We start from the raw sequence: 61416 nt of genomic DNA, 5'->3' as shown, positions 1-61416 counted from the left end.
TCGTTCTAGACTAGTCGTTAGATCTAAACGGTCTCGGCACAAAGGACAAAGCACAAGTCTGAGGTACGTCTGTGATACATATGCGGTAAAAATCACACTAGACAGTCCAGCACAACCTAGCACAATAGGTGGTTTCAGACCGCCTCGAAGTTCGTCAGTTCCAAGTATTCTCTGATACGAGGTATTTTGGTAATGTGAAAGCAAACAACGGGTAATTTCCCCAAAAGAAAATACCCGCTAAATAGTAGGTACTTGGCGAAATTACGAGAACTTTCGCGGGGATTTTTCCAAGGTCGCAGGTATTTCGGCAATGTGAAAGCAAATTACGGGAACTTTTAGCCCAGCGTGTCATTGGGCGCGGCGGCGTGGGTGGCTGATGGGCTAGTGAATTTGAATCTCGTGCCTTGCCTGCATATCAGACCATACTGCGCATGCTCGTAACTTCGGGAACTTATCCTCGAAACATATCCGAAGGGTATGTTTCGGGGCGATGTGACTGCAGGAATAATTAATGGGTATCATTTAGCCAAAAAAAGTTCTCGTAATTTAACAGGGATTCTTGTGATCGAGGCGGTTTGAAACCACCTAATGTCTAGGGTGATCCTCTTTTTGAGACTAGATCTAAATGGCTCCGGGGTAAAAAAGGGGAAGTAATCTTGGTAAAGCGCGCAATTACTAAAACAGATAATATGCAAATATAATTTTAGAAAAAGAAATATGAGTTATACTATAGAATAATAGAAAAAAAGAGAAAAAGAATATGAGAAAAAATGAAAGATGAATTAAGAGGTATTCATAAACAAAGAAATACATAAGAAAATTGATTGAATAAATGATGAAAGAAGGAATGAAACATAGAATTAGAAATACATGAGAAATTATAGAAAAGAAAACGAAAGGAGAGAACAAAGAAATACATAAGATTTCATAGAAAAAAAGAAAGAAGGATTAAAACAGTATACAAAATAATTGATAGAACAATAAATATGAAAAATCTAAACAGAAATGCATAAGAATTTATTTAATTCAATTCAATTCATTATTTTTCAATTAATAGAACAAAAAATAAAAAAGAAGAGTTAAAACATAGAAATACTGACAGATGAGAGATAAAGAAATACATAAGATTTGAAAGAAAGGGAATGAAAGAAGAAATAAAACACATGGAAATACATGAGAATTGATAGAAGAAAATATGAAGGAAAACTTAAAACAATGAACTACGTAATTGATTGAAAAAATAGAATAATGAAATCATATAGAAATACATAAATCATAAAGAAGAAAACAGAGGGAAAACAAATACACATGAGATTTGATAGAAGATGGAAATATTAAAGCAACGAAATACATAGAAATTTATAGAAAAAATGATGAAAATAGAACCAGAAAAAGATATGAGTTGTTGGAAAATTAAATGTTAAAAGGAAGAAAAAATAGAAATTGTTTCTGAATTGAGTGCGCGTTTTTTCCCCTCACTGGACTTCGTATGATTACAGTGCATCTCGCGATTACCGCAGACGTTTGTTCTAATCTGTGTACCTCGTGTTTTGATAAGGAATTTCATGCCTTGTATGCTCCAGACGATTGTCTAGTGTGACACTAGAAAGAGACAGATCTATTCTGGGTGTTAGGCCATGTTTATGCTTCTATTTTTCAGGCCAGAATCAGCGTTTCCAAACGTGATTAGTCCAAAACACGGTTGCGTCCATGCTTACTTAATGCTGTTTCAAAACGCCGATCGTAAACTCACAAAAAGGTGCGTTTGTAAACGTCATTTGACCAGAATCAGGCTTTCTGGGGAAGTATAAACAGAACCACGATCGTAAAAGTGTTAAATGACGTCATTTGGTACATGCTTCCGTGAGATGAAAATCCGCGGGCAAATACAGTCGTATTGCTCCATGTAATCTCTACGTAATAACAACAATCAGGAAATAAACTTTCGAAAAAAGGTGCGCCCAATTTGACCTCGCTTTACGATGAGAAGCCAGCTGGAGATCATGATTTGCTCTAAAAAGTTAAGCATAAACAGCACTCCCAGAACCACGTTAACGATCGGCGTTTTGAATCAACGTTTGAAATCGCTGATTCTGTCCTTGCAATGGAAGCATAAACACACCCTTAGATGCTCAATCCTCAGGCCTCAGGGATTCACATTAAAATGAAAGAAAAAATATATTTCATGAACAACAATACAAAAGGTAATACTGAGTGGGTGACATCATCACTTTCGTCATTTGCATAGAAATCAGGATGCGAACATAGGCCTATTAATTGTTCTCTGAAAGTAAGCAAAATTTAATAGAATTAATTATCTTTTCTTTCTTACTTCACATATGATTTGGATGATATTTTTAGTATTGAATGCAAGGAATCCTCCCCAGGGAGTGGAAATTGTGAACTTTTTCGTGCGGATTAAAATGAATCCCAGCTACAGCCGGGGTAATAATACGATACCAATTATCAAAGCGCAGTAGAGTATATGCACATAGTAGCTGTGCTATATAAATGGACCTATTATTATTATGATTGGGGCAATAATATGCTGTAAAGCACTTTGAGCTGTTCTGGGAAAAGCACTACCGGTATATAAAAATTGGCTATTATTATTATCATTAACTAAGTTTTCTCTTAATTTTGATAAGGATATATTTTGGATGAGAAAAAGCAGAGTAACTATGGAAAAGTCTGGCTGATGGCTGATAAGTCCATAGTCTGATGGAGATGGACCTCATGTTCCTGTATAGATCTTGAGGTCATCAGAGGTCAAAGGTTTCTATACACTGCTGCATGCCCCTGGTTGTCATATTATTTTCACCTACTCATTGAATCTGCCCAGTCTCTTGGTGTATTCAGACCAACTTGATCACCAGAATACCTTTTGACAGAAAGGAATGGGAAAGCGTGAAATATACTAGTTTCTGGATGTTACATGTATGTCAGAATCTATCCAAAGATCTGATTTTTTTGTTTATTGATTGAAATGGTAAACAAATTTGCTCTCTCAGTTCCCTCATATGCATCTTTATTGAACTTTTGCACCAAAAAAATTGAATCATCATGCTACTACTATGTCATCTATTGTTCCTTGAAAATAAAAGAAGTTAGAATTTTTTAAGTAGTTCCCCTGATATTAAAAAGAGTTCAGAAACATACAAGTATGACATTCATGGTTTCATTAAAGGGGAATGAAACCTTTGGAACAAGTGGGCTTGTGTGGAAACAGAAAAATCAAAGAAAGAAAAAAATCAGACAAATAATGAGAAAGTTAGACATTTTGATGTGATGCTATAGAAATCCTCTCATTGGCAATGCGACAAAGATGTGTGATGTCACATGTGAACAACTTCCTCTTTGTTGGACTATAAAATATCCCCAAAATGTATCTTTTTTGCTCTTTCATATGGTGATACAAACTCTTTAACCATAATGTATTTGAAAATCTATATTTCTGCCTTTCTATAGAAAGAATACATAATCTACTGATAGATGTCTTAAAAGAGGCAGATTAAAGTGGTATACAAAAGTAAAGGGAGAGTTGTTCACATCAGCGACATCACACATTGCCAATGGAGGATCTCCACATCATCAATTAGTGAGAGCAATATTCAAATACTCATAACTTTTTTATTATTTGTCTGATTGATTTTCTCAAACTTTTGATAGTTTCTTTGACTTTTCTGTTTTCACACAAGCTATCCTGTTCCAAAGGTTTTGGTTTGGATTATGTTTTTCTTAATATTTCTTGTTTCAATGATTCTTTCTTCAAAAAGATGAACATTTTTATGTCTCTTTGAATCCTAATATAATAAAGATGAAATCTGAGGAATTGCATTTATTTTATGTTAACTCTGCTGCAAGGTGAATGCCTGTAAATCGTACGCACACCCTATGTGGTACAGTGTAGGCTTTTATATTCTTCATACTGCAAATGGTTTGTATTCAAAGACTAGCCGAGCTGTAGCCCATGTTATGCTTTGTGAGTGCTCCCAAACCAAAGGTCCTGGGATTTTTTTCTCTGTTTGACCTCACTATTATTGTGTAGCACCTGCCTGTTAAAGGCCTAGCAAGGGGCCCTGTAGCGTGCCTTCAAAGTCATGGGAATGGTATTTATAAAAAAAAAAGAGAACAGGGCATCATGTGCCTAAGGCACTTTATACCTATTATTGATGTATTTGAATGTGATGAAGTGAGCTATGACATTTGGTTGGTGAATTTGTGACGTTTGAGTTGTAAGTGGGCTACAAATGGCTTTGGTATTGCAGTGTTAAAGGATTTTTCGTTCAGCTGTAACCTTTCGAAGATTAGATTTAACATCGTCGGACTTGAAGAAAGGAGGAATTCAGTTGAAAGAGAACTTAGTTCAGTCATTATATAAAAGTTCCAGAAAAATCCCTTCTATTGAGGAAAACAGAAATTCACCTTCAAACAGCAAACAATTAGCATCTAGGCCCTATTTGATTTAAATAATTTTTCAAAATATCTTTCCCCCTCTTTATCAACGATTAGGTCTTAGATACATATACATGTAGTTCTATAGAATAAAATGATTATTAGTTTGAGCCTACATGTAAGCATACAGGGACAATCTATATAGTCTTAAAAGGAGACTAATCATATCATAGAGGCAAGCATGCAAATGAGTGTTTCACATACTTGAGTAACTCGGCCCACACCGTATATTGACTGACAAAGTGTATTTTGTCTGGCTTGAAGCCGCTTGAGATGAAAACACATAATCACTTTATGCAATTGAAGTAGAAGGTATTTCCAGAGCTCTGATTACATTCATGTATCTTGATAAAAACAGCCCAGACAATCAATTGATTAGCATCTCTGCATTTTTTTGTGGAAGATAGTGTTTTATTTCTATAGGGTAGGAAAGAATCTTTATTTTTACAATTTTAGGGGCTATTTTTTCTATATTATTATTTTTATTGGGGGGGTCTGTCATTGCAATGTACTTTTTTCTGTGCAACAGTAATTATATCTTAAAGCATTTCTTATGAGATAAATATTGATTTTCTAACCTTTCTTGAATATTGTTTGTGGGCATATCTTTCGGTGACTTTAAAAAATATGGTCACCCTATAAATGCACTAAATTTTGGGAAATTTGGGAGATGTTTCATACTGTCATGAGGTATAAATTGCCATCATTATATATTTTTGTGTATCTTAATTTGTGCATGGGAAACATCTCAACATTTCTATTAAATATTTGTATAAGAGTGGTAAGAAAGTGATTGTCCATAAACCTGAATGAAAAAAATGAAAGATTATTAGTGAAAATGTTTTATGTTAAGTACGAGCCCTATTCATATTACAAAACAACCCTCAAATATATGTAGGTATGATCACCAGTCCCTACAGGGAATAATTTTTGCTTTACAAATTTGAGTAGTATTTTTGGTCATAAGAGAAAAGCTCTCAACTATTAAAAGTAATGTACAGTCCTCCAGTATGTAAAAAATATGCTATACAATGACTTTATGCATAGCAGTCTTGTGGAGCAAATTGCGATGCGATACCTGGAAAATTATTCCCTGCATTAATCTTTGCCTTTTGATATTATACCCGTAAGCATAACATACATACTGCACCCTAGCTCAAAGTCTGTTGGGAAATTTAATCCAATATAAATACAGAAAATTAAATTAAGACAAGATTAAATTTTCAAAACAGGGTGAGAGATACCTGTACATTGTACTATCCCAAAACATAATAGGTCCATATGCCCAAAGTAAGGTAGGATAAGAGCATACAAGTATTTCCGATATGTATTTATCGTCATTTGAAAATGTTTCAAAACACCTTTTTACAGAAAAATTATGTCATTTCATTACAAAAGGAGAGCTAATTACTTCTTACATATTAGCCGAGAAATGAGTATTCATAATTCAAAGAAGAATTGTACAGTGTACATTCAATACATTTGATTTGTTTTGTCTGGGATAAAGGTATGACCTTTTGGACTATTCAATATGAAAGATTGTCGAGTGTATCCTTGCTTGGTTTTGTAGCCCTATTCAGAGGTTGCATCAGAGCATAGCCCGGGCAGACAATTATGTTTGATTTCTACGCTGAACTGGATATAGCTCTCTTTTTATTTAGTCTTTTGTTGTTTGGCATTGAAGCAAAGAGAGCAGATGTGATTGTGTACACAAACTAAGGTGCCATCGATTACCCCTTGAAAGAACTTGGTGTTTCCATTAATTTTGGTTGTCTTCTACGCGGTCTTAGTGTGGAAACCTACTTCCTGTGTTTGTATGGGATTGAGCACACCTTTATACTCTGCACCGGTTGTACTGTCTATCTTCAAGGTACTGTTTCAGGTTGGTTTTTTGACATCTTCTGTTGTTATTCAAGTAGGGCCTATGTACGGGCCAAGTGGTCAACAAGGGTAGTTAGTGTGCCATTGTTTGTACTTTCTTTTTTAGCTCTTAATGTGGATGTACATAATTGTAAGTTACACCAGGATTATGCAAGGTGTGGTATCTTTAACATAATAGGCCTATAATTTCGGCATGTACTACATGTATGTAGGAATATTATAGGCCTATTTATTCGCATGCACATATTTTGAAAATAAATGGATTGCATTTTACATTGTGTTCCTTTACCTGCAAGTTATAGATCAAAACTTTGTTTTCATGTCATTTCAATGTGATATTGATGATTTTTACGTGATTGCTAAGAAAGCATAATCAAATGCTTTTCAGCAAGCAACTAGAGGACCAAAGGCTTATAGTCCTCCTCAAGGGACCAGTTAACGAGGATAGATGCCGACATGAAGGATAAAAAAAATGTTTTTAATTAGGCCTATACAAAAGTATAGTATCGAAAAGTAATAACAGGGGGAGGGGAGAGAACTTATACGAGATGAGAAAAGTTGTGGAGTGGAAGGTTAGGTAGAAAGTTGGAGATTGGAAAGGTTTATTTCCAATTCATCTAAAGCCAATTCGTCCAATCGCCAACTGGTTTACTGTCATTTGGTCTACCATCAGTTCGTCAACTCACCACATGGTCTACTTTCATTCAGTCTACGTGTAATGCCATTTCATCTAATAACCAGTTGGCCTCCAATAGCCATTTAGTTCATATACCATTTGGTCTAATTGCATTAAGTGTTAAATTGTGCAAAGAATGAAAATGAAATGGATATTAGACCATCTGGTTATGAGACAAAATGGTGATTAGACGAAGTAATGATTGGACCAAATGATCGTTAGATGAAATGTTGATGGATGGAATGGAATTAGACTAAATGAAAGTAGACCATGTGGTGAGTGGACGAGTTGGCAGTAGACGAATTGGCAATTTACCAGTGGAAACATTGGCCTAAAAAAAAGGGGAGAGAAAGTTGTGAAGAGGGGAGTATCAAAATAAAAATCAAATGCATCATTCATTTTTGCTATTACCTGCATGTTTCACACTTTAAAAAATCATATTCATTGATTTGCAGTCACTGCAATATCATCCAAATTAAGAGCATACCCAACCCAAATGAAAATCATTGTGTTTAAGAGAGGAAAAAAGAAAATGAGGAAAGTGAAAGGTTTGGACAAAATCATACAGACAATAAAAAAGTTATGAATTTATAACAGGTGTAAAAATTTGTAATCCCTTTTTACTCATGGCCGCATTGGTTATGTCGAAGTGATAATGGACTACTTTTCCATTTACTAAAATATATGAAATGGCTCAAATGTCATTGTTTAAATTTCACTTCAAACTATATATTATTTTCATGAGGACATAAAACATTATCTTCGTTATATTCTGATTATTGCCCCAGGGGAATAGGAACTTATAAGAAGTCCCTGAGAATCAAGTATATCATTACGTGGTCTGTGGGAAAGTTGTTGCTATTTGTATTGCTTGTATGATTTCTTTCACTGTTCTGCTGAGATTTTTCTTCTCTCTCACATAGCATTTTACGACCAAGTTAGGATTCCCCTTTAATTTCTTTGAGGATTGGCAGGAGGGGGCAATTCTAAAATATGTTATAACTGCACAGAAGGTGGTTTCAGACCGCCTCGAAGTTCGCCAGTTCCAGGTATTCTCTGATCGGGAAATTTACCCCGATCAGAAAATACCAGGTATTTTGGTAATGTGAAAGCAAACTACGCGTAATTTCCCCGAAAGAAAATACCCGCTAAATAGTAGGTACTTGGCGAAATTACGAGAACTTTCGTGGGGATTTTTCCAAGGTCGCAGGTATTTTGGCGATGTGAAAGCAAATTACGGGAACTTTTATCCCAGCGTGTCGTTGGGCGCGGCGGCGTGGGTGGCTGCTGGGCTAGTGATTTTGAATCTCCCGCCTTGCCTGCTTATCAGACCACACTGTGCATGCTCGTAACTTCGGGAACTTATCCTGAAGGATGTGTTTCGGGGCGGTGTGAATGCAGGAATAATTAACTGGTATTTTTTAGCCTTAAAAAGTTCTCGTAATTTAACGGGGATTCTTGTGATCGAGGCGGTTTGAAACCACCTACTGAGTAAAAGATTTATCTTTCAATCAAAACAAACAATTTACTTTGTCAATGGCCAGGTCACTAAATCTGTGGTGCATGATCTCCCCAAAGTTTGAAGTGGATGCAGATGAAAATACCCATGCAACTCGCGGAGAGTGAGTGAGACTGGTCTGTAAAGGATTGTGTGTGTGTTGTAGTGGAAGTAATTCTGCAGCGAGCGCATTAATCATCCAGCCATTCTCTCGCTGGGAGGACCCTGTCTGCATTGGTACCTGATGTGTGATTGCTTTCCACCACCCCCCTCTCACCTTTTGCTTGAGCCTATTGTACCTGATCCTCTGTGTACGGCAGTGTCTGGCATCATTTGGAATACTGGCCCCAATGAGCTGTGCCGTGTTTTTTAGGAATGAGAGAATTTGTTGTTGCATAGTCGAGTTCCTATGTTTGGAAATAGCATCTACGAAGTTTAATATGGTGAGATTTCATTGTTGTATCCATAATTGGTGCCTCTCTTGTCTTGGATTGAAGATCTGCATTTAAAAACTTGTGAAAACTTGGTAGTTTCTCACTTTGAAGTGTTTGGTGTACACTGCATGATTGGTAGTGCATACTATAGGCCTCGCCATGGTGTGGATCTTGAATAGGAATTTCCCAGCAATCCTTGATTGGTATGCAGTTTTACATAAATTTTGCTCAATGAAAAAAAAACAGTTGAGAAATATAGATATTCCAAGTCTGAAAAAGACCCGAACTCAAATAAGTTCTGTTGTAAATGTTAATGAAATAGTATGCTATTTTTGTGTGTTGTTACCATATTTGAATCTGCAAAACAAAAAGTGAAGTTGATTATTTACCATTCAAATTTCTTATACATCTTGTTTGAAAATTATTATTTGCAGTTTAATAGCTTCTGTAATTTTTTCCTCCCTTTCTTTTAATACAGTGAATGAAGACATCACCACTGCTTGTGTATCTCCTTGAATCTGAATAATATCCAGTTGGATTCTCATATTAGGAATTATTCCAAGTTTATTGATTTCTTGTTGGACATGTGGCGATGCTGACATTCTAGTCAAAGGTTGTTTGCTGCTCAGTGACTCCGCACAGCATGGTAAGTTTGCTAATGGTACTGAATTTTTTTCTGAGCTATTGAATTTGAAGGGCAATTACTTGGTCATTTTCCCTATTAACTTTTAGCCTATCTTGTACAACCCCCAAATCAACTATAAGGCTGCTTGTGTTTTCCTGGGTTATTCATCAGTATTTGCGTGTAATTTTGAGGATGATTCCCGTGTTGATTTTGAAACTAAAGATTTTCCTTGACATTCAGCATTTCAGCATGTCCTCTTTGATTATTGCTCGACATAGCAACAAATAAAAAGTTCAAGTTTGTATTGTATGTTTGTTGAATTTTGGGTATATATCAAATGCAAAAAACAAACAGATTACCTATATTTTAGTAAAATGTTTCTCGTAACGAGCAAGGTCATTTGCAAACAAACATCAGTATTTTTAAAAAAATACAGAAAGTTTAAAATTTCAGACAAAAGTTATTAAAAACTTGCCAAAATTTTATGCAATGGTACGATGTACTGTATAGACCTACATGTACACAAAGTCTCATAACAAGGCATGGATCCAAGTTTGGGGTTTGCACATGCCCAAAATGATCGTTGATGGACATTGTGCTTGGTCTCACCAATCTGAAATAGCTCACCATTTCTCACCAATTAAAGGGGAAGTTCACCCTGTAAAAAAGATTGTTGCAATAATAGCAGCAAGAATGATAAAAAATATTGGTGAAGATTTGAGGAAAATCCATTGAAGTTTAAGAAAGCATGATGTCATAAACAAGCAGCTGCCCCATAAAATGCATAAATATCAATTTTTAATGGTTCGTGATGACTTGTTCTTCTTTTCTCTTTAGGAATGGGTGTGAAATAATTTGTCTATTGATATACTGAAGGTACAGTAATAATCATTTTCAATTTTCTGAGAAAATTTCATTGATTTTTTTTTACCACGCGAAAAACGATATGTAGGAAAGCTGCCTGCATATGACATCACAAATCTAATAATTGAAATTCTAATAACTTTTTTATTCTTTGATGGCTTTTTCTCTAACCTTTGACAATTTTTTAAATTATTTTTTCTGCAATTTTTACAATTAACTTTTTTGTCAGGGTGAACTTCCCCTTGAAAACTTTTCTTGATTGATCCTCTCATTGAAAAAAAACAATGGCTGCTCAAACCTTTGTTGCATGAAAGCATTTTTTAGGGGAGGGGATGCTTGTCAGATTTATAAAAAGAAAGAGATCCACTTTGTTTCCTCTTCATCTATGAAATCTTTAAAGGACACCAAAACCCAAGAAGAGAAGCAATCTTATTGGAAAGAGTAAAATGAGAGGAACAGTTTCAAACAATTTTCATCAAAATCGGTTATGAAATAAGGAAGTTATGGACGTTTAAAAAGTCTTTTACTTTCAATGGGGAACTTCAAATTGGCAAACTTCAAATTGGCAAACATGAGCTTCAAAACGACTGATTTTTGGGGACAATTCTCCATTTGTTTTGTATACAAATTTTCAGATTTTCCCCTTTATTTTACATATTTCACTTTATCTCCTCCTGATCTTGACATATGTTATTATTTTTTTTACGATATATGTTGTGTCCAGAAGGAAGCAAGATGCAATTTGAAAGATAATGAGGAAAATCTGAAAATTTGTGTACAAAACAAAAAATCAGCCATTTTGAAGCACATTTGCCAATTTGAGGATCCCCATAGAAAGTTCAACAAGAGTTTTCAAACTTCCATAACTCGCTTATTCTATAACTAATTTTGATAAAACAAGTTTTAGATTGCTCCTCGCATTTTACCCTTTCCAATAAGATTGCTTCTCTTCCTGGGGTGTAGTTTCCTTTAATCCGCCCATGTTAAAACAATTACACCAATTGTATTTTGTTGCATTATGCAGGTAGGTTTGCTGTGGCTTCATTTAGAATCAGCATCTATATCAGTAGATCTTCATTTTACTATTTTCATGTACTTTAGGCTTACTGCATGCCCAGTTGCCAATGTCAATGAATTCAAGTGTTATTTTTCAGGAATTTCATCATATCATTAAATTCTGTGGGAAAATTTAGATGAAACATTTGTTTTTCTGACTTCCAGCAGTTGTGTGAGAATGAGAGTGATGATTGAAACAGGTGTGTTGAAAGCAAAACTCATACATTTAAAGGACAGCTCCACCCCAACAAAGAAATGATTTGAATAAAAAAGAGAAAAATCCAACAAGCATAACACTGAAAATTTCACCAGAATCGGATGTAAAATAAGAAATATTAAAGTTTCACTTACTTTCACAAAATGATTGCACATCCTGCTCGGTATGCAAATGAGACTGAAGATGTCATCCACTCACTATTATGTATTTTATTATATGAAATATGAAATGTTCTAGTTTTCTTCTCATTATCATGTGAAACAACTATTCGTTCCTGAATATGTGGAATTAGCATTGTTTATAGTATATGGTTCAGTCAAGTTGGGCCTTATTGTCAAACGAATGTGTAAAAAATGAAATAATGTATAACTAAAAAAAATGAAAATAGTGAGTGAGGGACATCGACTGTCTCATCTGCATGTCACTGTGTTGTACATATCACTGTTTTGTGAAAAATAAGCGAAACGTTAAAATGTGTTCACTTTCTCATTTTACATCCGAGAAATTTTCAGCATTGTGCTAGTTTGATTTTTCTCTATTTTTTCAATCAACATTTTTCTGGGGTGGACTTGACCTTTAATGATGCATTTAACCATGGCCATGTTGATCTGATTAGAATTCAGATTCCCACAATTACATGTTCACATAGAAAATTATATTCAGAAAACTTTTTTCTGTAGGCAATAGGCACTGGTAGGCCTATACTGTAATAGACATACATGTAAACATCGTCAGTGATTTTTACGAACTGGCTCAATACTCGGCTGGTCTCCAAAACATTGGGTTTTGTTTCAGACGCTCATAAATTCGCACTTTAAAAGAAACCAGATCAATTATATAGGTAAACCAAAATAAAGCATAGTTTTCTATTTTATAATATACAAAATTTTGTCTGCAATTCGTATTCATTCTTTCAATATTTGAAATGAAGCACATGTATTGTCATGTATGCATTTAAGAAGCTATTAATTTTTACCAAAAATGGGGGTTTGAGTCACTTTGTAAAATCACGCGCACTGTTTTTTAGCGGCACAATCCACAGTTTGAGCCAGTTCGTAAAATCATTCATGCCATGCACATGTTGCACAAACCACATATGCCGGCATCTAGGTCGGGTCTTTGACCTGTGCATGTCATCCCAGAGGCCGTTCTCATTACGCTTTCTAAAACTAGTTTACTGGAAACCGATTCAGGAAACCACTTTGGAAGATCGCTTTGCTAGCGTTCCCACTTGATCACACGAAAGTGGTTTTTTAAAATCACTTCACGTAAAGCGCTCTTGTTGCTATGGAAACGCTCTCAGTGGGGTGACACGTTTCGCGCGAAATTCGAAACCGCAGCATAGGCATTCTACACCTGTCGTGTGGAGTAGCGTGCTCAAAATGTGCGAAGATCGCTTCCCGAAGAACGGTTGTGTCCTCACGCTAAAACCAGTTAACGAGGCAAAGTGATCTTGAAAACTACATCGCGAGGTGGTTTTCCAAACTGGTTTGGAAGATCGCTTCCAAGACCGCTTTGACCGTTCTCATTACGCGTCAAACTAGTTTCCACTAAACTAGTTTCCAGTAAACTAGTTTAAGGAATGTAGTGAGAACAGCCTCCCAGAGACTTAACAGTACACAAATAATGGTTTAAGCCAGTCCGTAAAATCAAAGGAGGGGGTTGAGCTGGTTTGTAAGAAATTTAAATATGCTCTTATTCTTAACACAATACGAATTTTGGCGAATCAATGGAGTGAATCAAAGGCTTTCAGAATATTTTTTTGAAAATTAGACCAGAAATCAGGTTTGAGCCGGTTCGTAAAATCACTATTTTAGGGGAACAAAAGACAGCTGATGTTGTTGTACAGTGAATTTTTCACAAATAAAAATGTATTAAAATGCATTTTAAATGCATTAGAAGCTAATAAATTGGGGCAAAATGATTGTCCATTTTGGAACAGAGCTACGGTTTGTGATGATTTTAAATGTAGAAGTTTCAGGGGATCATTTCATGAAGGAGTTGTTGACAGTTACCCGATGGTTACCATAGTAACAGTGCTTTTCATCCAATCAAATCAAAGATAGTCGTCAGATCCAATATACTTGTCTGCCAAAAAATGTTGATGAAATGCTCCTCACATGGTGCAATAATGTACATGATGTAGGATGGTTGAAGACATGCCATCCATTTCATAAAACTTGTTATAATCACAACGGTTAAAGCTACTGAAGTCTTTTGAATGATAGTAAAATTGATATAGAAATTGTGATTTTGATATCATAACCTATCTTTGTGAAATGGGACCTCGGGTCTACAAAGTTTATTGTACTACTGAACCCTAAAGCCCCATTTCCTTGAAAAGATTATGTTATAAAGCTGTTAATGTGATGGGTGACTTTCACTTTGAAAGAAATCCTTGGGATAATTGAATTTAATTAGATTACTTGGCTTTAGTTTTCATAATGGTTGATGGCAGATTTTGTCTCAGAATTTCTTCGCATTTATTTTTATATTTTCTCTGTTTACATACATGTAAGCCATACATATCCCTGGTGAAACTAATAGTTCTATTTTTTTTTGGGGGGGAGGGGGATTTACCCTGCACATTCAGGACTTAATAAAATCTTATACAGGATTGTAATTTGGAAATATCTTTTCAGAAGCCTCTGGACATATTCACACTTGCAGGATCACAAAAAATACCAGGTATTTTGAAAGTGAGAATGCAGTAAATGCAGAGTACTTGTGAGATATGAATACCTCAGTATTTTCAAAATTATGAGAAAATTTTAAAGGCTTTTTCAAAAGTTATAGGGATAACTTGGAGTGAAAAACGTATATGTGAACTCTTATTTAATTCTCTAAAGAGAAATCTTCTTTCTTTATATTGTTTGACCATGAACTTAAGTTTATGTTGGTGTGAGCACAGGATATTGTTATTAGGTATGTTACGACATTGACAGGTTATTTTTTACCAAAACCAGGTATTTTACTATTTTACATGATGGACAGGTGTGAAATCCTCTCATTTCCAACCCGGCATCTGATTATCTTGTCAATTGATATCACCTGTGTATCTATCAGCATTGCCATCATCCTGGCTTCATCAATCGATTCAGAATCTCCTTAAAAAGTGCTACTTTCTCCTTTAACTGTGCAAATATTTTCCAAAGTGACTCACAAATCTTCAAGTCCAATGGGTCAACTACATTATAACCCAGGGTGCTGGGAAAAAGTTGTTTTTTGAGTATTGTTGCATAGAGATGGATGGAGGTACATGCAGGCTGCCATCCCACGCAGAGAGCAGCAAGCTGGTTCTTGCGAAGGCCAAATTATCAGCTGACTGAGCAGTCTGACTGCATTTCTTGAAATGTTCTTTGTTAGGCACAATTGTTTTGATCTTTGGCTCATATTACCAGAGAGGTAACCTCTATAATATGAATTGCTGTTAACATGAAGACATTAATGTATAGGTCCTACATGTGATAAACTTGCCCTCAGTACTTCATAAATTTAATAGCATTTCATAACTTATGTGAAAAAAGTGAAGACAAAAAATACACATTAAAGGTAGCTTAATGATCCCTTGAATTAAAAAGGCCTTGCAAAATTTGTGATTGTGAATGCTCCTTTTAACAAAGGAGAATTAAAATCAATACTCAAAATCAACTGTAGCTTTCTTGTGTAGGCCTGTTTGGTTTGCCAGAGGTTTTTGACTTTACTATTAAAGTTGAATGATTGAATTTATTATGTTGTTATAGGGCCTGGGTGTGAAAGTATGATTGAATTTGAAAGTAAGTACATCTATACTTTGGCTAATAAATAAATGTATGCAAACAGATTTTTAGTTATTGTTGCAATGGCACAAACTAATTAAAATTGATATGTTTTATAATAGATAGGCATAGGTACCTTCAATATGTATGTATGAGATTTCTCCTCCATTCCCTTTCACAATTTTGGATAATTTTGCAAATAATTTTTTGATGAACTTAAATGATAATACTACCTTTTCCTCTATGTGAGAACTTTTCTTTTTAAATGTTGCTTTGTCATTATGCAAACATCATTTCACAAATGAATTTAGGTCGTGTGAAAGAAATCATCACTATGTGCTTGAATACGTGTACACGGTGTAAGATAACACATCTCATTATTTTCATAAATGCGAAACCTAAAACTCTGAAAACAATGGCACACGTACTTGGTTACAGGTAGTGGTTACACTTATAAGCATCCTGTTTTCAGCATCAAAATGCAAAGAATGGGCTCAGAAAATAGAAAACACTTGCCGCAAAACCCATCCTGTGAGAATTTTTTTAGTTGCTGGTCGTTGTTTTCCATCAGTATAGCATGTTGCTATGGAGTATGTTGTTTTTTTATGTAAGCCTACAATGTACATGCAGCAAAATACTAGTACCTTGTAGCAAGTAGTAGAGAAATGTAGTCCTGAAAATTAGTTTTTTGCTTCCCTTTTGCAGTTCGGCCATATATGTTATTATTTGTGTCAATCATTACAGAATTACATATATGCACTAAAGAACTGAAATGTTAGAAGTAAATCCGGTTTGAGGAATGGCAACCTTTTCCAAATGTTTATCTAACCTCGTGTTAAAGTTGAATTCAACAATTGAAGCATCAAAGTTTTGGAGAAAAGAAAAGTTGTCACTCCCCAATAACCTTTTGATTGCTCAATTAGTATTTCAGTTTTTAGCATGAAGTCTAAAGTTCCTCTCCAACCCCCTCTCCCTCCTCCTCCTCCCCTTCCTACTCCCCTCCTCCCCCTTCCCTTCCCTCTCAAGTCAATCCTCCTCCCCCATCTCTTCCCCACTCCTCCCCTCCCAACTATCTCCATGTCTACATCATCAGTTGAAACCTGGTCTTCTTGGAATTATGACTCAGACGTTGCCTCTGTAGGGATGCTTTTATATGAAAACAGTATGATATGGATTTCAACATTGAAGAAAGATATGAAATATTGAAAAAGCGTGCCAACATCGCTCCTTTTTTTATGAAGCTACAATATCAAGGTCTTGGTAAAAGTTAGTAGTTGCAGACTTGCAGTGAACAAATATTTCATGAGAAAGTCTTAAATCAAGGCCAATTGTCAAAATATTATCATATGTCTAGATCTGGTACATTGATGTAACCTTATCTCTGTAATATTATGAAATCTTAGCTCAAAATTGATAATTCTGATGATCACTAACACATAAAAGCATATGTGGGACAGAATATAATATTGCCTCGAAAAATACCCAACATTTGATGGAACTCTGTGCTTATTTTGCTCATTTCTCAGCAATTAGGCATTTCTTTCAGAGCTAATAGGCACATATTTTTTCATTTATACCTGTACATTCAAACACTTTGGTGGTAATTTCATTGGATTATGTTTGAATTCATTTTGAGATCGTTACCTCAACTGGTATTTATTTTAATATGTGAGTGATGTTTCAGAAATTGGAATTAATTTATGATTAATTGCTGGAAAGGTTCATCAGAACTCTGGGAAATTCATACAGTGTGTATTCACAAGGCACCCTTGAAAGCTTTATTTTTTTCCTGTGTGTACAATGATCGATCTATGGTGTATAAACCTACTGCTTTGGTAGAGATACTGAGTGTCTATCGACATGAGGGTCTGTGAATTTATATTACCATGGAGCTATCAACACATAGCTCCATGAAATTTGTGATAATTGGATGGGCAATAATTACCAAAAATGGCAGTTTTCATTCTCTTGATTGATTTATTTTGACATGTCTGAAAGAAACCCCATTGGTTTAGTTTTTCTTTTTCTATAGACACACCTGCACATGTTCAGTAGCAGTGAACTATGAAGAGTAATCCCATAATTCTGCTAATCTATTTAGACCCCTAGAGTAATCATATATTGGCCATCGAGGAAGTACAATATTATGAACAGACCCGATGGATGTGAGAGTAGAGTCTACTGTCTCTGCGAAAACCTGCCCAAGCCTCTTACCCCCTCCCCTCCTTCAACTCTCCGCGTAACATTCTCTTCCTTCTGGAGATTACATGTAGCTATTTGATGAAGATTGATGAGGGGATATCTTAAAAATGGCATGGAGAGACTATTACCCAATCTTGTTTTATGTGATGTTCTTTTTTTTCAGGCAGTGGTAGGTTTATTGCCCTCAAGTCTTATCAATTTTCATACTGATGTTTTGTTGGGAGATATTTGATGTTGTATTTCATGTGCCAGCTCTTGCTTCTTCACCAAGAATGATCTTTCTTTTTCCATAAAGATTTTGTTCATCCTAGTCAATTGCCACTGTGCAATATGACCCGGGACACTTCCATCGGTCAGCTTGTTGTATGCTTTTCACACTGCACGTTTTTCCCAGGGTTAAGCTTAGCCCACTTTATTTCACACTACGTTTTAGCAAAGTGGGCTAGCACGGTAAATAGTATGGTACTATCTGGCCCTGCAAAAAAGCAGGGTTAGTCGGCTTATTGTGGTGCTAGCACCAAAATTGCGTTGCTAAGAGATGCAGTGTGAAAGGAAAAGTGGGGCTAATCATTGGCAAATCAAAGAAGTCAAAATTGCACGTTAATCTCGCTCTGTATGGTAAAATCATCAATATTCATGAGCTGTGCGATAGTCAATTGTTCAATCAAATTTTATCCAGTGTTTTAGACCGGTTTTCAAATAAATCAAGCCTCGATCGAAGCATCCAAGGCCGGATTTTTAGGCCAGGATGAATCTTGTTCATTTGGTAAAGATTCAACATCGATTCATAGTCTTGAAGAAATTTTTTCCGAGCAATGAATAGGGCTGATTAAATTTATTTTCATCTGGTTCGCTATGCCTTTGCTGCAAGGTGGTACTTGTACTTCTAGACCAAACCAGTAACCATCGAGAATAAAAGTATAACCGGAAATAGACTTATTAGTTCCTTCAATTGCAGGAAAATCCCACCCAGTAAATTCTTGACCTCTTGTCTCAATAGGCGGTTTCAAACCGCCTCGATCACAAGAATCCCCGTTAAATTACGAGAACTTTTTAAGGCTAAAAAATACCCGTTAATTATTCCTGCATTCACACCGCCCCGAAACACATCCTTCGGGATAAGTTCCCGAAGTTACGAGCATGCGCAGTGTGTTTGATAAGCAGGCAAGGCGGGAGATTCAAAATCTCTAGCCCAGCAGCCACCCACGCCGCCGCGCCCAACGACACGCTGGGATAAAAGTTCCCGTAATTTGCTTTCACATCGCCAAAATACCTGCGACCTTGGAAAAATCCCCACAAAAGTTCTCGTAATTTCGCCAAGTACCTACTATTTAGCGGGTATTTTCTTTCGGGGAGATTACGCGTAGTTTGCTTTCACATTACCAAAATACCTGGTATTTTCTGATCGGGGTAAATTTCCCGATCAGAGAATACCTGGAACTGGCGAACTTCGAGGCGGTCTGAAACCACCTATCGTGTCATCAATAGACTTACCCTTCTTTTATAAATCAGGAGTCTTATTCTTCAAGAAAATGGTAGTACCAGTTTTCACCCTCTGACTATATGTATGGTGAACAGGTTCAAGATCAATATCTTTACAGTGACTCAAATACTCTGTGTCTTCATCTTGAAATGTAGTATTTTCTTTCCTCTCGCATTTCAAAATGGTGATGAAAGGATGATTTCTTTTGACAATATCAGATATTGAGCAGTGGGGTTTCGGTAGGGGGACAGGTCTCAGCTTGAGACTACATTTGTGGATTTGTCTCCAGCGATGATTTCCGGCTATCGTCTGAAATTGGAGGAAATGTGGGATAATTGATATGGAGAGTGGAAACACAAAGACTAAGAGTGGGTCACATGCACGTTGTTAACATTGTCACACCTCTTTTGCTTTGATTGTAATCATTGGCGGAAATCATCAGGAAATTGTTATGAATACATCTTCTTAATTGAGGTAATTTGGAGTTCATTGTGCAGGGTAGCTTTCACTTTTGGGCTCTCAGACAGGGACCCCTCAAACCCCAGTCATCATGATGTGTTGTACTTTCACTTTAATACATTCCCCATTTTCCATATTTCCCATGGTATTTAGGTTTATACTTAATTAAAGAAATCATTTATTCTCTTAATCATTTTTTTTTGGGGGGTGTAGTCATTCTGAGACCTGTACTCCATATTTCTTTAATGCGGCAGGAATTTTCCCATTATTTATTTGATCCATTTGTTCAAATATTCAAATCTCATGATAAGTCAGCCATGCATGGTCTAAGACCTTGAATTATTTGTGTAGTGTTTGACAGTTCATAACTGGAAAATGTATGTAGATTTAAAAAGAAAAGAAAGACAAGGAATTTGTGGGTATTTTCTAGATCTTTTGTTAACCTGAAAATTGAGCAAATTACATTCAATCAAATCAAGAAGCTCTGGTGAAAAGAAGTACAAAAGTGAAAGGATTGTATGGAATTCATCGGAAGTAATTTCTGAGAATAGAAGTGGTCTAAAATATAAACCATGTGGAGGAAGAGATGGGGGAGGGTTGAGATGAAAGAGAAAGGTCAGACAGAGATCACAAAGATTGTTTTTAATGTCAACTATGAAATGTTCAAAAGTCAAAGTCACAATATCATTTCACCTTGCTGGTGCTACTATATTCTTGGAGCGCTGTGGCCCAGTGGATTAGTCTTCGGACTTTGAAACAGAGGGTCACGGGTTGAATCCCAGCTATGGCGTGATTTCCTTCGGCAAGAAATTTATCCACATTGTGCCGCACTCGACCCAGGTGAGGTGATTTATTCCTTGAATGCTTTTATAGCACCTATTAATATGGCGGCTCGGCTACAGCCGGGGTAATAATATGATACCAAGTATCAAAGCGCAGTTGAGTGTATGCACATATTCACAAATGGCTCTTTGAGTTTGACAGTGGAAGAAAAAGTAGATAGATCTTACAAATTCAATAAGCACATGGATTTAAATTTCTATTGAGTAAGTATTTTCAACATATTTTCATAAATCATAATCATATTGGGCTTTATAATATTTATTGTATTTATTATTTTTGTTTCATTTTTAATGTAGCAATGGCATTGTGAAGGGTTTGGAATTTTGGCAACAGTGTACTGCAAAACAAAATACTTTGTAGTCCAAACTTCATGTTTGCATGCTGGCATTGTATCCCGACTGATGGGAAAAAAGTGGGGAATGGCAAACAAATCAAAATACTTGTAAACATGCAGGAGACCTTTCTTTGCCAAATAGGGAAGAAATGGATATTATTCATGGGAAAATACCAAGATCAGTCTAACTTTGGTCTGCTCAGATTTGACAGGATGGATAAAGGTCAAGAGTGCATGTACCTGGACTTGAAAATGAAAATAATGAAGGGGGGAGGGGCTACATAATTATGGAAAGTGCCTACTTGTACATGCTTAAATCCATTGAAAGTGAAAATAAAGCATGCATCTGCTCTTATTGTGGTTTATTAAGGATACTTGGGATATTCTGTACCCCCCCGCCTTTAGCGATGGGGACAGGTCCGATCTGTTGTAAACTACAAAACTACATGACTTCAGAATTTCCACGTGAGTTCTGAATGACTATTTTATGCATAAGTTTTTAGAAGCACTTGCCCAGTCGGCCAAGTAAATTTATAAATAGTTCAAATATAATTGCCCAAAAATCTTTTTCACTTGCCCGAAAAAATCATTGAAAAAAAAAGTTTCACCTCTTCAAAAGAAGTATTGCGGTTTTATAAACTATTGACCTTTTCCTCTCTTTTGACCTGATCTACAAGTACATGTACCTTGTTATTGCCATCGACCCTAATTTTGGTCATTCTACTGTGAGAATTTTGCTTGCCCAATTTGGGCAAGTAGTTTTGGTCTTTACTTCAAAACACTTGCCCGACTCTAACTTTTACTTGCCCCGGGCAATCGGGCAAGTGCTTATGTAGCACCCTGCATATATCATCTCTGCTTCAGGCCAGTGATTGTGGAAGTGTTAACAGGGTATTCGTGTTCAATCAGTGTGCCCAAATCCTTCAAACTTTTCCCTTGGCCTCTTCGCCTCTTGCAACCCCTGAAACGCACAAAAAGAAATGGAATTCGATTTACGTGAATCCTCAAATGTGCCCGCAATTATGTGAGCGAGCGTCTACAAATTGGCTGCCAGACAGTAACATACAGTGACACATTGTATGCCTGTTCTCCTTATCTCGTTTAGTCGTGAAATCTATTTAGTGTTGAAGAAGATATGTACTTAAGATTGATCACTTTGGTTCAAAAGTACATTTACTTCTGAGGTCCTGTGACTCATCTTCCTCTGCGGAGCAGTCTTAAGAATCCATTTTGTTCGCTCCCGCGTTCTAATACCGTTATCTCTCTTTGTCTGCATCTCTTGGAGGTGGGGGGGGGAGCAGGTAGAGGTAGATAATGTGAATATGTCACTTGGAGTGAGATTGAGAGTGAAATAGGTCTGACCATAGGAAAGGGCATTTAATCTCGTAATTATGAAAAGAACCTACTATTTTATAGAAGGTATTTTCTTTCGGGGAGTTCGGATATTTTGTTTTCATATTGGAATATCAAATAACCTGGTATATAATCACAATCAGAGAATACCTGAAGTCGCGACCTTCAAAGCAGTCTGAATAATGGGGGAAAGAACTCAGAATTTGCTTGGCTTAGGGTCGATACAAGAAATTCACTCAAGAAAATTGTTAAATTGAGATCCTTGCTTGGTACTGTTGTTTCCATAGCTCTACTTGGTTCATTATTAAAGGTTTGAAATTTAGTATCATGTGAAATATAAATGATAAGGGGTCTGTCTAGGTGAAGAAATTGTCTGTGTCACCGAATTTCTTACATACATATGTTTTTCTATAATTTAGTGGTCTTACCGGTCTCTGCCAAAAATCATCTGTGGTCACCGGTAAAAAATGGTTACTCAGCCCTATCCCATATTACAGATGCTTGAATTCTTCACTTGATAACTTTGGAAAATGAGATTTCACAAATATTAGTATCATTCCTTCTACATACCTGCTCTCTTTATGTTACCAACTCTTTCTTTTTCCTTTCAGTTCCACCCCCCCCCCCCCATAATTCATGTAATCCTCTAGATTCGTTCACTAGTTTGTTGTTGTTACATGGAACTATAATCGTCCCATTGAATTGCCCTTTTGTCAGGCAGAGTAGTTCGTTAACTTTTAGACCCTTAAATCTCCCAAAACTTTTCAATCTACTTATGTTATGATACCAGCTGTACCACAGCTACGTGTACAGTAAAGCATTCTTAAAGGTCAAGTCCACCCCAGAAAAATGTTGATTTGAATAAATAGAGAAAAATCAAACGAGCATAACACTGAAAATTTCGTCAAAATCGAAATGTAAAATAAGAAAGTTATGGCATTTTAAAGTTTCGCTTATTTTTCACAAAACAGTGATATGCACAACTCAGTGACATGCAAATGAGTCAGTCGATGATGTCCATCACTCACTATTTCTTTTGTTTTTTACAGACTTGACCATAGGGACCGACTTGACTGAACCATGTAATGCTAATTCCATGTGTATAGGGAGGAATTAATCACTGTTTCACATTGACAATGAGGAGAAAATTAGAATATTTCATGTAATAAAATACAAAAGAAATAGTGGATGACGTCATCAGTCTCATCAATTGCATACCGACCAGGATGTGCATATAACTTTTGTGAAATTGAGCAAAACTTTAATATGCCATAACTTTCGTATTTTACATCTGATTTTGATGAAATTTTTGGTCTTATGCTTGTTGAATTTTTCTCTTTTTATTCAAATGAACTCTTTGTTGGGGTGGACTTGGTCCTTTAAGCTTGCAGCCCTTCATGTAGATGATTGTAATAGTACACACTTGTGTGTATATTCTTCGTTGATCATTCAGAACCATTGTCCTTTGCTTTCTATCAGAGCTCAGTACCTGTAGATTTTAGTCTGCAGGGCAGGCCTTTGGTTTTCACAGAGTACATAAGCACAGTCTGAAATAGGAGACTAGATTTGCTCGTGTACTGTGGCTGCTTATACACACACATTCAGTAACTGTTGGAGTCTAGTTTCCACCCTTGGCACATTTGTTAAGTAGGCCTGTGCCTGCAGACTAGGTATATTTAATATTCACGCTGTTTTTATGAAAGGAATTGCACATTCAAGTTACTTAAAGGACAAGACCACCCCAGAAAAATATTGATTTGAATAAATAGAGAAAATTCAAACAAGCATTATGCTGAAAATTTCATCAAAATCAGATGTAAAATAAGGAAGTTGTGACATTTTAAAGGTTTGCTTATTTTTCACAAAACAGTTGAGATGCAAAATTCAGAGACATGCAAATGAGACAGTTGATGATGTCCCTCACTCATTATTTCTTTTGTTTTTATTGTTTGAATTAAACAATATTTCATTTTTACAGATTGATTGAATAAGTTACAACTTGATTGAACCATGTAGAATTAAACAATGCTAATTGCACATGTTCAGGGAGGTATTACCATTTGTTTCACACGTCAACAGAGTGAAAATTGGAGTATTTCATATAATAAAATACAAGAGAAATAGTGAGTGAGTGATGTCATCAGTCTCCCCATTTACATACCAACAAGAATGTGAATATAACTGCTTTGTGAAATTAAGCAAAACTTTAAAATGTCATTATTTTCTTATTTTACATCCGATTTTGATGAAATTTTCAGTGATATGCTTGTATTTTTCTTTTTTTATTCGAATCAACTTTTTGTTGGGATGGACTTGTCCTTTAATGGAAAAAAACCTTCAAAATTCATAAGAAATGAAATTTATGCTACAACAACTTAGAACCAACTTCATATCTGAGCAGATTAAGGTCTGATGGCAGATCACCTTTTTCATGGTGAAAATAAAAGCACATCAGTGACTGGGAGTTAGACTACTACAAGTTCAGTTTTGAAGAAAAGAAGTTGAGAGATGTTATTGTGAGGAGGGTACACATGAATGGGTCTGAAGTGAAGTAATAAGTGGGAACCACGGTTTACACTCAATAAAAATGGAAGCTCATTTCTAGTGCTTTTGCTAGTATTCAGCAGCTGATGGACTGGGCTGATGGATGACACTCGTTACTGAGCACTGCGAAATCTGGGATATTGTCTGTCATCTAAACCAGACATATTGAATTTGTTTATGAAATATACATGTTCTTGTCTGGATGTAGATCTAGTCTAGGGCTACACTGTACAATACGTTCTTGACTGGGGTAAGTATTGCTCACAATTGAATGAGTATTTGACAAAGAGTTAACTTCTCATTATTCTTCTGTTATTTGTTTGTTTCTTTTCCTTTCTTTGTATTTTCATTTTTACATCTTTCTCTTCCCCTCTTTTGTATTTATTGTTGTTCTTCTGGACAAAGCCTCAAATATTTCATTTTCATAATAAAAAATATAGGCCTAGGTCATCCCTTTTGTGTTAAGCGATTCTGGACTGCTGAATATATCCCTTTTTCCTCCTGATTTTTGCAATTTTGATACCTTTTTACTGTTTTTTTTTATTGGACATTTATAGCCGAGTCAAATCCCATTCGAGTGAGAGAACTCAGATTTGATTTGGGCTAGTTGTCGTTCTTGAGCCATTCTCCTAGATATACATCACCAAGCACTTTTCATTACTTCACATTTCATCATCAGATGCAAAATTTTCTCAAAATTCACTAAAATAACTATTCTACCATAAATACACCATAAAGAATTGTGATGCAGGTGTACAATATCTGCATCTTTCCGTTTAATTTAATCGGCTTTGGAACAATGCTGCAAAGTTCTTAGCATATGAATGATTTTCTGATGCATGAATTTTTCTGCATACTTTTAGTTTACAAGATCGGTCGGGAATGCAGTTGATTACTCACTATACATTTACATGTTTGTGTGCCATCATCGGGAACAGTGCAGTCTTGTTCAAGAAACACTTATCATCCGTAAGGTGCTTAGATATTGCAAACCCTTTGGATTAGTGGTATTCTATAACATTGTATAGAATACCCATAAATGGACTCCTATGTTAACAAGTTTCAAGGCTTGTCCATTCGCTCCATTGTTCATCACCATGGATTGAATTGAGTCACCGCACTTTCACTTTCTTGAGCTCCTTTTTCCACTTCTAAGTTCTAGGAAGATATGTTTGGGATGGAGGAATGGGTTTCTTGAAAGTCAGAAGTATGTTTTTTTTTAGATAATCCCCAAAAGTGACATTTTTGCATATGTAGTATGCATTTAAAAGTCATTTTCTGCACCTGTCTGTATATTTTCCAGTAGGCTATCTTGTTTTTGTGCTGAATTTCTTGTTTTCGTATTCGCCATGGTCACAAGAGATTATGAGGTGTACTTTCAATGGCTCAGTTTCTGTTGCTGTTGGTGTTCTCTTGTTTATCATGCTACATCATGTAGGCTGTATGGCTTCAGATCGGTGACTTGTAGTTGGAATACTTATAAATAATGAATTACATAATAAATGAATTAATCCAAGTAATTTATCTGCGACAAGAGCAAAAATAGACAAAATCTGGGGAAGGTTATTTTTCACCTTCAGCTATGTTTCTAGTTTTTTATTTCCTTGTTAATTTTCGGTAATTAATTTATATTAGTCTGAAAATTGAGCGCTTAGAAACATCTGTATTAAGCACCTAATGAATGTTGTAATTATTGATACTAATACACTGGTAAGTGGTTGAAATTAAAAGCTTATATTGCTGCGTTTAGTAGTTTATGAGCTTTTGATTGTAATGGTATGTCAATTTCTCTGTTGGGTTTAGTCTTCAATGTCCAAGCCTTCATGTATGTATATAAATGTGATACTACAGGTGTATGCAATATTAAAAGTTCATATCATTTTGTCACTGTTTTCATGAACTATAATCCTGTTACCAATAGGGATGAGTGGACAAATTTGATTAAAATCATTTTTTTTTTGTTTTTTTTTTAGAAGAGTAGGCCTAAATGGATTAATTTTATTTTTTTATACTTGATAATGTAATGATAGCTAAGAAACAATTGCTAAGAAATTGAGTAAAAGTTGTTAATATTACTGAGATCTGGGGGGGGGGTGCTTGAGTGCTTGGGGTGATTTTGCCTCCGAGATGCTTAACAGAGCCCTGGAAATTGGAAAAGACCTCTAGAAAATCCTGATTCACTGCAGTATAAAAGCTTACTAGATTTTGGCAAAAGTTTCTGAAAAGTATCCCCCCCCACCAAAAGTATAAAAAAAATTGGCAAGACTAAGAAAAAAGTCTACGTGTAATTCAAATAAAGAAAACAAATTGTTTCCAGGGGAGCGTTTCATCAATATTTTCATCCGACAAGTTGTCAGATCTGACATCTTTCCTTGATTTTGATTGGCTGAGAGGCATTGTTACTATGGTAACTGTCGGATAAAATGGGACTTGTCGGATAAAACGTCCAACAAGTCCTTACATGAAACGCCCCCCAGATTTTTCATTGATTTTGGCATCTTGGGACTCTGAGAAAATGGTGATAAATTGAAATATAATGGAATTCATCATTATTCAAAACAAACTGACCATTTGGAATCGAGGACTGTAGAAATCTGTAGACCGACATTTACAGTTTGATTCATGGACAGATCCCAATAAATTCATGCAATTGTTCTATTCAATTGAGTTTATTTAAATTCTGGTAATTATGGCTTTCATAGACAGTTTCAATTTCAGGGCAGCTCTGCTGGTACAATTGCGTGTAGTCTGTGATTGTACAGACTCAACTTTGACACTTATTAAAATATAACAATTTTCTTTTCTAGACTTTTTGATGGGTCATTTTCTGTTATAATGGGCCTACATGTATATACAGTAGGCACAATGATTGAAATATGTGATCATGATAGTTTCAAACCTATAATATTACCACTAATGACTATTTTTCATGTAAATTTTTCGCCATTTGTTTTTGTTTTTTTGTCTAAAATAAGTATTTTGGGCATTCAAGTATTTTCCTTTTTGTTACAATAAGTATAAACCAACCCTAATTATTTCTTTTTAAATAGTACAATCACAAACTTATGTCGTAATGGCTAGTGCAAAGCAAAAAATGCCTCTTATGATGGTTTTTTAAAAATGCTCATAAAGTCAACCTTTTTTTCTCTCCAAAGTCATTTATGTTTCATATTTGAAACATAGTTTTATAAAAACAGCTTATATACCTTGCTCAGTGGAAAGTCACACAGGGCTTGCCTAATTTGCCCATATAATGCCTGAAAGAGCCCTGGAGACTGGAAACTTCGTTTTCCATTTAGTTCAATGTAAAATGTAATACAGATCATTAAATTTTACGGTTGAGCTGAAAAGAAGACCTCTTGAAAGATTTTTACTAATTTTGTGACTGACCTTGTCATTAGTTTGCCATTTACATGTAGGTCCATGGATTGGATGACCGAAAATTTAAAGAAGATCCATGTCATAAGTATAATTTTAATAGGCCTATGGGGGTAGAAGCAATTATGAAATAAGAATTCAACAAAATAATGTACTTTAATAAAAAGATGTGAATTTTACCAATGAAAAAAAGTTGTCTAGTTGTCTATTAAGGAAGATTTTGAAAATCTTTGTTTCTATCATGGAATATATATTTTATTATTTTAATATTTGTACATGTATTTTTTTTCGATTTTTATACGGTAATAAAACAAACCAGCTTGGTGTTGTTTGATAGTACTCAGGATCGATGATTTGAGATGTGGAGTAATGCCTATGGCTCTAAACTTCAGTATATTCTTGTTGATAGGAGTGACATATTTGTCACACAAGCACTGACCCTTGTATGGTCGTCCCATTGAGCTTGATGTTGGTATCTGTAGTCTTGTTGAGGTGTCTAAAATGTATTTTAGACCTTATATTGAAGCTGAATTATATATATTACTCTCACAAAGTCTGTATGAGGTTACTCTTGTCAGTCATGTGACAATGATCATAAATTTAATTCTGTTTATGATATAAAATATATATGTAGGCCTACATGAAGAAGGCAACCAACATCAAATAGAAAATGCCATCAACATGCTCAACATTTTGCTCTTCAAAGAAAATCTTGGTCAATAGTATTTATGATCTAATGAGTGAGTCTGTCATCTGTTTGTGTGGAAAATAAATGAAATATTTCAAAGTGCCATGACTGTCTTGTTTTATATCAGATTTTGAAGAAATATTCAGCATTATGTATGTTCAACTTTTTCAATTTTTCATTCAAATCAATTTTTGGTTGGGATGGATATTTTTTTAGTCAAGTAACAAAGCTGTTCAATGGAAAAGGTCAATAGCAACCAAACTACTCATAGATTATGACCAATCTTGATTGACCAATTTTGACCAATCTTGATGGCTTGATTTTCAGCATTTTTGTCGGTCAGCCACATATTCACAACAGATTTGGTTATATTGAAAACAACTTTGTAAAGGCCTTTGGGCCTATAGAAACATGTTTTGACTGAGGGACAGGGTATAGAAATGTGTTTTTAAAAGATAAAAGTTTATAATAAATGTAGGCTACTATGTACTTGGGTACTATGTAGGCCTACATGTTACAGTACATTTATAAAAATGATTGAGAGATCAAATATCAAATGCTGAAATCACAAGATGATTAAAAAAGCCTTGAAATATCAAGTTAAACTCTGGGTGAGCTTCATGACAGTCCTGTGTTAGGTCCATGATTATAGCAATGATATGATTTACATGGATTTGAAGTATCGACCTGAGAGCCTGAGACTATTCTTTTGTAATCCTAGTCTTTGAGTTGAAAGGACTCGTCATTACTAGGCAACAAGGGGTCAAAGTTCATGGCAAGCCTCACCATGTTGCTTTATGGGCGGTTTATCACTATGAAGATGATATAATAGAATGTCTTTTCATAAATATGGAAGGATGACTCATCTGCCTTCCTGGTGATATTTTTATTGATCTTGAATAAAAAATGTCAAATTGTATTTATTTTCATAAAACCCTCTAGGAGCCTGCTGAAATTGCTGAAAAATATGTAAAAGGAAAACATTTGTAAACCGTAGAGGCCTCAATTCAAGGCACCTGAAGTGAAAACGGTTGAAAGATGAGTGTGATGTGAGGGGTGGGGGCGCTTCATTCTTTGTTTATTATTGCTATGCACAAAGCATGAGCATGATCAGAAAAAAACAAATGGTAGTTTTCTGCTGAGGTTCGATTAAAGGTGTTGAAAAACACCCCAAATCAGAAAAAAATGATATGTTTCCCGAAATTAAAGCAAAATGCTAATTAAGTTAATATCTTGTGATATTTGATTTCCGAGTTTGACTTGTTCAAGTTCGGGATTTTTTTTCCTGAGAGTCAACATGCCTCTGTAATCTAGCAGATTCATAGTAGATGCTGATGACTCAAGATTCCAGCGATACTGTTAAATAAATATTTGCCTTTTGTCTTGGTGCCAGTGCAATGTACATTGTACAATACCTTACCATTTAATTGCATATTATCTGTAGGCTCATTCTCTTTATTCAATTTTCTAGAGAATTTAGGATATAACCGATGGATTGTATCATATTCTTTTGCTGACCTTTGCTTTGCATTTTCACGGTTTTGCTATTTTAGTTATTGGAGCTGAATATTTTTTCGCGGTATGGTAAGTTGTTGTGGATACTCCACACATGATCACCATGAGCCCTGTGTGTGTATTGGAAGGACGTGTTATTATTGGATTAGTTGTAGACCTGTCTACATTGTAAACTTGACGGATACATGTATAGGTCTATATTATAGGACTAATATTAACTGTATACTTTTTGGCTGGGTTAGTTTGCCTGAGGAGTGGTGTAGTGTGATTTAATCCAAAGTTTTGGGCATGAAATGTCCTATTCTTCCAGTACTTATCTCATGTTATGCAGTTCCTATCTGACTACAGTACTACCATAGAGTGTCACAAGAAAGTCAAGTTGAGTTGTGATTGAGCACATACCATCTGCAATATTGCAGTTTGTCTTGATTGATGATTTAAGAAAAGAAGCCATGATCATAATGCAAAATTACAGTAAAAAGCTGACTAATAATTGCAAAAGAAAAAGAAAATCGATTCAACATGTACAACTAGCCAACTTCTTTGTGAAGTGAAAGTGGAGGATACATTGGCAACATATTGTTTGGCCTGATTTGACACAATGGTACAGATCACTTCTATGGGGTTTTTTTATAATGAACTGCGGAAAAGACTTTCAAATTGTCTCTTCTGCTTTGTTTCATGCTTTTGATTTGAATCACATTTAATTTTAAGACCTAAAAACTAATCAAATGCAATAGTGATTCTGCAGAAACATCTTTCAAAACTTTTTTTTCTCCAAATAATTAGACTAGGGTAAAAATTGTTTCATCCATCCTAAATCACTGACACAAAATGCCTCATAACAATACACTCCATGCTAGTTTCATAAAATTAATTGTTCTTCTAATGTTCAATGAGGACAACAACATTCAAAGGAATTTGAAAATGTTATCTTCATGAATGGAGTTGTCTATAAAAACAAGGTTTTTAAAAAATTTGATTTTTTTTTTTCTTTATTTTCTCTTTATAATTGGGTTGTTTTCTTTGTGGGGTTCTGTCTCTTGTCTTTCAGTCAGAGGGTCGTGGGTTCAAATCCCAGCTATGGCTTGTTTTCCGTCACCCCCACGTTCGATAATTGTCTCATGTGAGGTGAATGGTACCCAGCATTGATACCTTGTATGCACTGAGCGAAACAGCTAGCTCGAGCTAGACACTGTTTTCACCATAGTGGAAACTAGTTTACATGTAATGAGAACAGTCGAAGCGATCTTCCAAACCAGTTTGGAGAATCACCTCGCAATGTAGTTTTCAAGATTGCTTTGCCTCGTTAAACTGGTTTTAGCGTGAGGACACAACCGTTCTTTGGGAAGCGATCTTCGCACATTTTGAGCATGCTATTTCACACACTGTGTGTAGAATGTCTACGCTGCGGTTTCAAGTTTCGCACGAAACGTGTCACCCCATTGTGAGCGTTCCCGTAGCAACAAGAGTGCTTTACATGAAGTAATTTTGAAAATCATTTTCGTGTGATCAAATGGAAGGCTAGCAAAGCGATCTTTCCAAACTGGTTTCTAGTAAACTAGTTTTAGAAAGTAAAATGAGAACTAAGAATGGTGTCCTAGACTAGTCAGGGTAATAAGTGCACCTCCGAATAGATTATTTGTAGATAGATGGTTCTAACCAAAACCCTTTGATTATTTATTTGTATTATTATTATATTCCTCTTTTATAGGTAAAGATGATTATATCATGATAGAGATTGAAGGGAGAGGCTGGTAAAGCTGAGGGAAACATGGCTGGCTTACAACTCTCTCTGCTCTGGGGATGCTTAATCATCTGTTCTCTCACCCACGTGTAAGTATAATAATCTGCTTTTATTTAGCGTTTGAGAATGTATGTACACAGGGGCAATGCTTGACAATTAAGTCTGGGTTCCAACAGGTCCTCAAAAATCTGGGAATTTTGCTCTTTTTTTTCATTTCAGGCCTGAAAAGTACTTGAATTCCAAAAGAATCCTGGAAAGTCCCCCATTTTCAAAATGTACTCTCCAAAAAAGTATCTTGAGTTATGATATGTTTTAATTAAAAATGGCATTGAATTTATAATTTTTTTTATTGCACTGATTTTGAATTATGTTGAATCCTTCAACATAATTTTCAATTATAGTTTACAATTTTTAATTGTCCTACATTCCTACGGAGCATTTCATGAAACATGTAATCATTTTCACTGACAACTGTTATAAGCTTCTGAAATCAAAACAAAAACAGTCTGTGAAAATTAGATGCTTGATGAAAGACTCCTCAAGTCATCAGATTTTTGATCAAAGTGGAATGAGTTTCAGACTCCACAGTTTTTACAATCTGTACATGAGATTGATTTGGCACCAAAATTTTAAAATATTCTAGGAGTGAATGTTGTCAACAGATGATTTGGTTGTAGTGTAATTTACAAAGACAGAGCTGAAATTTTGTGTTTTGGGGACATCCGACAGTTGGATGTTTCTTCTAATGCTGTGACACTACCACTGTGTTACTTTGACAGAAAAATTCAGCACTAGAAAATCGCTTGATTGTGTTGACATCTTAAAGGTAATATCATACAAAAATCTGGCATTATTGATTTTGCTGTTGCAATTCAAATAGCCTATGGGCTTTTGTTATTTTTACTTTCTTTGTAAACATAACAGTAATTGTACTGGATTGTTTTAAAAAGGCTCTTTATTTTTGCTCTCTCTCTCTCTTCTCCAGTGTAAGTGGGGCAGCTATGACATGCCATAGTATCGTGGGAGCTGGGCTGAGATGCAGATGGCCAGATGAAGGTACCTCATTATTTTAATTTGTGTGAATGATCTTCAATATGACTCTTATATAAATTCATTTATATATTTTTTAATGTATAGACCTTTTTGTCTGCAATCTCAATTTACATTGATCAGCTTTGTAATTTCCCCTTGATCACGATGGCAATGGAGGAGATCTAAGTGGTTTTTTACATAGTTACTTTGACCAAAAACAAGTCCAATCTCGACCCCTCCTAGGATCTCTGATTATCTATTCGATATTATAAAACGGGTTCAAGGATGTAGCCAATGGTGAGTGCGTATTCAAGTCACGTGTTCATGCTTTAATTATGCGCAACCTTCCAGTCGTGCATTTATCGTGCAGCACTGTCCATTTTTTGTGCAGCACTGTGCAATTTTTGTGCAGCATAAACTGATACGCGTTCAGTAAAAGAGGCTGGCTAGGATTTTGATGCGCTTACTTAGGCGCGCATAGTAGATACGCCTGTGATGTCATAATTGACAGTCTTGTGATGTCTTCGTCTGTGCGATCGTACACAAGTTGGAGGGATTTGAACAAGATTTCAATGAAAAATTCATTTTGCCGACCCGTTTTATAAAACAATGCACATTTTAAGATTCGTGATGTTAGTGACGATGCGAGCAACTCTCGGGCATTCACAATATATGCAAAAGCACTCGGCGCAAGCGCCTCTTGCTTTCGCATAATTGTAAATACCCTCGAGTGTGCTGCATCGTCATAACACACTCATAAATGTGCATTAATTGTATAATATATAAAGTGAAGGTGAAATTTCCTTTTGCTATTGATTAAAAAGAAACACCCTCATGATCTATTTCTCTGTTTTTGAAAATTATCAATTATTACTGCTCCGGTTAATTTGTTCTGCTGCTATCTCTTTGTTTATGTGTAGGTTTGGAATGTGCCTGCATTCCCAATGCCGAATGTCTTACAGGGACCAATGTCTGCCAGTGTTTGCCAGGTTATACTGGTCCTAGCTGTGAGCGATCCTGCCCCTATGATGATAATGGCCAATGCCTGACCCAGTGTGTGGCCAGCCCTTACTGTGATGCACTCAACTCCTGCAGACAGGAAGAAGGGGCATGTTTGTGCAGGGAAGGGTATTCTGGGAAGGATTGCAATCTCTGCGATCACACCATCTTGCCAAACTGTTCCCAGTGTCCTTACCAGAAGTGCGAGAATGGAGGGAAATGTGACTTGGTGATCCGGAGATGCGCATGCAAAGATGGTTATCAAGGAGATTCTTGCTCACTCTGTTACCCATCGCTCCACCCCAATGGATGCGGGGAACACTGCGACCTGACCTGCGTCAACGCTTACTGCAATACCCATACAGGGGATTGTTCGTGTCCTCATGGCTTTGACGTGGAAGAAGACTGTAGTTTCTGTGATCCGTACAGAGTGGCCGACCATTGCCAGCGTTTCTGCCACACCATCTGTCGTGCGGGTGGTTTGTGCAATGTTGCCGAAAAAAGGTGCATGTGTAAAGATGGTTACGTTGGCGATGACTGTCGTTTGTGTGATCCACGCGTGCATCCAGAAAAGTGCGTTGAGCACTGCCCATCCGAATGCCAGAATAACGGATACTGCGATGTTGTGACAGGATACTGCTTGTGCCAACCGGGATACGAAGTGACGTACAACTGCGGGTTGTGCCGGCCGTCGTTGCACAGCGGGGCTTGCGTGAACCATTGTGATCCTCAATGCAGGAACGGTGGTGACTGTCTCTCCAGTCAGGGTCTTTGTATGTGCCCTGTCGGATACATCCATCATGACTGTAGCGTTTGCATGCCAGGTCTTCAAGCAAGAAACTGCACGGATCACTGCCCACTCTGTGATAACAATGCAACGTGCGATACCATAACGGGGCAATGCATCTGTGAAGCAGGATGGCATGGAGTGTCCTGCTCCGATCCGTGCCCGGAGGATACCTACGGCCTCAACTGCCAACTCCGATGTGACTGTGGGATCCACCTTTGCGACCCAATATCTGGGGCATGCATCATTCAAACCACAACTCCTCAACCCACCACAACAACTATACCCCCTACAACTACTACTGTTGTTACTACCACAACTGCTGCAGTGACAACAGTTGCACCTACAACTTCAACTAAAGAGGCAACAACTCTTGGAGTTACTACAACAGTAATTACAACTACTAATTCTACAACTGGGCCTCTTAATGTGGTCGAACTTTCTTCAACTAAGAAGCAAGACACTGTAACGATCAGCGCTGGCGCTGGACTTGTACCTACACAGCAAAGCCCAGGTGAATTTTTTAAGTGATTAGATAATATCCAGACCTTTCCTTCAATGTTTGCTTGTTAGGAGAATAGTGTAGCATGAAGAATGTTCATGATTCATGCTTCTTTATTATTATTTTTTCAGAAAAATAATGACTTGGAATATACTGGTATATATATTTTTGAATTGTAAATATTAGTCTCCTCCTTGATGCAGTGATGCTTGAAATTGTTATATTAGACTGAAAGCAAGCCCATATAAACAATTAATAATTTTTTCATATTTTCCTGCTTTGGTGATGTTCAAAGAAGAAACAAATAATGATAATCACATAATGTTATTATACATTTTACATGATTTTCAAGAGCAGTTTCCAAAGTGAAAAAGGATAGTATGAACTTTGGGTAAATACACATTTTGAACTAGATGCATTGCGTATTATCTGATTTGGCTTTATACTACAGAAGAAATTGCTAGTTTGGCTCCGGACTAATACTGGAGAAGAGGCAGCCCAAATTCTCTTCAACGTATGTCATCGCCATAGTCATCAGTGCCATCATCCTCATCATCCTCCTCTCCTTACTCATCTTCTACCTGATATACGATCGCAGAAAGAGAAAGTGAGTCTACAATATTTTCTTTTGGGGGCTCTCTCTCTTTTTTTTATCAGTGTGTCATGATTGGGAGTTATTGTTTGATTTGATTTTGATTTTTTTTTCATTACTTTTGAGCATGGTAGCTCAATTGGTAGAGCGAGGGTTTCGGATTTCAGTGACGAGGGTTCGATTCCCACTTGGTGCACTGTGGTAAGACATTTATTCACATTACCAGGGCGGCCCTCTGAGAGGATGTTAAGCCTTTTGTATCTTGCCTACAAGCTTTATTGCTTTCTTAGCTCATGTAGAAAATCAACTCTACCGTGGATGTGGGTAATTCTCATTTGCAAAGTAGATAGCTTAATACCCGATAAGAAATATGATAATTTGAAAAGTCTTGGTGAAGTGTACTTCTGTGTGTCTTCCACAATGTTTGTGAATGTGCATGTCAGAGATGGAGATGGGAGAGAGCTGGAGATAAAGGGGGAGACACACAGAGATAGATAGAGAGAGGCAAGGTAGCAAGTGAAGGGAGGGGAGAGACTGAGAGAGAGAGTTCAGTAAACATCAACCCCTGAGTTCATGGTTTTTCAGCTGCGGGTCAAAGACACATGGGGATATATCAAGACCAGCTGGGAGTAAGACCAGACCAGACAGACACAAAAAGAGAATTTATGGTTTCCTGTTTCCAGTCAGCAGCTATTTTATTTTTCCGAATTAAGATTCATTTGTGAATGGAATGGGGGGGGTCCTGCGAGGTGCATGAGTTGACTCTTATCTCCTACTGCAGATTCATGATGCATACACTATGCAAAAACCAAGGTTATGTCTGTGTCTCCAGACTAGCTCAAGACCTGCCGGAAGATTTTTTAAAAAGGAACAAGTGCAAGTGTTGCCCAAAGTCAAAAGTGTCCTCATAAGTTGCAAAAAAGTCCTTTGAATTGTCATTATGTTTAGTAGAAATTTAAGATAGATAACCAGGACAAATAGCCCTCCATCCCCCCCCCCCAAAAAAAGACATTTTTAATCTAAATTCTTTCTCTAAAAGATGATATGGTTATCACCAGGAGTGAATTCTTAATCCTCCTCAAATGCTGTTACTTCATCATAACATATCAAATCAAATCATTGGTTATCAACTTGTTACTGATATTTCAATCTTTTCCAACTATAAAATGCAAAGCACATCGGGTGATTGTTTTATTGTATTCTAGATTATGTAGGCCTGTGTAAATAAAGTTTACTCAAAATATATAAAATTTGCTTTTACTTGTTTCATTGTAATTTTGCAAGTTTTTTATCCAAGATTATTTGTTAATCCTTATTCCTCCATGTATCTTTGCTGTCATAAAGAGTAGAAGATTGATTTTTTTGTAGTAATTTCCATTTTAATTTTTGTTGTTGATTAATTTCATTTAAAATATCGTAGTGCAGAAGTAAAATGTCCAGGGAGAATATTTACATTTTCTAATGTACTTTGTGCATGTAGGTTTATGTGTATATCATATATAGAACTGGTTTAATTATTATTTTGTCTTGATACACTTGGTTCTTTTACTTTTGTTATGTATTTCAACATTACGTTAGTTTTTGTTTCTTTGATATTTTCTGTTACATATGCTCAGGGCCATTTATATACATGTGAATGAATGAATGAAAATGATGAATTGATAAATAGATAAATAACTAAATAAATAAGCAAATGATTAAAGATATGTTAACATTACTATCAATACAAACCTACAAGAATACAAGTTTCTTGATTGATTCTCAAACTATCAATTCAAAGTTTGTGAATGAATGACATCCGATGCCACAGAAACTTCAGAGCTGTCACCTGCCATCCTGGCATCTAATCCCCGAGATGAGAGGAAACAAATCTAAGGATATTGAATTTTCTCAGTGACAGAGATGTATATGTCAAGATATGAACACCATGATTGCTTCAGGCAGTTTATGCTCAGTTTCCAGAAAACTTATGCTTATTTTACACTGATGACACTATTAACATGTACAAAGGGGTAACCAAACTTTGGACCTCGAAAGCTGAGATTTAGTTTTGAAATCAGATCATTGTTGTCCCTGTTGTTTTGAGTGCTTGATGGGATTGTGAGTTTTGATACTGTAGTGTTGTGGATATTCTGTGATTTGATTTCATTTATTGACAGTTCTATACTGATCAGGACCCTTGGCCGTGTGGCATGTATGAAGTTTTCAGTAACAAATATTGAACTTCTTTTACAAAATTGCTCTTGGCCATTCAAAGTAATGCCCCAGTATCAATAATTTTGTCAGCGATACCAGTTTGTGAAAAGGCTCACATTATTCCAAGTACTACATAATTTCACTCAGCCAATCAAATACCTGGATTTCAGTAGCTTGTAACTTTTTTGTTTGTTGCTTTTTTAAATATTTTAATTGCCTTTAACTGCTTAATCTGTGTTTGATTACAAAAAATATAAAGTCAAAACAGTCAATTCATCAAGTCCAGCATGTATTTATTTATTTTTTTCAAAATAATTTAAGTGGATGAAAACGAGCTCCTTGGAAGGAAATGAATAATACACCGAGACAGGATGAGAGGTGAATGGCCGTTGAATATGCATTCTATATTGAGTTCCCCAAGGAAATTATCAGGAATTTCAGGAAGATAAAAATGGATCATTGCGCTGTCATACTTCCTCTTTTTTGTCTTTTGAGGATGTCAATCTTTATAGGGTGGAAGAGAAGTCTTTATTGGAGTCTGGTGTGTGTATATTCATCATTGGTATGACATTTTTGATACAGTCCTTCACCTCAGACCCCATCAGCCTCCTGCTTGCAAAAAAAAGTCACACCATCATTACAGAATACCTGAGTGAAACTGAATAGAGTCAAAATGGAAAGCATAAGGTTGAAATGTTTGTTAAATATGATGTAAAATTATGTCAAATATTAGATTTTCATTTTAAAAAGGCTAACATTTTCACTCACTTTATCACTTGTTTAAAAACTATTGTCAATGAGAAATTGACATAGGCGGCAACCTCATTTCTAACACTTTGATAATTGTTAATCCTCTTTCCTGGGATGACTTCAAACTATCACTTTTTTTACCAAAGTATTCTCTTTTTGTTTCTATTTGTATAGCAGTCAGGTAAAATAAAGAAAACCAAAAAGAAATACAACAAAAGACTGGAATTTCATGTATACTGTATTTATGTTGATTAATATTATATATATCAGTCATATTTAATTTTGACATGGTATCTTAACATATTTTTTGGGCATGATTTCCCCCTCTTGTTTGTATTTCTTTTGTATTTTGTATCATTTCAGACGCCAACTGCCTGAGGCTATGCCGGAGGAGATACCTTTGAACAATGTGGTGACTAATAATCTAGAAAATGGAAGATCAAGTAAGTATAAATGGAGGAGGGGGTTGAAAGGGTTAGGATGGGTAGATAAAGAGGAAAGATAATGGATATTAAGAAAGGAGGAGGGGTTGAGAAAAGGGACCATGGAGAGGAGATATCTTTGAATAATATGGTGACTAATCTAGGAAAAAAGATCAAGTAAGGGTGAATTGAGGGGTGGGGCAGGGAGAGGAGATGAAGGGAATTAAAAAAGGAAGAGGGGTTGAGGAAGGGAGCAGGGAGAAAAGATATCTTTGAAAATTGTTGTGACTTATAATCAAGGAAATGGAAGACAATGGGGAGGGTAGTTTGAAGGGTGGGGTGGGGCAGTGCAAGGAAGGGGGTGGGGCAGTGCAAGGAAGGGAGTGGCGTAAGTTTAAATTGCCAATTAGTCCAATGCTATCTGGGCCAATGCCCATAGTGTCTTGCATCACTTGGTTTATTAACATTTTGTTTATCAATTACTTGTCTACTTACCATGTCTTCCACTAGTTACTGAGCCAATAATTGTTTTTTGCCAAGCACCATTTTGTTCAACAACTATGTGGTCTGCATCTATGTGTTCAAAATGCCACTTGGTCTATTGCATGTAACTACCTCGCCCATTATTGTTTGGTCCAAAAACCCTTTTACTAATTCTGGTTCGTCTTTTACCCTCATGGTCTAATGAACTCTGTCAAAATGGTTATTGGCCTAAAAGTTTATTGGATGAAACTCTGTGCAGAAGATAGGCTCAATTTACCAGATAGATATTTGGCAAACTGGTATTGACCAGATGGCACTGGACCAAACAGCAATAAACCAACAACATAAGGGGGAGGAGAAGGTGCATTGAGAACAGGAAATACAAAAAGCCTCCTGGCCTTTTAGTACATGTATATACAGCTGTTTCTTAAATATAATTGAATATATGTGGGGAATGCATTAGAAATCCTTCAAAATAACTGCATGTATTGCATCATTTTCATTTTAGGTAACATCTACATTGATGGGATGCTACCAATCCTGAGCGGTGAGCAAACTGTAGATGGCACCCTACCTGATCCAGCTTGCTGCAATCGTAGGTCACTCACTCAGGAGCAGGTTCAGAGGCTCAGTCGAATATCTGGAGACATGGCCTTCTTTGCCAAGTCGTGAGTATCCACCTCGGTACCCACGAGAACAACCCAAAAAGGGAGAAGTTTGGTTTGGATGACGGGGAGGTGAAGCCGAATAATAATGATCAGGGTGCCCCTTGTAAGGCCAGTGGCGGTGAGCCAGAGGATGATGATCTGAAAGCCAAATGTCATAAAGGGGATGATGCAACTGCTCTAGGTGTCCAAGATGAACTTATGGGGGCATGTGGTGGGGTAGAACCATCTCCTGCTGCAACATCCACCCCGATGAAACCGATGGATCGTAACAGCCGCATATACGAGGAAGTAATCCTGACCCATGACCCGACGGAGAATCGTAACCCACGTATGAGTGGGGAGTACTACTTACTAGAACCAACCCCAGCTTGGCAAGGCGGCAGCAGTACCTCAAGTGAGAATGATTCTGCAAAAGCTCTCCCAGATGATAGGTCAAGTCAAAGCTCTAACCCAAGACGAAGCGCTGATAGCGGAATCGAGCAGGCTGCTGCTTCTCTTGCATCCCCACACTATGAACAGCTAGAAAGACCTTTGGACTTTGCGCAACCCCGCTCGCCAACCCTCTCAAGGACTGAGAAGAGCGATGACGAGCGTGACTCAGGAGTATATGCACACTTGTCGAGGGCACCAAACGCAAAGGGTTATAATAGACTTGAGTTTAGCCCTCGCAGGAAGAGGAAACCCGATGTAGAGTTCTTCAGTGAGAATCATTATGGACGACTCAAAGCTGATGCAAATGATGATGATAGCTTGAGCGATTGATGATAGTGATTGTACGGAACTTGTTGTAGGTTTGAGAACCACTGGCAGCTATAATGTCATGCTGAGCATTGTCTTCTCCTGATCATTAGCTGTTACCATGAACAAAGTGGCTGTATGAAACAATTTGTCATTGTGGAGAAAGGACATTGATCTTCATTTTGTGAAGAATTAACTAATGTGCGACCATTTTCAAACAGTGGTTCTCGTGAACGGTACTGAAGCATTACAATATTGCTTAATTCCATTCTTAATAATAGATAATGATATGTAGAGCATTTATACATGCTCAATACAATGTTTCTAAGCACTACATACTATTACCCCGGCTTTAGCACGACTACTCTTATCAGGCGCTCAAGCATTCAAGGAATTTTTTCCTATCATGTACTCATTTACTACACCTGGATGGAGAGTGGCAAATGTGCCAAAGGATGCTAGTTCTGCGTTGGGATTCGAACCCTGGACCTTGTGGTTCAAAGTCTGGAGACTCATCCATTGAGCCACAACATCTTATTTCATTCATAAAATGAGACCTTCCTGCGCACTGTTGCTTCCCTTACACTTATGATAGACATTGTTATCTAGTTTACTCTGTGGGTTTGAACGAATAAAGTGGACTAAAAAATAATATAATAATAGTACATTTCTTAAATACGCATAACACCTACAGGTCTCTATGCGCGAGTGACTAAATCAAACATTCTGAAAAAGGTGGTTTTTAAATGAACTTTGAATTTCTCAAGCTTGGTAATATTTCTTAATGTCGACGGAAGAGAATTCCATTGTGCTGGAATCAAATACGTCATCTGAAGCCAAGGTTGAAAACGTAATCCTCCTTTATGCAAGTGAGGGCGATGTTCAATTTTTTGGTCCACTCTTTTCATGCCAAATTCTTGTAAATTGTATACCATGTTTGACATAGACCTAAGCTAAGGTCCTGTTTCATGAACAGTAATCTTTGGTTCAAATTGGTTAAGGTATGGCAAGCCAGAGGGTTTTAATCAATTAAAAAAAAATTATAATAAAATATGGACTTAGTTATTGTTCTTTTCTTTGGGGAAAAAACTTGCTGACTAGTCCAATCAATCAAGCAGAATTTTCTTTTTATCTTGTGAAAACGTTATGCTAGTAAATACGTATTCTAGATGATAAATGTATACATATATATTGCCAGCTTTCCATAGTTATAATTGTTTTTAGCTGATTGCATTTTTTACCCTTTCTTGCAACCCAAATTTGAGCAATGATCAAAATCAAACTTATGTGAAGAGATTGATTTTTAACCATTTATTCTTCTCAAAAGAGACATTGTGTCCTGTGTTGATAATTAAATATTTCATAAAGAAAATTGCTTAGTAAATAATTGAAAGTATTACTAATATTTTTCATTTTGATATGGTGCTTAAAAATGTCAGACATTACTCAATAGATTTTTATTTTATTTTCTTCTGAAAAACCTTGTGTGAAATCTTTGCAATCTTGCACTTACGGTATATTATATCTTACTTTTACAAAGACGATATTCATTTTGGAATGCAAATCCCATGATCTGCCGTCTGCTGCCATTTCATGTTGCTTCTTGTTACAAAAATATTCAATTAATCAGTATTCTTATCTTATAGCATTATTTGTGAGTAAAATGAACCTGAAGGGTGCTCAGAATTGATTTCTTCAATCTTTTTAGAAGAAATTTGTAAATTCATTTTTTTTTATAATCTTATTATTCTAAAAGATCCTTGATGGAGCATATCTTTGTAGCCATTCCACCAGAATAAAAGCAATAATTGTATTGATTTAATACAAAACCTTGAATATTCATGTAACATAATGTTGAAGGCCAAGTCTACCCCAACAATAAGTTGATTAGATCAGAAGCAAACAAGCATAATGCTGAAAACTTCATCAAACTCGAAATGACATTTTAAAGCTTTATTTTAATAAGTGCTCATATTTATTTGCAACACATATCTCGTATTTTTCCTCATATATGATGTAATATATTTTATAAAGCAAAGTACAGACTAGAAAGTGTGTAACATCATTGGCTCTCTCATTAGCATACCACTTGGAATGTGTGTACATGTTCTCTCTATTTTATGAAAATAAGCAAAATTTTAATGCAAAACGTCACAATATTTATTTTATTTTCATGACATTATCACTGTCATGCTTATTTATTTTCTATGTTTGTTCAAAAATGAACTTGTTGTTTGGGTGGACCCGACCTTAAATCATTTTATTTCCAAAGTGAACATTTCTTTGGGACTAAGATTACTTCCTCCAAAGGCCTCATTCCATTTTTGATGAATTAATATACCATGCATTCTTGAAGCATTATGACCAAGTCATTTTATTATATAGCTGCATATATACGTCCAATACAGAAAAATGTTTGTGTATTTTGAATGTGTTACTGACATCTTTAAATTTTTTATGTGTATTGAAGAGAGAATAATGTACATTTTCAGCATTTTTTTCAAAATATATCCAATAATTTGTTCTTGTATCTATTGCAATGAAATGTAGAAATAGGCATTTAATTTTGTTTTATATTAGAGCAAGTGTTGAGGGCATATTTATTTTGACACTTTTTGATGGAAAAGAACAATCAAACATTAAGATAATCAAGTTTGACATATCTTTTAAATCAAATGGGGAAAGCTTTGGTTTTGTGATGTCATTCAAAAGATTTAGCCTTGAAGGCAGATGTATTTTTATTGGGTGTAATTACAGTAAATGTCATGAAATGTGAAATGGGGAGGTCTAGAAAAATTGAACTGCTGTGGTGCTCTGTCGCATAGTCCGCTTGTCATTATTAGGTGTAATGCACTTATTTATTTGTTAGTACAGGTACATGTGTGTAGCTTCAATGAATTAATGGTTGAGTGAGATTGTGTGATAAGTGTGAGATGGAGAGAAGAAAAAAGAAAGGAGAAAGAGAGAGAGGGAGGGGGAAAAGGGTAAAAGACACTGAAAAGGAAAGGGTTTAGGATTGGTACAATCCTTGTGAGAGAAATTCAAATAAGTAATTAATAAAAGTGAATAGAATTTTATTAGATTTTCCTTTAATTTTGATAATCTCTATGACAAGGCTTAAATCTGCACTAAGCTGAATTTTGTCATCCTTTATAACATATTTATGTATTTCCTTTTCTTATTGACTGAAATTTGTCAGATATGACATTAACTTCATTTTTGAATAGTATATAGTTGTCAGGATTACATGCCTTTAATAAAGACTATCATTAGATTTTTGTTTATCAACATGTAATAATACATTAATTAAGTAAGTAATACATGTTATAATAAAAAGTATCAAGCATTAATCAATTTTGAGCTGAAATCATATCTGATGCAAAAGTAAATCTGATATGGCTGTCATTTCATTTGTAGTACTTCATTGTGATAAATGAAAAAGTAAGAAGTATTTCTTCATTTTTTTCATTTTTGGGTATTCCAACAGATTAGGTCTTATCAAAATGATAACAAAAATAACTTCCTTTACTAATATATGTTGCATGTATTTATCAGCTTGTAATGTTGCAGCAGTGTGATATATATATGGTATATTCTTACGGAGGGTAGTAGAGAAATTTGCTTCCTAGGGGGAGGTGTTTCACAAGGAGTGAAGTATTACTTTAAGGCGACTGCACGCTTTACGATTAGTCTGCGACCCGATTTCAGAATAAAATGTAGTAGAATTTGATGCTAATATTGAGACGTGGAATCTTACTGTGTAATGTTCTAAATAATCGTACGAATACCTATGATCAAATCTGTGACTATGGTATCATCCTTCTTACAATAAAAGAGAATTTAATATCTAGTTGTAATGACGTCATAGCAGTCGTACGATTGGCTACGATTTGAAACTAATTTGGCCTTTACTCCAAAATAAAGGCTTGCAAACTTTCAAAATGGTTATAATATTATTCTTTCAATTAATGTCAACCTCAAATAAAATATGTTCCATTCACATCTTCAGAAAATGAGCAAAATGTGATTTTTTCTAAAATCGGATCGCGAACATTCGTAAGGTGTGCGGTGGCCTTAAGCGTCACACTAATGTCCAGTTGAGTACCGAATAAAAGGCATCACCGCATTGGTCAAATCATGCTAAGAGGACACGTGCTACTGCGTATGAATCAATAAGATTGCGTGTTAAATAATCATGTGTGCATGAGCATTAAGCATGACTTTAAGTCACACTTAACTTTTTGTGAAACACCCCCCAGATTACTTTGTGGTGCTTGTTATTCCAATGAGATTGACCAATTTGATGCACTTTGTAAATACTCCATAGCATTTCTGAACTCACATGAAAATATAATTTGGTCATTGGTGCAAGGAGACGTCGATCAGTTGGATTGTATTCAATTCTAGATTATAATTGGATTCCAAGTGTAAAAAAAAGTTTGTTTGCTAAATTGAGAAATATATTGGCAGTTATAACAGATGTCATTTTCAAACATGCTCTTTATATTGATGATACTGTACGTCTGTGGAGGAAATCTTTAATAAAGTCAGCACTGTCAGTTTACTAATGGTTGTTGTCATTGGTAATTTTTTAAAATCTGTATGTGATTGTCTTTAAGCCTGATATAAACCAATTTAAGTACCACACTACGGTATCCCCGGGTGATGTTACATAAAACTGTGAGTTTTGAACGACATTATCAATAACTGGTGATCCTTGTGTTGAATGATATATATATAATTTTCATTTGTGTTGATTGGTATGATGATGATAATGATGAAAGTATACATTTGTATAGTACCATTTATATGTGAAAGACATTCAAAGGCGCTAACTCACACATAACGTCACCTATTATTCACACATTTTAACTCATAGGATAGGATTCCTAGTCGTTCATAAAGTTGCTCATAACTTACGAAATGCTTTATGAAACATCCCGATTTGTAAGTTATGCATAACTGATGACCCTTTTGTGGGTTTAACATATTCCATTACACATAGCTCCAGTTGAAATATGATCTTTGTCACTTTAAAGTTCCTATTTTTATACGCATCTCAATGGATAGGATATGCACTCCAAATGGGTGATATTTTGATAGCCATGGTTTAGTTAAACCTGTGTTAGCTTAGACCACACTTGTATGGAGTACCAGTTGTCAACTCATTCACCAATTAGAAATTATTCTTATCCAGCTGCAATTGACCATGAAATGTTTAGAATAGGAAAACACAAAAATATAATGAATTTTAATGAATTAATTGATCACTATGATTGCAACAGGTATGAAAGAAATGTTATGGGGTCCAGCATTCCATAGAAGTATGGTTTAAAATTCTCGTTCAGACTAGGGTTGAACCTAGGTTCAATTATCAGGACATCATCCAATGTGTTTAAAAGGGGAATATTTGGGTTATCTCAATGAACAGCACATGTAAAGTTCATCAGTCGTGCATTAAGTTATACAAACTTTAAAAGCTTTATTAAAGGACCAGCCACAAATAAAGTTATATGAATTATGTCTCTGTTATCAAAACTATGAATACTGAAATATTTTATGAAAATACAAAAGAAATAGTGTGAAATCATCGACTCCTATAAATAAACAAAACTTTAAAATGTACTGGCCATTCTATTTTAAATCTTATTTTGATCATGAAATTTTCTTTGTTTTGCTGGCTTGATTTTTTTATATGGAAATCATTGTTGGAGTGGACTTGGCCTTTAATACAAGTCAAATATTTCAATGTGTAATCTCTTGATGCACTTCAGAATTTACCTTATGATAAAGTAGTTCAACTAGCGACAAAGAACATCACAAAATACAAAATCATAATAAAGTTCGTCATAAAACTTTAATAGTGAAGTATAATTATATTATCACATTTCAAGTAGTACAAAGTATCATCAGTATACCGTAATAAAATATATCAGCACCATATATAAATTTCAAGAAGTAGAAAATGCACAAGTAGAATGATGGTTGTAATAAAATGGACCATTACATGTATTTTGGCATAGTGATACTACCTCATTGTACATTTCATGCATAGGATAGATCAAATACCACAAACAATGGTAAAATGAGCCAAAAAATGGGTGGGGGATCAGATATGGCAAATGGGGCGAAATATATTTTTTTAAAGTAGCTCGCAAGTGAAGTGAGCAGGAAAAATCGCGACATTTTAATAACAAAAGATTTTGACACAATATTCAGAAAATCTTATTTGACCCTCATCTCTTCCTTTTCTTGGTCATGAAAATTTTGGGAGATAAGTGCCCCCTAGCCCACCATCTGTATGCCACTGGTCACAAATTTACATGTATATAAATTCTTGATGTACATGTATCTATATGACACGACCATGGAGATATGTGACGTGGTACTGCTCAAGTGGGGTAGGGGGGTGACACAATATTTCACCCCTCCCCCAAAACTGCGAACAATAGATTTACTTCATGACTTTATGCCAGTGGACACAAAATGCACTGGGCCCTGTAACACAAAAGTTAGTGATTTAATCGCTGAATGAAATGGCCAATCGAGATGATCGCTGCATGCGCATTGTGCTTAGTAGGCTGAGTAGGAACCAACCAGAACTGTTCTTTCAAATTAGCGATTAACCATAACTGTTGTGTTATGGGGCCCAGGTCAGATCATGCTCAGGGGCATGTACTATGAACTCTATGATTGTTTTGTTCTTGTTATCATTATTAGGTTTATTTTACATTAATGATCACATTACATTTTTTCATGATAATCCTTGAATATCATATCAGGTTTTATCTCAATAAACTTTGAATTTGATGGTGGACTCAAGTCATTCATTACATTTAATATTACAGATTCAATCCCATAGAGTACCTATTTATTGTACACTTACGGAAAACTTTTGATCAATGCTGAAAGAGAAAATAACTGTTATTCATCTGTGCATATCTTTGCAATATCGTTTTACTTTTGCCAAGGCCTTTAACAACATTGACTATACAAACCATAAAATTTCATAATATAACTCTTCAGATAACCATTTATAACATAATACCTTGATACAATTTTATTGCATTTTCATTCATTATATGAATTAATGCATACATCTTGTATAACATCATCAGGAATTGAAAAATTTCAGTTTAGTCGCAAAATTCATGAAAATAAAACCATAATGTAATATTCAGCTTTTCACATGTACATGATTTTCATATCAAACTTCACATTCTGAATTTCATATTTTTGCAAACTGGGCCCAAGGTTAAACAACATCTTATGTTGTTTAAGAATTTGAGATAATTTAAAATCTGACAGCATCATTAAAAAAAATGAAATGAAACTAAAAATGAAAAATTAAAATCCATATCTGCACAGCATAATGTGTAAGGAATGATCAAAGAAAGAATAAAGCATTAATTAAGAAAAAGAAACTCTAAATCCCACATACTATCTCGGATAAACAAATAAATTTCATGATACTATGTGAACAATACATTTAAATCAACCAAAGAAACCAGCCAGAGAGCTTCATAGGGCTCTGCCCTAATCATTAAAAGATTCTTTGTGTAATTCTTTTTCTGTAACTTTTGACATGCAAAGTTTTTTTCATAAATCCATGATTAATATCTACAAATCAATAATATCACACACAAAATTTCATGTCAAATACCGTAATGAAAAAAACCCCAGAATTATTATCATGCCCAGCACAAAAATAGACATACATGTATATTCATAATGATTGCAGTACCTTTACAAATATTTTTGTCATAGCATGTCAAATGAAATCATTTCGCAACAGGTCTGCAGGGAAAAGCATGCATTTGTTACCATGAGAATTGCAGTGTTTATTGCACGATGTGATGCTCTCACAGTGCATGCCTGTAAGTAACGAGGCTTTTAATACTTGCATGTCGACATAGTGACACCATACAGAAGAAAAAGAACAAGCAGAATTTGATATCAGATTTCGATCACAAGTTTCACATATCGTAGAGTATTTACTCATTCAAATCTGAAAAACGAATCTAAATTTCAAAAAATTAATCTCTTCAATTAATGAAAATAAAATTTAAATCATTAACATGAAATCAAACAAAATTCTCCATTATATACAAATTGTGGGGCAGTGTTACTGTTTGAATAATAGAAACGTCATTTTGATTTCGATCCTTTTAAATCACTACTCCATGATGGGAAATAGAGTGTGGACTGAGCAGCAATACTTTATTCAATGTACATGTATTACAACCCATTATGACTGATTCCTGCTCATTTATGAACATCTAAAAATAAGAAAATAAGTTGGACTTTTGGGGCTCCTTATCACCCCCCCCCCCACTTCCATGTGTCCCTACTCCCTACACCATGACAAAGACATATTTTGTATACTGAGAGGAAAGAATAAAATTATCATGTATTTACATCTTCACAATATGGTGTATATATATGTCACACAAAAATTAGGTTAAAAAGGTAATTTCATATAATTTCAGTAAGGTAGGGGGAGAAGGTAGTTTTGTGCATTTGGGTGGCATCCTCAAGGGAGCGTTCATGAAATGTTTTGTCGTTGATTTTCATCAACAGTTGTTACAAGCTACTGCAAATCCTTGCATCTGGTTGGCTGAGAGCAAATTCATCTGTGAAAATCTCTGACAAAACTAACCATGAAACGCTCTCCAAGCCTCTAAGTAGAATGTCAATCATTTCAGAATGAAGTTGATAGAATAAACAGTGAAATATAATGTAAGAACTTGAGTAGAGGTAGTGCAATATGAAATGGAACTATTTCTAACAAATGATACATGCATAGAATTTCAATAATTTGAGAGGAAATATTTAACAAAGTAGAAATACAGGTGACTACCGAAGTCAAAGCTCTTGGGACTACAGAACTCTGTATGACTTATAGGCAAAAGTGATTTAGAAGACATTAGTCGTCTGAAATGCTTTTAGTTAGGCCATCTTGCTGTACAAAATTTAATATCAATTGGACCTTTCATGACCCTGATTCTTAACATGATCTACAAAAGCCCGATTGAAATAAGGTTAAAATGACAACAAAGATTATTCAAGAATAAAATCTGAAAATGGCACCTGTCGTATAATGTCACTTTTAATGACTCTGAATAAAAGCAGACTGAATGCATGAATTTTATTCTTTCATAGTACCAGAAAATGACTTCATCTCTGAGATATTACTGGAGCCTATCATCAGGACTAGGTCTTAGTCCAGTCCTTCCACAGCCAAGGCTGCTTTAGATGAAAATCGTCCCCCAAGGTCGAGGTCAATACTTAGGCAAATACTGGCAGGAAGCGCTTCCAAGTGGGACTGTGACTCTTCCAGTACTACCTCCTGCTCTCAATGAACAAGCATAGTTTGATGAGCGACGAGATGGTGCCAAAGAGACCGACCCAACGGTCCGGGACTTTCCCCGCCCACAAGAATCCCTCAGGCATCCAATGAATGGCATTGCACATGTCAAAGGCATCAGCAAGCATGTATAAAACTACTGTAGTCTGTTCCTTCGTCAGGTCAGAAGCGCTGAGGATTTTACCATCTTGAGTGCTGTCAGAAAAATGAAAGATGAAAAGTCCATACTTGGTAACTGAAAAAGGTATTTTTAATTTATTCCTGTCTCATTTAATATTGATTTTTTTCAATTAAAATGTTATCCATATCGCAAAATAAACATGGATTCATACATTCATATACACACATTACATTACACTATAATGGACTCATGTTCCGATATTGGATGGGGGAATACATGTCGGAGCATCATGAAAAATTGTGGGCAAGAGCAAGATGGAGAGTAGGCTTCTTCGATGCATGGGCTCTTTAACTAAATGCAGCTAAGATTTCTAACCAGAAAATTTCATAACTCCTACATCATATAAAAAAATACACATTAATAAAACTCTTTTTCTTTCAGCTTTAACAATAACAAGGACAACATTTTCCAATTTCGAGATGTTATATAGCATTTTAAAGCTTAGGATGTCCTTTTCAAGCTCAATGAAAATATCAAAATTCATTTTTAGCAACATCTCATTGGTTTTGGGGTGGGAGGTCACCTATAATCTTTTGTGCACATCCAATATCACAAAATAAACATAAGATTCCCTGTTAATACGTACCCTTTGGCTTCATGTAAGGCCATCTTTCTTTGTCTTTGCAGTCCAATGACATCACCACTTCCTCTGTGGGTGAAAAACAAGTACAGCTAGTGCATTATCAGATCATATATTCCTGGGATTGATTTACCAGATTTCCTTACTTTGAAAATTTTGGCCCAATGGAATTCACAAAGGGTAATGGTACGCCAAGATCTCCATTAACCTACTGAAAACAAGTATACTGAAAATGTAAACACATTCTTGTCCAGTTGTGACTGCACAGGTAACAAAGGATTCAGCCAGATTATATGCATACATACCCACCTGCCCCCCCCCCCCACACACACACAAAAAAGAAACTGACTCATTTCCCCCTTTCGATAAAATCATTTGGATTTGCTGGCCTAAAGTTTCAATATTTTGAGGGCAAGTCCATATTCTAGACTCCTATAGCACAAGTCCATCCCAACAAAAAGTTGTTTTGAATTAAAAGAGAAAAATCAGACAAGCATAACACTAAAAATTTCATCAAAATCGGATGTAAAATAAGAAATTTATGACATTTTTAAGTTAAGCTTAACTTCACAAAAACAGTTATATGCACATCCTAGTCAGTATGCAAATGAGAGGACTGATGACCTCACCCTCTCACTATTTCTTTCATATTTTATTACATGAATTATGAAATATTCTGATTTGCTCCTCATTATCCTGTGAAACAAAGTGTTCTCATCACTGAACATGTGGAATGACCGCAGTTTTAACTTCACATTTAGTGGTTCAGTCAAGTTGGTCTTAATTGTCAGAGAAATATTGTACATTTCAAACAAAAAATAAATTGTAATATCACTGAATCGTGCATATGTAACTGTTTTGAGAAAAATAAGTGAAACTTTAAAACTTTAAATTTCTTATTTTGCATTCGATTTTGATAAGATTTTCAGCATTATGCTTGTTTGATTTTGTTTTGTATTGATTCAAATCAACATTTTTCTGGGGTGGACTTGACCGTTAAGAATCACATAATCCTATAGTTCTGCAAAAATTGGGGTAATGAAATGAGCACCATTTTCTAAAAACAATTAGGGGAGTAAAGGGGGCGTCCATAGCCATTGATAGCCTTAGATTAATTTGAGCCCAGGATTTGGCACATGTGACTCTTTACAATGGAATTTCAGTGTACAGAATTTTACAGTTATCATACAGAGATTACTGACATATTTCATGTTTCATGTTCCTGTTCCATTTGACTTAGCCTTTAACTCATAATGGGTAATACAGAAAGAGTGCCTCTCATACAACTCTTTTTGTGACTGTTTAAAAGGAGGGGAAATGGATTACACCACAATGATAAAGCAATATATGATTTACAGTCAAGATCAAGTAGTTTGATCTCACATAAGAAATATATATCAAGCCATTTATAGCTTGATTTCTTCATGAAATTCAGTCTTACTTCACGATTCCAAGAGAAAGCGAGATCAACCATGCCGTCACAGAAAGATGCCACCATCGTGTTGATTGAGTGTTGATAAGTTTAGTATCCGCTGCCCATGCTATATGCTCAAGGACGAAGAACAGCTGATCCACCAAGTTCTTTGCCACCCCAACCAACTGCATGAGTGTACTAGTTTCCTGCAAAATAAAAAGAAGTAAAGGATGCTCTGCTCTGAAACCAGTAATCGCTTTTTTAGGGTGGATCTGGAAGTTGAAATTAAATGATGATGATGATAAAGATCAGAAGATGATGATGATGATGATGAAGATAATGATGGTGATAATAATAATCAATGATAATAATAAATGTGACTTATAAAGTGCCAAATCCACTCTGTAGAGCACTCAAGGCTCATAAAGAAATTAAAGGTCAAGTCCAACCCAGAAAATTGTTGATTTGAATAAAGAGAGAAAAATAAACTAGCATATCACTGAAAATTTCATCAAAATCGGATGTAAAATAAGAAAGTTATCACATTTTTAATTTTTGCCTATTTTTGTTAAATAGTGAGCACAAATCAGTGATATGGAATTGAGAGAGTCAATGATGTCCTTCGCTCAGCATTCTTTTGTTTTTTATTATTTGAATTATACAATATTTTCATTTTTTACATATTTGACAATAAGGACCAACATGACTGAACCATATAGTATTAAAGGTATTGTTTAACTTTGTGAGCAGCCGATTTAAAAAATTCTCAAACCAAGATGAAACATGTGTACAAGTGCATGTATTAGAACTAATAAACCCTGAAAACAACCATTATTGAGATTGAAAAGCTAAAACTACAAGGCAAACCCTGACTTTGTAAATAGGTGTCTTATAGACGCCTAAATAGTACACATAAGTGTATGGGATGAAATTAAGATGATGTTCTAGTCACTTTATATTTCAATTTTCGAAGCACTAAATAGTTATTTTCGAATGCAATTTTTTCTGGGCTTCATTTTTGTAACATATCACAGACACAGTTGACAAGTGTGACCTTCTAGCTCAGATATTTCAAAAGTCAAACCAATGTTTCCAATCACTTTAAACAATGCTAGTTCCACAAGTTCAGGGAGGAATTGTTTCACTTGACAATGAGGAGAAAATTAGTTTATTTCATATTTCATATAATAAAATACAAGAAAAATAGTGAGTGGATGACAAATATTTCATATTTCATGTAATAAAATACAAGAAAAATAGTGAGTGGATGACATAATCAGTCTCCTCATTTGCATACCGCCAGGACGTGCATATAACGTTGTTGTTGGTGCAAAATCGTCATCTTGGGGAGAAGTACTGAGCGGCGTACCGCAAGGTAGTGTGTTGGGTCCGACCCTCTTTTTGGTTTTTGTAAATGATCTGCCAAGTGTTGTTAAGTCTAATATTGTAATGTTTGCGGATGATACAAAGATGTATGTACGTTCTGATAGTGCTGTCGGTGTCAAACAACTCCAAAAAGATATCTCCCTTTTAGAAGAATGGGCTAAAAAATGGCAGCTACGATTCCATCCGGATAAATGCACCGTCTTAAAGCTAGGAAAAAACAGTACAGAAGAGCAGACCCAGTATTACATGAAAGGAGAGTCTAATCTAATTACTCTTAAGGAGGTACAAGCTGAAAAAGACCTAGGGATATTAATTGACTCAAAGCTGTCTTTTAAAGACCAAGTGTCACAAGCAGCATTAAAGGGAAACAGAGTCCTATAGGAATCATTAGAAGATCTTTTGTTAATCTGGATGCAGTTACAATGTCATATTTGTTTAAAGGTCTTATCAGACCCCTATTAGAGTATGGACAAGCTGCATGGTCACCATATAAATTGAGTGAACAAAGAAAGTTAGAAAGTGTACAGAGGCGAGCCACAAAAATGATTCCAGGTTTTAGAAATCTGTCTTATATGGAACGTCTCATGAAACTAAAATTACCGAGTCTTGCTCATAGGCGAAGGAGAGGTGACATGATTGATGTCTACAAGTACATGACTGGAATATATTACACACAACACAACCCTTTCACTAAGTCACAGAGGAGGTCTAGAGGTCATAGGTTGAAGTTGGAGAAGAAATTTTCTAGGCTTGATATTAGAAAGTACTTTTTCAGTAACAGGGTTGTAGATGTGTGGAATAGTCTTCCTGACAGTGTTATTTCAGCCTCTTCAGTCAACTCCTTCAAAATTCGTCTAGATAGGCACTGGTCAAGGAATTATGATTTGCTCTATAAGCCAGTGTAGGCAGTATTGTCTTTGTTTTTCCACGGTTTCTAGCATACATGTACACACTTCTGTCAGTCCTTTCTCGTCTTAAGTACCGGTATATATATTTTGTTTTAATACAATGGATACTGTACTACCACCAGAGGAGATACTCCGATCGATGAACAGGCACTCAACTCAAGCCTACAGCATCGAGGACTTAAAGTAAAGTAAAGTATAACTGTTTTGTGAAATTAAGCAAAATTTTAAAATATCATAACTTTCTTATTTCACATCCGATTTTAAATAAATTTTCAGTGTTATGCTTGTTGGATTTTTCTCTTTTTATTCAAATCTACTTTTTGTTGGGATGGACTTGTCATTTAAGAAGTAAAAAGAAAGGTTTTAAGTACCTTACATTTCTGAAAGTCTCAACAGAGATACATGTATATGTCATTCGTCTGTTTGTGGGGTCACGCATGAGCAAAGGATCTTTTCCCCCACGTTTTGAAACTTTTGGAACCACATGCAAACAAGATATTAAAGAGCACAGAAATCTAGTGCATGTGATAACTGATAAAAGGAAGATTGTATTGGCATGATTGGGGTCTTTTGGGGAGCTGATCCATGATAAATTCAATTTCAATGAAGTAGAGCTCAAGACTATAAAAGAGCAACAAAACTTTAAATCAAACTATGAAAACATGCATGATTAATTCACAACAATACTGCATCTAGAATTTGATTTAAACGTCTATAATTTTTCTAACATTCCATAATTTTTATCAATCCATTTTCGTGGGTAAAAAGAGGCCCTATTCTAAGTTAAATAGAGCTAGCAGGAGCTAATGTTCTCGCCATCGCCAGCGGAACATAACGAACACCACGCCGCTACTCACCCGACGTCCCAGGCCGTAGGAGAGGGTGTACGACAGCATAGGTATGTCATCGAAACGGCGAAGAATTGTCCGGCAAAGACTCAACTGCTGGCTGATTATGAGAAGTTTCTTTGAATTCCCGTTGCTTTTGGATATTCCAGATAGCATAAGTGATAAATATGAGACAGTCCTCACAATCTTATCCCTCCCTGAGTAAGTTTGGAGGAGTTTTGTAGATTCAACGATAAAGTTCGATGGTGTCGAAGCCATCTTGAAAATCAGCTGGTGAAAGAGGGGGCGTGTCCGTGGGCTGGGTCGATCGTTGGGGGAGGGGAGGGGGTTCAGGGTTCAGAGTAAACAAAAGGAAAGAAAGAGAAGAAAATGGGAGATATTGATATGTAAAAAATGTAAGATGAACAAAATAAATCCATCGCATTTTCTCACTTTGGCCTCTATCAGAATCATGTTTATAAATATAACCAAAAAAATGGAGTATCATATTTATCTATCTCCACAATAATTTTGCTTCCGTGATCCATCGGGAATAAATTTCAATTTTCAATTTCAATTTATTTCATTTTCAATAGAACAAAGTAAAGTGGTCGAAATAATTACAATGAACTTATACAGACAATTTACATTGAGGCATGTATAACTTATGATATTTTTCCAAGTAAAACAAAACAAAATTTATAAGCAAAATATCATAAACATTATAAAAATAAGATTCTGAGAAAATGGAGGGAACGACTAAAAAGCAGTGCTTGTTTTGTGTGGACCCCTCTAATTAAATATTGCAGAATTGGCTACGAAGACGGATACAGAGGTGACAAAACAGGGAATAGTAGAGCAATAAACAAGAAATAGTTCAAACACATGAGGGATATGAAAATAAAAGGGAAAAGAGATAACAGAAAGATAATAGAGCAGGTCTTAAACGCGCGGATAAAAAATAATAAGTTAGGGATAAACTATTGATTGGCAAAAAAGACATCATAAACTTACATTTTGTTTTGTTAGACCTAGTATATCACTCAAGCTCTACATCTTGTATGAGAGAAATCCTTGTGCATATTGACCCCAAACAAAGACATTATAGAGACTATTCTTTCGGAATTCATGAAGAGCATACATATCTCACCATAACCATAATGCGAGCGCCAAGCGCCTGCTGCATGGATTTGTATTTATTTTTCAGAATTACACCCATATCACATACATGTATTAAAGGGATGCTCCGGGCTGAAAATATTTCTATCTAAATAAATAGAGTAAAATTTACAGAGCAAAACTGAATGCTGAAAATTTGATCAAAGTCGGATAACAAATAACGAAGTTATTGAATTTTAAAGATTTGTATTATTCCGGTGAAACAGTTCTATTCATATGTCGTCATGAATATTCATTAGGTGGGCTGATGATCATGAATATTCATTAGGTGGGCTGATGATGTCATATCCCACTTGTTCTTTTGTACATTATTATATGAAATTAGGTTTATTCCAATAAAAATCTACCAAGAACTATAACAATTGGATTGCCCGAACTTATTTCATTTACACATGTATGAAAAAATGAAACACGATTTCGTGTAATAACATAACAAAAAAAAGTAGGGATGTGACATCATCAGCCCACCTATATTAATGACAATGTGCATACAACAACTGTTTTCCCAAAATATTGATAGACTTTAAAATTCAATAATTTCGTTATTTGTTATCCGCTTTGATGAAATTTTCAGAATTTTGCTCCATGAAATCTGGCTACTCTATTTATTTAGATATTAATATTGTCAGCCCGGACCATCCCTTTGAAGGTCAAGTCCACCCCAGCAAAATGTTGATTTGCATAAATAGTGAAAATGAAACTAGCACAACGCTGAAAATTTCATCGAAATCGGATGTAAAATAGGAAAGTTATGGCATTTTAAAGTTTCACTTATTTTACACAATAACAGTGATGTGCACAACTCAGTGACATCGCAAGGGCGCCGGAAGGGGGGGGGGGGGCACTTGCCCCCCCCCCCAATAAATTTTTTGGGGGCAAAACGAGATTTTGCCCCCCCCCCCCAACGTGCCCCCCTGAAAGATGAAAAGGATAAATTATTTAAGGACAAAAGTAAATGAAGGCACTTTTCTGCCTGAAAATTGTCATTTCCATGCATTGTCAAAAATGAAAAAAATTTGCCGCTGACGGGGCAAATACCCGGGGGGGCCACTTCCATTCACGAGTGGATACCATGCGCGACCATGGGGTCTCGAAAAGCACCCTAAACACGTAATTTCAATATTCTGAAAATGCACCCCTTAACAAGTATTGGCTTGTGAAACCCTACCCTTAACAAGTATTGGAAACAAAACGATACTCTTGGCAAATATTCCCTGAAATGAACCCCTATAAACAACGGTACAGGAATGTTTTATTGTTACGGGTCCTTCGGTCGTCGATTTTACCTTATTTGGTTTAGTACGACCCCACCTTCTACACCTCGCGCAAATCGGACTCTAAACACGAAGTGTTAGGGTAAAAAGGACATCCTTTATAAAACATTTTAATTTTGTTTTATCATCCCCGGAAATTCGACCCTAAACACGTAATTTTCCTAGCGAAATAGATACCCTTTTTTCATTATTTTTGTGTTTTTGACACCCTTATCACGTTACGTACGTAACGTGCCCTATCGTGAAAAAGACATCCTTTTTACGTGTTTTTTTGGTCGCGCATGGTATCCACTCGTCAATGTAAGTGGCCCCCCCGGGGGCAAATACATTTTCATAGTAAGCCTCGCGTCTTTTGACGAACAGTTCCTCTGTGAAACATAGCTTTTATAAGCCCCTTTTCCATCTTATTACAGTGTGATAACGTTTAACCTTTTAATGAATACATTTCAGACTAAAAACGAATGGCAAATTGATAGTGGTCCACCAATGATTATAGGTTTATAATTCTATGATGCTGGCTGTGTCGTCTAATAACAAACGCGCGATCTCCCAGAAACGCTCAGACCGGACCCGATACATAGAGTTAAATAGGTTTATATAACTCTATGACCCAGTAGCGGACCGTGACCCGGAGGAGACAAAGCATTGGGGGGGGGGGCACGTACTGCATTGTTTGTGAACAATGCCGTGCCCCCCCCCCCAATGCTTTGTCTCCTCGGGGTCACGGTCCGCCATGCACTGCTATGACCCGATATCACTAACGCGCGTGAACACTAGTTACTCGAGCAAGAAATGGAATCTATGTCATAGCTGTCAAGCCCAGAAACCATAACATCTCGAGAAATTACTTGTTTCAATTATTTCATTTTCAACTTAATATAAATTGAGTTAATACAGTGATAACAAGAGAGCAGTGTTGGCTCAGTCGGTAACGCGTCTGCCCGTCGAAGTCGTGTTTATCTTCGTAGGCAATTTCAAAATAATTATTTAGAGGGGTCCACACAAGCGCTGCTTTTTTAGTGGATCCCTCCATTTTCTCAGAATTTTATTTTATAACGGTTATGACATCATTTGCTTATATATATATTACTATGTTTTGTTTTACTTCTAATTTAGATACATATCATATACTGTACATACCTGAATTTATTTTGTCTTTATGTAATTATTTTGACCTTACTTTGTTCTGTTGAAAATGAAACAAATAAAATAAAATTGAAATTGAATTGAAGTCGAACCGAAGATCGTAAGTTCGAGTCCACCCTGGGCGGATGACTGAAGTCAGTGCGTTGTGTGTAAACGTCTATCCCATATGTTTCATAGATGCAGGCTATGCCGTTACAATGGAAAACACTCCGTCCCTCTGATAGGACGTTAAATGGAGGCCCCGTGTAGAGGAGAGTCACCACCTTTGCACGTTAAGAACCCACTGCACTATTCGTATAAGAGTAGGGGGAAACCCCCGGTGTCAAGGTCCACCTGCATCCCCCCCCCCCCATCAGTTATATCGGGAGGAGAGATCTGTGGATCATAGTGATTCAGTTCGCTTTTCGCCTCCCAGGCACAGGTGACGCCAAACAAATAATAATTCAGTGCCCTAAAGAAAATACCAAGGTCATTTCAACTCAATATAGACATGTTATAAGAAAAATACACTCAGAATAATCATGTGTAGAGGAATGTAATTTATAATTTGTAAAAATGGTGATCCCACTCGAAAGCAACTTAGAGATAATGTTTAGACATTAGTTATATCGGGAGGAGAGACCTGTGAATCATAGTGATTCAGTTCGCTTTTCGCCTCCCAGGCACAGGTGACGCCAAACAAATAATAATAATTCAGTGCCCTAAAGAAAATACCATGGTCATTTCAACTCAATATAGACATGTTATAAGAAAATTACACTCAGAATAATCATGTGTAGAGGATTGTAAATTATAATTTGTAAAAATGGTGATACCACTCGAAAGCAACTTAGAGATAATGTTTAGACATGAAAAAAATAAAATCATCTGTGAAAGTGTCTTCTTGACCGGACTCATATTATCCGAGATATGAATAAAAATGTAAAGAATATAAAAAAAAATAAGCGTTACAGTACTGCTCTACTATAAAAAAAAATCTTAAGATATTTTCACAGCCCCGTATTTTCCTCTATTCCTTTTCATTGGCATGATTGGAAGGCGTTTTGTCTGATACTATTTCAGCTCATATATAGCACTTATGTATTTTAGATTCCAAAACTTCTTCCCATTACCTGTTACTAATCAGATCGAGATGGCAGCTATGTTGTCTGGTTCATCCCAGCTTTTGTTATTCATGGACGTTTGCAAAAATGAAAAAAACAACAACCCTGGAGTGGGTGGGGCTGCAAGACCTAAATTTTCGAAGAAACGTAAGAGCGAGGGGATTTGTGATGGGGGAGCTTTTGCATTTTCTAGAATAAAATTGAAGGATTTCGTGCATACTTAATTGGTGAATTTTGTGAATTTTGCCCTCTCGATCGGCGGCCCCCGGCTGCGTACGGTCATGTTTGTCATCTTAAAGTCTTTAAAAGGCCTATATTACATTGGATTGAAACAATTTCGTTTGCAATAAGGCTCGTAATTTGTTGGAACTGCGACCCGGCCTGGTCATGAAGAACCAGGCAGGGTCAGAAGGGAGGAAACAGAAGGAGCAAAAAGAACTCCAAGACTGTTTAATTCTCAAGAAATTTATTTTTAAATGCACTTAGAACTTACGCAACTTTTATACTCCATTTCTACACAAAATCCTTACCGTGGGGGGGGGGGTCCCATAGCCGTCTCCCGCTCGATCGCTTCGGTATCTCACGCTGTCAAAAATATTGTGCCCCCTTTGGGATTTTGCCCTCCCAAAACTGAAAGTGTTCCGGCGCGCCAGATGACATGCAAATGAAACAGTCAATGATGTCCATCACTCACTATTTCTTTTGTTTTTTGCTATTAATATATATTATACCATATTTCATTTTTTACAGATTTGACCGTAGGGACCGACTTGACTGAATCATATAATATTAAGTAATGCTAATATCACATGTTCAGGGAGGAATTGATTACTGTTTCACTTGACAATGAGGAGAAAATTATAATATTTCAT

General features: G+C 35.8%; 1 protein-coding gene and 1 pseudogene across 1 annotated transcript; one reads left to right on the top strand and one right to left on the bottom strand.

The window, feature by feature from the left end:
• The first annotated feature begins 24698 nt into the window (after positions 1-24698).
• Positions 24699-41569, top strand: LOC121411564 (annotated as a pseudogene).
• Positions 41570-47017: 5448 nt separating this feature from the next.
• Positions 47018-56170, bottom strand: LOC121411563 (peroxisomal membrane protein 11C-like). The gene is made up of 4 exons (XM_041604358.1): positions 55873-56170; positions 52749-52927; positions 51314-51376; positions 47018-50741 (listed from the first exon to the last, which is right to left on the bottom strand). Exons 1-4 carry the CDS (start codon positions 56119-56121, stop codon positions 50522-50524), a joined length of 711 nt encoding a protein of 236 aa, XP_041460292.1. The 5' UTR covers positions 56122-56170; the 3' UTR covers positions 47018-50521.
• Positions 56171-61416: the final 5246 nt, after the last annotated feature.

This window comes from Lytechinus variegatus, chromosome 3 (genome assembly GCF_018143015.1).
Source record: "Lytechinus variegatus isolate NC3 chromosome 3, Lvar_3.0, whole genome shotgun sequence".
Taxonomy (NCBI): Eukaryota; Metazoa; Echinodermata; class Echinoidea; order Temnopleuroida; family Toxopneustidae; genus Lytechinus; species Lytechinus variegatus.
Note: the sequence above shows the minus strand (reverse complement) of the source record. Positions and strands in the feature narration are given on the sequence as shown.

What these genes read in the sequence shown, in the direction of transcription:
- LOC121411563 (XM_041604358.1), bottom strand. Translation starts at nt 56,121, where the DNA reads ATGGCTTCGACACCATCGAACTTTATCGTTGAATCTACAAAACTCCTC. An exon ending in CCTACGGCCTGGGACGTCGG is followed by an intron (nt 52,928 to 55,872) that starts GTGAGTAGCGGC and finishes TTTATTTTGCAG; the next exon opens with GAAACTAGTACACTCATGCA. An exon ending in CTTTCTCTTGGAATCGTGAA is followed by an intron (nt 51,377 to 52,748) that starts GTAAGACTGAAT and finishes TTTCACCCACAG; the next exon opens with AGGAAGTGGTGATGTCATTG.